This window comes from Wyeomyia smithii, chromosome 3 (assembly GCF_029784165.1).
Source record: "Wyeomyia smithii strain HCP4-BCI-WySm-NY-G18 chromosome 3, ASM2978416v1, whole genome shotgun sequence".
NCBI lineage: Eukaryota > Metazoa > Arthropoda > Insecta > Diptera > Culicidae > Wyeomyia > Wyeomyia smithii.
The window spans coordinates 46,745,952-46,802,396 of NC_073696.1; the positions used below are offsets into that span (position 1 = coordinate 46,745,952).

The 56,445-nt window shown below is 37.8% G+C and overlaps 4 protein-coding genes across 6 annotated transcripts in view; all 4 read left to right on the forward strand.

The window, feature by feature from the left end:
* The first annotated feature begins 3,465 nt into the window (after nt 1–3,465).
* On the forward strand, nt 3,466–18,376 carry LOC129727914 (endocuticle structural glycoprotein SgAbd-8-like). The gene is made up of 3 exons (XM_055686195.1): nt 3,466–3,658; nt 3,719–3,916; nt 17,944–18,376. Exons 1-3 carry the CDS (start codon nt 3,647–3,649, stop codon nt 18,136–18,138), a joined length of 405 nt encoding a protein of 134 aa, XP_055542170.1. The 5' UTR covers nt 3,466–3,646; the 3' UTR covers nt 18,139–18,376.
* A 1,939-nt stretch (nt 18,377–20,315) lies between these two features.
* Nucleotides 20,316–20,950, forward strand: LOC129730302 (endocuticle structural glycoprotein SgAbd-2-like). Its single transcript, XM_055689520.1, has 3 exons — nt 20,316–20,396; nt 20,471–20,653; nt 20,717–20,950. The coding sequence occupies exons 1-3, from the start codon at nt 20,388–20,390 to the stop codon at nt 20,891–20,893; spliced, it is 369 nt and encodes a 122-aa protein (XP_055545495.1). The 5' UTR covers nt 20,316–20,387; the 3' UTR covers nt 20,894–20,950.
* Nucleotides 20,951–29,782: 8,832 nt separating this feature from the next.
* On the forward strand, nt 29,783–31,026 carry LOC129730301 (larval cuticle protein LCP-30-like). The gene is made up of 3 exons (XM_055689519.1): nt 29,783–29,911; nt 29,971–30,542; nt 30,603–31,026. Exons 1-3 carry the CDS (start codon nt 29,897–29,899, stop codon nt 30,841–30,843), a joined length of 828 nt encoding a protein of 275 aa, XP_055545494.1. The 5' UTR covers nt 29,783–29,896; the 3' UTR covers nt 30,844–31,026.
* A 1,903-nt stretch (nt 31,027–32,929) lies between these two features.
* LOC129729974 (uncharacterized) overlaps nt 32,930–56,445 on the forward strand; it is a 25,083-nt gene continuing 1,567 nt past the window's right edge. The window contains exons 1-4 of one of the 3 annotated variants that reach the window (XM_055688907.1): nt 32,930–33,002; nt 33,059–33,202; nt 55,846–55,966; nt 56,334–56,445. The exon at nt 56,334–56,445 is cut by the window's right edge and continues 1,567 nt beyond it. In XM_055688907.1, coding sequence (XP_055544882.1) covers nt 33,176–33,202; nt 55,846–55,966; nt 56,334–56,445 — 260 coding nt within the window. In that variant the 5' untranslated portion in view covers nt 32,930–33,002; nt 33,059–33,175. Of the gene's footprint in view, nt 33,003–33,052; nt 33,203–55,845; nt 55,967–56,333 lie in introns of those variants that run through there. The other 2 variants (XM_055688909.1, XM_055688908.1) reach the window with 2 other exon arrangements.

Below are 56,445 nucleotides of genomic sequence, written 5' to 3' on the forward strand. Positions count from 1 at the left end.
GGCTATCACTGATACCCATAGTGATGGAACGAACTGACAGTGCATAGAAAGTAACGCGGAGTACACCACAATATATCTAACTAATGGTAGCAGTGGTCATAGGCTCCTACAAGGGAAAAAAATGTCAACGCAAGCAACTCAAATAGAAAAAATCTAACAAATGATAGCACTGATCTCGCACGAAATCCGCCTAAGGTTGCATATTCCGATAGTTCTGTTATTTGGAACACCATCACTAGTAATTTTAGTTGATTTCACCATTTATTTTCTCGCAAAACACACTTCAAACGAAGAAATTACGTGGAGATAAAAACGCGCACAAACAATCGGCCAGAAGTACACGACAACCCTTGACCATAAAGGCTTATATAAATGGCGCAATTTTTTGTATGAGAACCAGAGTTCGGAAAAAGTGACAGAACTGTGTAAAGGTGAATAATAGGAGGAGCATTCAGGGTACAATATTTTCACCTTTTTCATTCTATTCTATCCCTCATACAGCATGCTTTGACAAAAACCTTTTACCGTGCCGATAGCGGAGTGAATCTCTCGTTCGTTCAAATATCAACTACTCTTCGCTTGCTTGACTGAAGTCTCTGATCAAACCAGCCGAATCAGTAAAACGTTTAATTTGCGGTAAGGTTAACTAGATTCGATTCAGTATCACTGCAAACGGTGAGAGTGAGTGCACACTTAGCTTCACTTAAGGTGTATTCCAGGCATTGAATGTGAGATTTCGGGGCTCTGATGAGAACTGCAGGAAAGCTGGGTGTACATAGGAAAAGGAAAGAAATTCATAATTAAAAGGGTGCCTTTTGTACGGTTTTCTTCTAATAAAATCTGCATTTTCAAAGGACACATTTTGTTACATTCGCAACATACGTAGACGTAGTCCTACGTCAAAAAAATAACCAAAATTGTATATAAGCTACAACTAACAAAGAAACACAGATTTCACAAAAAAGAGCTCAAAATAAGTTGTTGAATGCATACAAATTATTTCATAGTGAGACCTCCTGGAAAAAGCATTTGCCTATTTATGGTCATAAGTTGTGTGATTAGAATCAACACTGCAAAAAGCTTGCATTCATCCAAAAAAGTAGAAAGAACTTTTTAAATTCTTCTCTGCTATCTACCTCTGGCAAAAGCTGTATCGTTCACGTACCTCCGCCAATGCTCTAGTAAGGAATCTATTTCTTTGAGTTTATTTCTCAAGTTCGCCAATAAAAGTTCACATATGGAAGGTGAAGGCGGGTTTCCCATACGCGCTCATTACGTTTGATTGTTACTCTTGTTCAGGCAAGCTTTAGAAATTCTTATGCCTTCGTGCTAGCAGGTGAAATATACTGATACCAGTATATTTCATAAGGCGGTAAACAAACAAATGACGGAAAATTCATCATTCAAGGAAATGCAATCAAAACTTTAGGTCGAAAATTGAAAAATAAAAAGCCTTCTTCAAAACACTGGTTCCAGTTTTAATTCATTTCCGTAGCTTTCATATTTACTTAACTATGAACTTATGTGTGTTTCATAAGAAAAAGTTTCTGTAATTCAAGTGTTCAAGTGTTTTGAATTTATTAATATCGGAAATATATGTTGTTCTCATGTAGTTTTTTGAACATAAATAAACTTTTTTAGGCACTTTTAGAGACTGTGGAAGCTAAAAATAACAATACCTACATCCTAAAATCCACTGAAACCAATACAGAAATTACTTCAAATTCTTTCCAAAAACTTCTTAGATTGACTTAGAACTTAGACAACCAAATTCATCACCAGCTCAAAAATCTTTTAAAGTTCGTGGAATTATTTTTAGCATTTGAGAGTGGAAATTTCCTTTCAAAGTAATCTGACAAAAAATCAGAGAAATTCATAACAATTATTGAAAATCATCGAACATTCTTACAAACATGTATATTGGTTTGCAATTTATCGTTTTAATAAGTTTCGAGTCTTTTTCTCATGAAATTATCTTAACCACACCAAGAATTCATTGAAACCTACTGTATAGAAAATAGAAAGTCATAAAAACCAACTTTTATATATGCTTACCTACTTAAAGTTCTTACTTACAACAGCATGCGTTAAGATACAAACACTTTTAATCACCGTAAATAACGTAAAAAGCTTTATGGTATCCGTATCGTTGAAAAACCCCCCTTCACAAACGTGTTTTTGTTTACCAACAACGACACAACTGCAAATTGATTATATTGCCTGCTGCTCATATTTCAAATAGGCTTTTGTATCATGTCCATCAACAGTCCGACAATGTACCATAATCGAAACAATTTTCTATATGCGAGATTGCTCCACTATTCAACTAGAAGTTATTCCTAATACGATTACTATCATGCAGTGATAATGGAATCAAATACTCGAAAAGAAAACAGTATTTTTTGAGTAAAATGCTCCTATAACATCTAAATTTCATGTCGGAAGACTTCTCATGCAAAATATTTTCTTTAAAGCTGAAGCTATTACTATCAGTGGAATTCAAAGGCCTGTTTTGTATCATGATCGGAACAGCTTTGATTTTTTCCTTGAAAGTGCCCATTTTGAATGTTAAGATTAGATTAAGAATGAAGATTAGGTTCAGACAATTGAATTATTTACCTAAAAACTAGAATTCAATTCGATCTAAAATAAAATAAATGTTCCAATCATAACACATTTTTGTTCCGATCATGATACAAATTTAATGATCACTTCAACAACATATTAAAGCAAATATCAGTTCTACCTACTACTGGTAAAGCAAGACAATTGCATTATTCTCTTATTAAAATCTAATGCAGTACATCAAGATTAATTTGAATGGTTTGGAGTTTGCAGACAACATCTAGCATTAATTCAATTTGCATTTTGCAGCACCTTCAACAAACTTTTCGCAGTGATGACAGCAGTGGCGTAGCTGATTTTTCTCTTCTGGTAATTTGCACACTTCTCCGAAACAAAAATGATACTGAAGGGGAACGACGGATCCTAGAAATGCCCCTCTTAACTTTTGACGCCACTGCATTGCACAGACCACTCTTAGCAACCCCGTGCCCGCACCTGAAGATTCATAACAGTATATCATGAATCATGGCTGCCGTACCGCATGAAATGTCATCCTCACTCAAAGTAGCCCACCTCTGCCATACTCGCGCACGTTTTGGTTCCACTTCCAAAATCCGTACAGGAAAACGGTGATAGTCAAAGGACTTCAGCGCCGGCGGAGTAAGCGTAGGTCATTACTAAATCGCGAGAACCGTTCGCTGCTGTTCGCATGGAGAAGCTTGGTTAGCGATTGCATGCGCCAGCGTTCTCACCCGTGGTAAGCCCGGCTCGTGCGCACGCGATGCTAGCAAGCAAGGAGAAAAGCAGGTAAGTGTACACATAAACATTTTTATAGCGTTAACTGAACTTGGGGAGGGGTTATCTGGTACAAAGATGGACCGTTCGTTGCAGTGAATCCTCATACTGGTCCAGTCTGCCACCGGTTTAGTATGTAGTACAGGGTGCGCGAATTGCCATATATATATATAAACATCACCAACGGCTTGCATTGCTTCTAGTGGCTAGGTAGTTTTAGTGTTTCTCGATTCTAGACAAAACTCATCAGCGAAATAAGTGATAATTAGTCGTAAACTCTTGCATCATGAAGGCCGCAGTAAGTTATGAGTTTTTTTTATGTTAGTATAATAATACTAGTGAGTTCCGTAACCCGCAGATCATTCTTAGTGCATTATTCATAATGTGTGTACTTGGTGTGCCACAAGGTCCCGTTACGGAACCAATACCTATCATCCGGCTGGAGCAAGAAGTGAATCCCGATGGTACATACCGGTGGAGCTATGAAACTGGTAATGGAATAAAAGCAGAAGAACAAGGTTTTCTCAAAAATCCTGGTACTCAACAGGAAGCGCAGGTATGCTTTTAATTTGAAACGTTGCAGTCTATTATTATAATCATTGGTGAGCAAAATTTGTATTTTCTATCAATTCAATTTGAACCGAATTCGAATTGCTAGAGGAACCACGATTTTAACAAAATTTCAAATAATGAATCAAACGGAATCTGATAAAAGTTTTTTTTTTTTGTTCGTGAAAAACAAATTTACTTTGAACAATGAGCAATCAGTAAATTAAATAAACTAAATAATAACAATACAATCCTCGTAAGAGTAAAATATTATTCAAGATTTTTTATTTGTTTTAATCCAAAATACACAAAACTTTTAACCATGCTAAATGTTTTACTGCATATTTCAATTTCATTTTATACCGCTATAGAAGTTTTTAAAATTAAAACAAGTAGCACCGTCAGAGACCTCCAGTAATACGAACGACTTGTGCATCAAAACAGGTACAACGATGAGCCATACTGATTGCCATCTGTCTTGTTCAAAAGTCATCATTTGAACCCCCTGAAAAGGTCAAGCGAGTTATCTGTCTAGATAAAGATCACCTTCACCTATATTACGGCAGGCCAAAGGGCGTTCAAGCATGGTCCGTCCACATGTGGGTGTTTACATTAAGTTTGAATTCCATCCTCTTTACCGCTTACCTAACTCAAACATCATGGAAGGATGATTCGATTGTCAAGCTGAGCAATTGTCATTTATAAACACTTAACGCCGAGCTTGAATCATTGGGTTAGAGGAGAAAATATATCCAAACGCTGTATCGCACAAAAGATCATCGCAACGGCTCGTGTGGTTACAGATACTTGCTCAAGTTTCGCAACCAAAGCCGCCTGCAAAAGATGCGCGAGATGAATTATGAACCATACTCATTCGCAACGGGTCGATTACGCCTGGCCCGAGACGGCGGCGGTTGACTCGATAGCAGCCAAGAATATTACAGAGGTCCAAAAAGGCCAACCGGTAGGTAATGTCGCGTTTACACCGGTAACAACCACAAGCTATCCGATCACAGCGGATCGATTGCAAAAGAAATGTTTATTTAATCTTTAGCCTCGGCGGACAATTCACCTCCGCTCTGCCTTCCCACTCTTCGGGATCCGGCCACGGAGATGGGCTGGGTAGTGACTATATTCTGAATTGGTGAAAAAAATACCTCGAAAGATGCGTGAAAATGTGACTGTTATTAATCGATGAGCGCCGGGTGACCCATGAACACACTGAAGACGGCGCGCAACATCAAAACAAGAATGGATAGATGTGGAACGAGTTTCGACGAACAAGCGGTTCTTTAAAGGTCAAGATTGACATATTTTCTAGATGACACTTAAAATTATAGAATTTATCAACGGGTGCGTAACGTGCTTTTTGCCCGTATTCTGCGCATCGCAGCTCGCAATATTATTTTTGGAATTTGAGCTTCCGGAAACATGTGTACCGAACGAGTTATAAATTATTAGCTTAACATTTCAATATTTTCAACAAAAACAAACGAATAGGGCGTGTTCATCTGCCGAAGGCACACTGATGGCAAATGATTTATACTAATCTCATCAAAACTAGTAATAACAATTTTATACGACATAACTCGATAATTTTTCAAGAGATATACTAATTAGTGAGTGAAATATTCCAATTTGTTGTAACGCTTGCTTTAGTCAGCTCAATTAATTGCAGATTGGTTCTAATTTTGTGACCCTTAGCATTCTTGTTGCTTCACAATAATCATATTATCTCTCCCTGGTTTATTCTAAATTTTGGTGTCAGGCTTTTCGATATGTAAATATTGAAAGAAGCGATGCATGATAAATCATTTTTTGATACTGGTCATATGATTATTGGCAATAAAAGCTTATATCTGGAATGCAACATATTTTTTTATTCAAATTTATTGTTATTTTCTTTTCGATTTTTGATAATGACTGTAACCTGTAACTTTCTGAACCAATTCTTGTTTGTTTAAAATCTTACTGCGTTTCTGCGATTATTTTACTGTAAATATTGATATCAATTTTTTTTAAAATAATTCCTTTTTATAAGGTAACTTTTTTTTAACTCGTAACTTGTCGAAGTAAATTAGAACCACAAAATAGCGCAAGTGCCTTGCGTCTTTCTATAAGATTAGATTAAATAGGATTTTATGAACATTTTGATGAAACAATTAGGAATATAAGTTTAAAATAACTTTTTGTTTTCTGAATTCAACTGCGATTTTTTTTATAATTGTTGTGCGAGACATATTTTTGCTCTCCATTTCTTTGAAATACAGTTTGTCAATACAAACTCTCCATCTGTGTATACTGATATAAATGCCTTCTAGTTAGTATTTATACACGACAAATACTTCAGGTATCAGTAGGTCGACTAAAAAAGCCATGGTTGAATTAAAAGGAGAGAGTGAGATTCTCTCTGAAACTTTATATGAAAAATCTACGTTCACTTTTACAAAGACAACTTTAAAATTAATCATTCATTCTTTTTGCTGTCAAAGAGTGAATTCATTTTACAAAAAAGCCGTATTTTCATAAAAAAATCTATTAAACATTTTTTCAAACCATTTTTTAAATTACCTCCCCTTTAGTTAGGCTCGAGGTACTATGATGGCACAACAACCAGCCATCGTAGGCTCGATTTACATCTCGGGAGAGACTGTTTGTGTCAGGAGGATCTCGATCAGAAAGACAAAACAAAAATGTTACAGTTGCTGTTATTTTGTTATGGAAAAAATCATTCAATTATTTTTAATGTGATCCCGTTGCGTGTTGAAATAACAGAAATGATTCTACTAGTATCAAATCCATTCCAAAATTTGTTACAGATTTCTAACAAAATATGATATAAAACAGTATAACCATTGTTACAAATAACAGGTTTTGATAGACACAAAAAATTTGTAAGAATTGTTCCAGAACAACTTTATTTCAGGATTTGTTGTTATAACTCATTCAAATTCAATTTTGTTATCAAATCATATGAAGAAATACAAAATCGTATCAAAATATGTTATTTGTATCTTATGTTGATAGGATTTTGTATTTTTTAGTTATCCTCTTCTGGTCGGGATTGTAGCACTAGCCCCGCAATATTTCTGTCCATAAACAGTTGGCTGCTAAGTATGTGATTAATAAACAAGTTTCGAACCGGAATGTAGCACCAAGACTTTGCTCTCAAATAACTCAAAAACGGATGCAATTAGCAAATCGATTGCTCAAAGCTTTATGATTTAAAATTGAAATATTATTATCTGAAATGAGTTTAAATAAACCAAATTATGTCAAACTTTACCCATAAGAAAAAATTTGGGCTATGTACCTTTGTAATACCAAGCTAATGATGAATAATTACTTGATTGTTAATAACCGTTAATGTTCGAATGCTGGAATCAAAAATTGTTCTGAAATTTAATCTTCAACTCTTTAACTAACGCTACCGAAATAACAACAGAACGGGAATCATCCCCCACTTCATGCAAATGGCAATCTGCAAAAAGAGAAAGCTGCTCGCCATTGCGGATAACGGTGAAACTAAATTTTATCCGCAGTGCTACAAAAGGATATTATTTTTTCGCGTGTATAGAAATTCAATTCTAATCTACATATTGCATGTTCCATTGTTTACTTTCTACGCGACTTTGAAAGTCATTATTAGGACTTTCGACCGATCGACCTAAATAGGCTTCATGATAATGAAAAGCTTTAAATTTACAAACTCGTTTTTCTCGAAATTATGAATTATGAGGCGTTCGAGTTTTGAACGAAAATGACGACATGCCAATTTTGTGACAGTTTGTTCGTTATTCGCTATATTGTATTTCCTTACTAAGACGCATACTGTTCCTGGGAGTAAACAGTAAAGCTTTTCAATAGCATTTCTTGATAGTAAACTCACGATTACTGTAGTACTTAGTTGTGGAAAACTCATTTTTACTACTGAAAACATGTGGTCATCGGACGGTGGGCTTTAAATTTTACAAAACTGGGTATGTGCCTGTGACGGTGTTTACTAGAGATGGTCGGGTATGGGAAATTTGTTACCCGTACCCGACCCGTACCCGACCCGTACCCGGCTCATCGAGAATTTTCAAACCCGTACCCGACCCGAACCCGAAGTCAGGTTTGTTTAAAATACCCGTACCCGACTCGAACCCGAAAAATTTTTTTTTCAGCTACCCGTACCCGATCCGTACCCGAAAGGAAAATGCCCTGAAATTGCCGTTACCCGACCCGTACCCGACCCGTTTAGGAGGGATTTTTTTTTTTTTTTTTTTTTTAAATACCTGGTTACCTCGCACATTTCATGCACTAATTGTCATATGTGGTTTCTCGAGATGATGGCCAGAGTAAGGCTAGAACTGAGTGTTCATGCGAACGAATGTTAATGAACCCAGAGTTCCAGGCGATGTATTGGTTCACCTAGAATCCAGCGTAGCATCTGTCACTGAGTACGTCCGCTCGTCTGTTGTAGAAAAATTTGACCATTTTATAACGCAGCGAAATATCTATTCATAACTGTGTACGGAGAATTCGGGCTCCATTTTTCCTGTTAGTTACCTCATAATAAAATTGATCAGGGGTTTCAATTATTTATTTTGTATGCATACGTATGATTCATATGAACTGTTGAAATTTTTATTTTGTTTTCGAGAGATTAATAAAAATTCAATAGAATTTTTTTGAAAGATTCATTCAACATTCAAACGTGATGAAGTGTATAGTTCGAAATTGTTACCAAACGATTTTTTTTTTATTTTTTTTTTTTTGATACCCGTGTAATAATTACAAAAGCGTCGCTTCATAAAACAAAAGTTGGTTAAGCAATTTCTCAAATTTCAAAAGAAAGCCGGCTTCAACCGTAAATCCAGAAAGCTCAAGTTCAATAACCGAAATGCGCTGGCAGGATTATTACTGAAAGTTTATGAAATTTATTATTTCACGTAAAAATAAACCAAAATATTTTGTATAATCACACTAAATACAAAAAGTGCTTGCGTTGAATATTTTTTCAAGTAAGACAATACTTTCAAGTTATTACAATATCTGCTACTAAAAGATGCTTTTTTTTCTACTGGTTCAAATTGACAGCTCATTCTGGTTCATTTGACACTCCCACAGCTCGTATCCGTTTCTCCCTCCGAGACCAAAACTATGCTAAAACACCGAGGCTTGGCAAGTTAATAATTAAATTCTCATAATGCACGGAGATCGAGTTACCCGTACCCGACCCGTACCCGACGAGTTGAGAATTTTTCAAACCCGTACCCGACCCGAACCCGAAGCCTTGGTTTTTAAATTACCCGTACCCGACCCGAACCCGAAAAATATTTTTTGGCGTTGCCCGAAACCCAACCCGAACCCGTCGGGTACGGGTCGGGTACGGGTATCGGGTAAAAATACCCGTACCCGACCATCTCTAGTGTTTACCACACAGAAGGAAGATCTGAATAAAACTAGCGTTGTGGAAGGAGCCGTTTACTCTGCTGGTCCGTCCGCAATGGAAGGTAGTGAGATAATTGAAATTGTCGCCTGCTGCAGCACTGCTTGTTGCTTGTCGACCCAGTTTCCAGTAAATCCTCCTTTTGCAACAGCGATCGAATATACCGCTGCCGTTACCGGTAACCGTTCTTCCCACCATCCATTAGTAAAATGATTGGTTTGAACAGAATCAGGCTCTTATATAGCCCAAATCGGACATCCTCGAATAACTGGATATAATATCCTGTCGACCGTGTTAGGGAGAGCAAGCATTAAGCGATCAACAAGAGGTCGGAATCGGCGTTTCAACAAGGCTTGAAATTTTTTAATAGTACAATAGCTTCAATAATCAAACTACAATTTTCTGCATTTGGGCGGCTTTCATTTTTATAAAAAATGGAAGAAAAACATTGGTTTCCACTGGTCGACAAGAGCGAAAAAATGTTGCCCTAAGCTCAAAATCGTTGCCCCAAAAAGATTATAGCTTTCTAACAATTTCTGTGAATTTTTGGTGCCCCTATAGACTAAGGAAAACTCATTTAAGTCTTTGAAAAAGTTATCTTCACTAAGCACTAAAATTCACAGGAATGGTTAAAAAGTTATAATCTTTCATATTTTTTCAGGTTGAGCTCTAGGGCAAAGCCGGTGTTTACCAGTTCGTTATTCGTAACAAAATATAAAAAAGAGAGTTAAGCACAATTTTTTGACAGTTTTTTCAAACAAAATATTAGCACCATTTTCACATGGAACATTTCACTTTTTAGTCATTATTGAAACCTCCCAATCAAAAGGCCAATACTTCTTCTTTTTTTTCCCTCATTCTCTCTCTATTTTTCTTCTTTAAATTTTCCTTTTTTATATCATTTCCTTCCACCGTTGCCTCTATCCCTCACACCATTCACTCACTCACTCAATTACTCACTTACTCTTCTTTTCGCTTTCTCTCTTTTTTTCTCTCTTTTCCTGGGTTTCCCTCTGTTTCCCTTTTTTCTCTTTTCCTGTTTTTCTCTCTTACTCTCTTACTCTCTTTCTCTTTTCACTCTTTCTCCCGTTTTTCTCTCTTTCTCTCTCTCTCTTCATCTCCGTTTTTCTCTTTTTATTTCCCTCTCTTTTTCTTTCTTCCTCTCTCCTTTTCTCTTTGTCGCTCTTTCTTTCTCTCTTCCATTACTTCTCCTTCTTTACTCTTATCTCTTTCTCTCTTCCTCTTCCTCTATCTTTTCCATTTTCCCTCTCTTTCTCTTCCTTTCTCTTTTCCTCTTTATCTACCTGTATCTTTCCATATTCCATTCCTTTTTTTCCTCCCTCTTGCTCTCATTCTCTCTTTCTCTCTTTCTCTTTCTCTTTCTCTTTCTCTTTCTCTTTCTCTTTCTCTTTCTCTTTCTCTTTCTCTTTCTCTTTCTCTTTCTCTTTCTCTTTCTCTTTCTCTTTCTCTTTCGCTTTCTCTTTCTCTTTCTCTTTCTCTTTCTCTTTCTCTTTCTCTTTCTCTTTCTCTTTCTCTTTCTCTTTCTCTTTCTCTTTCTCTTTCTCTTTCTCTTTCTCTTTCTCTTTCTCTCCCTCACACACACACACACTTTTTCTTCCTCTCTCTCACTCTCTCTTTCTCTCCCTCACACACACACTTTTTTCTCTGTATCTCTGTTGCTTTGTTTTTTAACGTTCTGTATTTCTTCCTCCATCTGTTTCTCTTTTTGTATGGGTGATTATCAAATGAAAGGTTTTCGTAAATATCTGAACCAATGTGACTACTATTGGTCTCATTAGCAAGATTTCATAACTCAGTAGTTTGCTATTGAATATTACACTGGTCAACAAAGGTTTTCCCTAGAGCTCAAATTTGCAAAAAATTTAAGATCATAGCTTTTTAAACATTCCTGTAAATATTGGAACCCCTAGCAAAGATAGAAGTGCGTCCAAAGGCTGCAGAGCAAATTCGTCACTTCTACGTCTGCTCATGGGAAAGCTTTACTGACGCCGAGCTAGCAAGGCCGAGCTAACAAGGAGAGAAGGAACAAGAGAGAGCTGAGAGAAAATGTTTCAGAGAAAAAGGCAGACAAAACAAAAAGAAAGAATAAGGAGAGATCGGAAGAGATAGAAAGAGAAAAGGAGAGAAAATGAGATAGAAAAAGGGAGAGAAATAAGAGAGTAAAAGAGAGAGAGAGAGAAAGACAGAAAAAAGGGATAGAAAAAAAGAGAAGAGTGATAGTTTGCTTCTCAAAAACGCTCCGCGAACAAAACAGTCGAAAAAATGAAGCATCGGTAATTGGATTAAAAAACTCATCCAACACTCCAACAACACATTTTGAGAATAAAAAACCATTGAAACATGCCGCGTAAGAAATGAGCGTAAAGAATACGAGTAAATTTCGAAAGCCACGCAAGAAACTGTGTCGACTCGAATTTGGTTACAGAAAATCGTAAATTCCGAAATCGACGCAAGAACAACCGCGTTAAAATACAGGTAAAAAGCAAAGATTACTGAACCGCTTGGATAAAATGCATGCGCGAAAACGCTCTTTTCGGAAATTTTTCTTGAGCATAAAAATCTCTTCTTCCGCGGAAAATGTTGTGCAAAGTTTTATTCAAATTGATTTTTTTGTTATTCTTAAATCATTCTGGTTGAAAGCGCTTCAAAAACGAATTATTCCGAATTTCTTTTTTAAAATCAACGTGTGTATATCAATCTTCTAGCAAAAATTCGGATGTTCCTATGTTCAAAATATCTCCCTGTCATGTTCTAATGTTGTTAAAAAGTCTAGTTAGACAAATGAGATAGGCATTATAAAATAAATGTAAGCAATTCCAGTTTTATCTAACTTTCTTGCTAACTTTACTTTGCTTTGTTGACCGATGGACCGTTCACCGGACGACGGCCTCTTTTTGATTCTCTGCTGAAGATAGCTTTAGCGACTCTCTCTTCAGGCATTCTGGATACGTGTCTAGCCCACAGAAGCCTGTCATGCTGTATTGCTTACACTATGACAGCATGCGGTCGATACCGATGCAATGTCGTTCGCAAAACCTTAGAGGATGTGAAATTTTATGATGATCGTACCGTTTCTTTGTACGTTTGTTCTTTGTATTACACCTTAAAGGATGATGTTGCATAGAAAGATAGAGAGTGCACCTCATGAGGGTGCATCTAACGTTACGAAAGCGATTTCTCTACAGCTATCGGTATTCATTTTTTCGATTCCTCCAGCGTCATGCAACATAGCTTAATTAGTTACGTCGAGAAACCGTGCTCCAACATAATCTGCTACAGCTCGTTTCTTTTCACTGAATCGTATGCCGCCTTTAAATCTTCGAACAAGTGATGAGTCTGAAAATAATACTCTCGGAACTTATCGAGGATCTGTCGCAGGATGAACATTTGATCTGTCGTGGAACACCCCTGTCAAAAACCAACCTGGTATTTGCCGATGAAGAATTCCGATAATGGTCTCAACTTTCTTTATCTAACTTACAGGTGCGAAACTAGCAATTAGACCTATGAACACCTAAAATTACTACACAGGTAGCGAAAAACTCACAAAACTCTGTAGGTTCACGACTATCGATAAAATAAAAACCCGGTAACAAAAACAAGACATCAAATCCCGTGCCAGATCTCCATGCTTACTGCGATAGTCACCTACAGTTGAGCCGTTGCGAACCAGAGTGGTCTAAAGACCATTTTTTTCGAAAATGAGTTTTTTGCATATTTCGCATCTACACAAAAAACTGTACTTGGGAGATCAAAAATATTTCAAAAAATCAAACTTTGAAGGTGATTTATATCGTGTTGAGATTGAGTCCGAAACAGAATGGCCATTCTGTTTCGGAACAGAGTGGTCTATGTACATAAATCGGTGTAATACTATCATGTAACACGTAACATGTAGCAAATTACATGTGATAAGTAACATGTCGTTTGTTCTGTACATGTCACACGTAATATGTAACATGTTACACGTAATGTAACACGAAAAATGTAACATGTAAAATATTATGTAATATGTAACATTTTGTGTTACATGTAATGTTACACGTGACATCTTACATGTGACATGCTATATGTACCATATAACCTGTGACACTAGCCATTTTATACGAGTTACCGTCATTTTCTTTGTCTTCTACCAGGTGTGTGTACATAGACCACTCTGTTCCGAAACGATTCGAGGATTCCAGTGAATATATATATATATATATATATATATATATATATATATATATATATATATATATATATATATATATATATATATATATATATATATATATATATATATATATGAAGTCAGAGTGGTCTATGTACATTGGTAAGATAAAATCACCGATTTCGCAAAGAAACTGTTAATTTTATGTATCCCAATGTTAAACAACTTCATAACCTTTATATAAGAACATTTTGTTTGAAAGAATCCGTTGAACAGAATTTTATTCAGAGATTTTTCGAAAATTGCTTCTCCTGAACAATTTGCTCGATGGCACATAGACCACTCTGGTTCGCAAAGGCTCAGTTGATAAAAAGAAAACTGAATACATGATGTTTTACCTATGTTTTTCACGTATTCTGCTTTGGGCACTAGCCCTAAAATAGTTATGCACACTAACAATGTTACGAAATCTGTGATTAATGAATGCAGGGGTGACATTGCGCAATTCGTTTCGAGCAACTCGAACAAAACTAAATGATCGCTGGGGGGCGTTATATTTCGTTTTTCGTTTTTTTTTTTTCTACTTTGCGGGTTAGATGAGCCGCAGGACAATTGACAATGACAGCTCCTTTTAAGCTTAAAGCATAACTGGCAGCATGTGACCTACTCGAAAATAGCGAAAATCGTTCGAATCGAGCTGCGCAATGCCACCCCAGATTATAATACACTGTCGTGCAAAAGTGTTTGGACACTCAACACGCAAAAGTTGCAGTGTGCGTAACCAGATCATTTATGAGCGAAATTAGCGCATTTACTGATTAAAATTGAAACCAGTACAACGCATGTGCGATGGGCATAACGCATTTGATGCTCTAGCGTATTTTGAATGTATTGCGCAGCTCCAAACCACTACACTTATAAAACATCAGCCGATGTTCAGAAGGTTGGCATCGTTAAAACAGTGCAACCAGCAATCAAAACTGATAAGTTGGGTACTGACTCCATTGAAGAAATTATTGTCTGATCGATTCACTTTCATGAATCAGGTCATTTGAAAACATCATTCAATCATTGACAATAAACAAAAACATGAGATTAGTCCAAAACGTTTTGCATTCAATTATGACTCTGGTTTCATTCACATGCATTCGGCTCTGCGTTACTGGCACCAGCGTCAATAACTTTCGCGGCAACAAGGCTCGCTATTGGCTGTTTCGGTTGCTGACGATTTTTAGGGATGCACGAGTCGTTGATACACACCGGCTCGCGAAAGTAAAGAACGGTTTTTTGAGCACCTCGAAACTGATCGTTCGCCCGAAGCCGAAGTTTACCGAGACATTACGATTTTTGTGTATATGATACATATTCTGATTTTGATCTCTGTCAATGTATTCCATGTACAACTTTTGCATTATGCGTATCACGCATTGGTTGTGCGAAGTCAGAGCATGTTTTTCCCATTTTTGGTGCGACTAGAAATAATTCGCCACATGAACTGAGTTTTGCTTATTTTTCTGAGTGGTGAAATCTCAAATAATCATTTGACAGGACTATACTTTCTTCAAAGAAATGATGTATTCGTTCCAGAAAAACCTATATTAATCCACCTAGCGGTCAGACTCAGCCTTTCTCATTCAAACTTATTATTTGTAAAAATAGATTTACATGAATGCTTAAATCCAAAAAGGTATATTTACTCTTTGGGTTCTAAAATATTGATGTTGTAATTAAGGTATAAAATATGAAATTTGACGTGATGTTAGTGCTTCAGAAATAGCGAAATATAAGAAGTGGCTCTTAATTTCGAACAATTTAATCACGAGCGATACCGGGAACGTTCAAATAGTACGATACCACATTTAAATCATGTTGAGGCCATATATATTGATCAAAGTAGCTATAGTGTTAGTGCAGCTAACTGCTATATTATTATCTCTTTTTTACAAAACTTTTGAACAGTATATCAAATTTTTATGAAGTTTGTTATTTGTAAGTTTGAGAGATGACTCGTTTGTATGACACTAGTCATGTTCAAATAAGTCGTGTAATACTTGAGATAATAGACTTTCGTTTTTTACAAAAATAAAACATAACGGTTGCTTAAGTTTGATTACAATCAAATGAAAAGGGAACGTATGTGGGAGCCAAACTTTGAAACCACGTGTTCAATCATAATTCATCAGTTAACCCTTAACTATCCCGTTCATTCGATATCAATATTGTTCAAATCTGTTGTGTAGTTTCTAAGACAATGAAGTTTAGTGATTTTCACATTTCGATACATTACAGACGAAGTTACATTCCGATTACAGCAAAATTCAACAGGGTGTTATGAGGCAGCTAGACCTTTCATTTGATACTAATTCTGTGGAAATCGGGTCAACCATCTCTGAGAAAAGTGAGTGAGCTTAAGTAGTCATCAGAATATGTTTCTTTTCATAGCTGGATTTCACATTTCTAAACATAACAGGAAAAGTAATAATCCGTTCGCAAAAAAAAATCATTAGGGTCTTATGGGGCAACAAGACTTTCCATATGACACTGATTTTATGAAAATCGGTCCAGCCATCTCTGAGAACCATGAGTGAGATTAAGTAGTCTTCAAAACACGTTTCTTTCTGTAACTTCTGAACCATATATTCAATCTTCATAAAATTCAAAAGTTGAGGGTTTTCAGGTAGACCGTTCATTTGAAACCAATTTTGTTCAAATCGGTTGTGTAGTTTCTGAGATATTGATGTTTCGTGATTTTTGCATTTTGATACATAACCTCTAAACTAGAAATTCGATTACAATGAAATTGAATAGGGTTTTATAGGGCAACTAGACCTTTCATTTGCAATTGATTTCATTGAAATCGATTAAGCCATCTCTGAGAAAATCGAGTGAGGTTGGGAGACCGTTACACACACACATGCAGAAAATGCTCAGCTCGTCGAACTGAGTCGAGTGGTATACGACATTCGGCCCTTTTGAGCACTTTTATACCTTAAGCTTTTGCAGTGATTGCTATACCTTTCTAGGACAAAGGCAAAAAGTGAAATGATAGAAATGACTTTTAATTTCAACTTCAATCCCGAGCAAGGCCGCAAACATTGAAATAGTACAATATTGAGTTTAAATGATGTTGAGGCCACATATTTTGATCGTAGCTATAGTTTTAAACAGTCTGCGGGTTTCGTTTCTTTCTATAACTTTCAAACCACATGTTTAAACATTAGGAAGTTCATTGTTTAAGGGTTTAAAAGCCCATTTATTTGAATTCAACTATGTTCATACCTTTTGAGATATAAGAGCGTTTTTCACATTCTGACGCAGCGCCAAAACTAAAAGTTTGATTACAATGAAATTCAATAGCAACCTAAGCGGCAAATAGACCCTTCATTTGACACCAAGATAGAAACAATCGGTCAGACCATCTCTGAGAAAAGTGAGTGCGAAAGATAGGTCCGCATACACACGTACACACCCACACACAAACATATACACCTACACATGCATATATACAGAAAATGCTCGATTCGTCGAACTGTGTTGAGTAGTATATGACATTCGGCCATTTCAATCATTTTTCTACCTTTTAATTAGCCAGTGATCGTTAAGAGAAAGTCATTATGTGATTTCACATTTTTATGAACAACGGATACAGTTACAATTCGATTGCAATGAAATTCAATAGAAACCTATGGGGCAACTAGACCTTTCATTTGACACTAATTTTGTGAAAATCGGTTCAGCCATCACTGAGAGAAATGAGTGAGTTTAAACAACCTCAGGATAACTTTTCTTTACATAACTTTTAAACCATATGTTCAATTATAACGAAATTCAAAAGTTAAGGGTTCTGGGGACAGCCCAATCTTTTGAAACCAGTTTTATTGAAATCGGTTGTGTGGTTTCTGAGATATTGATGTTTCGTGGTTTTTACATTTTGATACATAACCTCTAAACTAAAAATCCGATTACAATGAAATTCAATAGCAACTTATGGTGCAACTAGACCTTTCATTTGCAATAAATTTTATGAAAATCGGTCCAGCCATCTCTGAGAAAAGTGAGTAAGAAAAAAAAGTTGCACAAACACACACACACACACATACACACATACACACATACATACATACATACAGAAAATGCTCAGTTCGTCGGAAGAAGTCGAGTGGTATATGACATTCGGCCATTGGGACCACTTTAATACCTTCGGTTTTTCCAGTGATTGCTATACCTTTCTAGGAGAAAGGCAAACATTTCCCTTTGCTCGTCAATCTTGATCAAGAAAACATTATCACGAATTTTAAATTCCCCAATAAATAGTAAATGAAACAATGTTGAAATTTTTGACCCATAATTTGTCTAACCAGATTGGCCTTTTAACCCTAATAACTCAAACAGCCAGGCTAATCAATCCTTTCACCTCTTTCAGGTGGCGCAAGGCGAATACTCCTACACTGCACCGGATGGTCAGCTGATTAGGGTGCAGTACATTGCCGATGAGAACGGTTTCCAGCCGATCGGTGATCATCTTCCCACGCCGCCACCCATTCCACCGGCGATCCAGCGTGCACTCGAGTATCTTGCCAGCCAGCCGCCAAGTGACGACGTCTCGAGAAGGTTTTAGCCGTATCATCGCATCGGAAGAGAACTGCCGGATGGCAGAAGCACTTAGAAGTGTTCAACTCGTGACACCCATCATAGTCACGATTTATTTTTGCACCACTTCGGGCACTGGGTTCACACCCTTCGCCGCCATAATCGGTTGGTTTACAACTCTCAGACCAATCGATGTTTTTTAGACTTAGCAAAAGTGAGAATGACAATAAATCAGATCGAATGACAATAAATCAGATCGAAAATGACATTACCATGTTGTTGGCGAAATTTCGCCCTTTTGGTGAAGGCTCCTAATTCCCGACTAAATGCGCAACACCAGGCTGCTCTTACCACCGAAAGTAGGCGAACATACAAGTAGCTGGTTTTGAGGATGGATAACCTTCTGGTAAATGTCAACTGCATGTAGTACATACCGAAAGACGCTCCTTGCAACCAATTGGATTATGACCGGTTCGATGGACGTATGTGATAATATACACAAAGATGACCTTCTTGGAGTTGAGTTCAGCTTTGTGAATTTGTTTATCGATGTTTTATTAAGATGCTATTTCTTCTGGAATTGATAAATCGAAGCAAAATTGGTTTGACCTTTATAATAATTTTCATTCGGTGCTAGAATAGAATGTTAAATGAAACATATACACACAAAACTTATACTGTCAACATTTTATAATCGGGCCTACCGCTGTGTCTAATGGGTGCTCTATATCCACACCCGCGCGCTCATTATCAGCGCTAGAGATCCTATCAAGCCGCTCAGAACAAACAAACCACAAGTGATTCTGCTAACGAAAGTATAAGCACCCCAATAAATATCAGACCAATAAAGATGCCAAAACCAAGGTGAGCTTTTACATCAACATTCTAGCGCTCCCTACAGTATCCCACTGCAGCCGCTAGATCGTGGCGTTTCAGATTGTTGTGCACAGGTGCAGACTTGTTCCGTATTCAAATGTCGAACCAAGAAAGAACTCTCGCATAATCCGTCAGCAAAACACAAATCCGCGTCACACCACGCGCGTGTTGACAACAGAGGCTGAGGTCATGGTAGCAACACAATCATGTCTAGATGTGCGTGTGAGTTTAATTTTCGGTGAATTCGTCAGAATTCCCAGTGACGTTTGTCGAAAATGTCATCAATTTATTAACAGTTGGATTAGCATTTTTAAAATTTTTGACATTTTTGGAATTTTCCTAGATGAATCATTTTTTATTTTGCGTTGAAAAGAAATGGAGTATCACTTACATGCTCTGAATTTTTTTTGTTAGATTAGGATTTAGTGACTTAACTCTAGACTCTAGATTCTAGACAAATGAAAAATATTCTGTTTTTCTGTGCTTTCAGAATCCCGACCACATCTAACAAAAAATAAATGTGGGTTAAGGAAAATTCTTCTAGATACTGGATGTGTTCATAGGTTGCCGGTTAAATCATGGCATGTCTCAATTTATTTTTGACTGGATCCGGTAATGCGTAACTGGTTTTTCCACTATCACATAAAAATATGTTTGTTGTCGACTCATCTTTTTTCGATGATGCTTTCCAATCAACAACTTTTTGAAAAACATATTTCCAGAGCAAGGATTTCACCATGCACCGCCCCTATCAAAAGAATATCATATTGCATACATATATATGTCGCAGTCAATATTTTATCCAATACAAACTGCGCTACATGTTAGAATTGGATGCTAATTCGCGTAGAATATTCAACAGGATTCGTTCGCCCAACAAAATACACATAGGAAGTTTTGTTTGTCTCCGAATCTTTCACGCACCGTTTGCCGTGTAATTTCAAAGCACTTAATAAATTCCAAATTTGTCGCGGCCGAACTCGATTCAACTACCGGACCATCTGCCAGTAGTCGGGTTTTGGAAAAAATCAGCTAACTGCTTCTTCAGTTTACATCAAGGCAATACCGTATTTTCACTGATTTGTCGATCGAGTGATATTTTGTTCTGTGCCAAACTATTTCAGCATATCGCACACATTGGCAAAACTGCCGATAACAGCGTAGAACAACCGGTAGAAAAACACTACAGCGGGAGCGAAACAAAAACGAGTTATACATCCGTCAACGAACCAGACCGATAGAAGAGATAAGTTTTCATCTAGCCGGTTTACCATGTACAAAGCATCTACCAATCCGAGGGATGATATAAATAGTGCATTCTTGGAGAATCAATTTTCAGTAACGCTGCTCTCTACGTCCCGAAAACTGTGTTCCTCGCGTTATTAAGACTTTCGTAGAGAAATGAAACAAGTGAGTGCCAAACCTAGCGTGATAATAAAGTGAATCCGAATTGTAAAATAATGCTGTCTTCGGTCTCATTGCAGATTGTATGCGTGCTGGTGTTGGCGCTAATTTGCGCTGTATGTGCTGATAAGAGTGCAACCATATTGCGGCATGATGCTGAGGTCAACGTCGACGGATCATACCAGTACGCTTATGAAACATCGAACGGAATATCTCACGAGGAACAAGGTGCCCTTAAAGATGTAGGCGCAGAAAAAGCTCAGGTAAACAGGGCATTGATTCTGGTTAAATATATATTGTGCTAGCATAAGTTTATATTTCTGCAGGTTGTTAGGGGTCAATTTGCTTTCACGGCCCCAGAGGGTGAAAGATTCAGTCTGCAGTATATTGCCGATGAAAATGGATTTCAACCGATAGGTGATCATTTGCCCACTCCTCCACCAATTCCCGAGCTGATCATTAGAGCGCTTCGTATTCTAGCAGAGAAACCACAACGAAAATAAATATAACTAATTAGCAAACCTAAGCTTATGTACAAAATAAAAACTCCCTAGTCGCTTTATGTGATTAATCTGAGCTTCGAAATACAGCATAAACAAAAAACTGCCAATCAGAGGTTCGTTACTTCTTGCTCGTTCAACTCTTTTGACTCAATATCGTTTTAAAACGTCACTGACAAAAAAACAGAACCACTTCTGCTTTCATTCAAACAGATTGTTCAGCACAAAACAGCAACCGTTAGCAGGGCAGCCCTCGCTCGAGGCTATGAACTTGACTTTGAGGCTTCTCCGCCTTCAGCCCGTGGAACCGGTCTTAGTCGCGATATGATGCAGATATACTTTTTTTTCCTTTGACCGGTATTCGGCTACTTATGCACCACGATCGACTCGATGCTATTGCGTAATTCGATGCTGCAGAAGGGTAAGAGTAGCCACGGGCAACTCTGGCACGGGTCATAACTCACAAGATTAGTGGGTTGAGCTCGGATGCACGTTCAATTTAAAAATTTGGGAACGAGAACGTTAATGTTTGTCATTGAACGATATGAATTAAAGGTACGCTTTACTTCTATCGTAGGATTCAGTAAATCCTATTTCTTATTATCAACAATCAAACAAACAACAATATCGTACGCTAGCCTGTGAGACTAATAGCGGTCTCGATCAACTATATGAGTTGAGAGAATTCGTTATCAGTATTATTTTTGTCACATTTTGCATGGTGTAGAATAAGTACAACGATACAGCGTACCCCACAGTTTAGTCGGGAAAATTTTAAGCTCGAAAAGATCCTTGACCTGATCGGAAATCGAACTCGATATCACAACCGTGTGGGAGAGCTAGCCGATCGACATCGCTAACCACAGAACCACGGGGACCTACAGTTTCCATAATAAAAATGGTGACTATGTCGAACAACATTTTATGTGTTGTATTGGTATTCCTATTTTCACTTTTCTAAAGCAGTTGTAATTAAAACTGAAATAGTTCTTAATCTTAAAAATACACTTGATGTTTCTTCATTAGGTATAGAAAATCCGTACTAGTGTACATCTTTTCGTCGACTGATGATGAAAAAACAAAGTTAACAACTATAAAAAACAGGTTACATCTCGCAAAAATATATCATTTTTGTTTATCACTCGAACGGCACTGCCTTCAAGAATGCGGTACACGCTCACACAGTCCTACACGGATGATTGTATGCAAAATATGCTGAAGCACTTCGATGTGCTAAACTCAGTTGCAATCTGGGCAGTAGCAATTGGGTGCTTTTGAGAGCAAAGCCGTTCTACGGATGTACGACTGTGCACGCTTGAATCAACTATGTTTTAAAGAGTTGGAGAGGTTGTTTATAAGACACGACCGCGAGGTAAAAATAGAATTAAGACAGCCTGTCTCATGTCAATGTTTTTCCTGCAATAGGTTTGGGAGTACGATCGATGTGTTCTTATGTTGATTCGCTTAAAAGAAAGATGAAAAGAAATTGTGTTAAACATTGTGAAGCTCTAATGCAGGAGCGCTCGTCTATCACACTGGTGATAGCGTGATCTGTCCGAAATTGAAACCCGGCACGGCACGAACGGTACTTTGCCTTTTCTTTCTTTACAACGATCAGAATCTAGTATCCGTATAGCACCTGTTCATTCCAAGATGAAAATGATGGTAAAATTTGTGCATGCTACCTTACCCAACCCGCTCGAGAGTCACAAATGCAATTAGGCTTTTGTCTCAATATTGTCCCAAAAACATTTCAAAAACCCAAATTAATCCACCTAGTGGTGAGACCCAGCCTTTCTCATTCGAACTTATTATTTGTTCAAATAGAATTACACAACACTCCAATTTAAAACAAATACACCTTGAAAATTTCTGCTGGATTCATTTTTCACTTTAAATAACGAATTTCTGGTAGCCAACAGCACAACTATAACGAACATTCAAAACCTAACATTCACACATATATGAGCATACATTAACACTTACACATCCAAATACCATGAAATAAACATGTTGCAAATACATCACGCGAAGAATTCACTGCCGTCTTATTCTATTGCTCACCCCTAACTACACACACTGCTGTGCAGGCGTTGTTCATGCGAATGCGACTGAAAGCAATGTCTCATCAAACACAGGAGAGTCAGCTGCCGCTGATAACTCTTATAGGCCTGTGTGATCGAGACCAACGCCAGTCTGAGTCATGCCTGCGAGAGCGACACAACAACGGAAGGTGCTCCGTAGTTCCAAATTTTTTGAACTAATATCTATCTTCAACAACGGCTTTAACCCGTCAACATTCAAGTTCATTAAAGGCAGACAGTATGTGCAGTCGGGGAAGCGAAAAATAAGCGAACTGAAAATATTTGATTTGGCAAAATATACCGCATCCAGACGGGACTTGAACCCGCAGTCTCCCTGACTACTTCACTGGTTGCCGGAATACATCCTAAAATGGCCAAATTTTGCCTAATCTGGGTATAGTACAACATCAAATTTGAAAAATGTTGAGGCCACATATTTTGATCGTTGTTATAGTTTTAAACAGTTTCCGTGCTACGTTTCTTAGCATAACTTTTAAACCACATGTTTAAACATTATGAAGTACATTGGTTAAGGGTTTTAAAGACAAGTTTATCTGGTCATTTGAATCCTACTATGTTCAGATCGGTTGTGTAGTTTCTGTGGTAATTAAATTTCGTGATTTTTACAATTTGATACATAACGGACAGAGTTAAAGTCCGATAACAGTGTAATTAAAAAGGATTTTGGGCGCAACTAGATCATTTATTTGAGAGACTAATTTAGTTAAAATCGGTCCAACCATTCTGAAAAAATTGAGTGAGCTTAAGCAGTCTTTGAAATATGTTTCTTTTCAAAACGTGATTTCCTTCTTTTTTGCATATCTTTTATAAATAATTTTGGAAAAATTGATTCAGCTGATTCTATGAAAAATAAGTGAGTTTCAAAGCCTCCGGAACACGTTTCTTTTTAAAGCTGTTGAACCACATGTTTAATCATTAGGTAAGGATTTTCAAGACAACCCCTTTTTTGACACCAGTTTCATTTAAATTGGTTGTGTAGTTTCTGAGATAATGAAATATCGTGATTTTCACATTTTGAAACACGGTGCATGAACTATAAATCCGAATACAATGAAATTTAATAGAGTGTTATAAGGCCACCTTGGTTGAATTGGTTGAATTTCGTGAAAACCAGTCTAACCATTTCTGAGAAAAGTGAGTGAGTTTAAACAGTCTTTGGTATATGCTTTGCTTTTATAACGTGATTTGATATTTTTATAAATAACGGACAAAGTTAATAACCGATTACAATGAAATTCAATGGCAACCTATGGGACAACTAGGCCTTTCATTCGAGACTAATTTTGTGAAAATCGGTTCAGCCATCTCTGAGAAAAATGAGTGAATTTAAACAGCCTCTGGGAAACATTTCTTTACATAAATTTTGAACCATATGTTTAATCATTTATAAGTTTATTAAATTTATAAGTTTATAAGTTAAGGGTTCTGGAGATAGCCTGTTCATTTGACACCAGTTTTGTTAAAATCAGTTGTGTATTTTCTAAGATATTGATGTTTTGTGATTTTTACATTTTGATACATAACCTCTAAACAAAAAATCTGATTACAATGAAATTCAATACAATTACTTTTTATAGAAAAACATGTGCGAATTTTCTCACAAAAGACACTAAAGCTACGATTAAAAAAATGTTTCTTGTTTTTGTCTTACTTATAAGTTATTGGCATTATCACAGTGACTTTGGTAATCGTCTCTTCTGGTTTGAGTAAATATCAGAAAAAGTAAATATCGGACTTTGGCCAACAAATGTCACTGTTTGGTTACCGTAACTTTTGTAACAAAATATATGTAAAATGTCACATGAATTTAAGTAACTATCCTTGTTCAATCAAGTAACAAAAAAAAACATTAGTCTAATATCATATACTCTGACCGATTAGTATTAGAGACAAGAGTCTCCGTATTACTTGATGACTAAAAGCGGTAAATGTATATATTATACAATTATAACATAATACGATTTATACATTTTCCTCGCAAATTGTCATATATTTTGAAACAATATCAAAACAGAGGTTGCATTATAACAGACATATGACTAAATTTTGAACAACTAGGAAATGACAATGAAAGTAGAACATTTTCGATAGCTGCGCCGACCGCGATCGAAAAAAAAAACACAAAGAAGAAAAGCAAAACCTCAACTATACGCTAATTGCGTAGTTTTCATCACTGTCCACTAAACTTTGATGGTTTTGGCGAGTGTCAGAAAAATTATCAACTTCTTCAATACAATGACTTGGGGTACTTGAAAGTGCCTTTGATATTTCACAATAGTGGCAAGTTTTATGATTTATCGCCATTTTGGATTGCCATTCACCGATGATACGGGGCGGTTTTAGTTCTCTCGTTAATTCTTCGCACACACTGCAAGCAAGCAGACATATCACTGTGTATATTAGGGGGCCATACATATTCCACGTGGACAGATTTTTAAGAATTTTGTCCTCCCCCTCCGTGGACAACTGCTCATATAAATTCAAAAAATTAATGTGTGGATCGTGGACATGCGTTGAACTGTTCGAAGCTCGATTTCGAAAAGTGAACTCAATGGCAAGGTAAACTCAATGCTCACCTATTTTTTTGAATGTATCTTAAAGCATTTTTTCTTATCTTTCCAATGGCCATGTCAAATTTAAAATCGGTGGTTGCGAACTTGCTCAAAAACACGTTTTTCTGATTAAATCCAAGATGGCGGCGAAGTTCAAGATGGCGGCCAATATTTTTCTACTTCAAATGAAAGCCCTATCTTTCCTCTTTGAAACGATGTGTTGGTTACAGGGGTTTCTATGACAAATTCAAGGGAAATAAATCAATGAAAAGATCAAGAATTGCTCAAAAATCAATTTTTGTAAAAACCGTTTATCCGATTTATACCCGAGGGGCAGAGCCGTAGCTACTCCGTTTTGCGTGAGGGGGCAGAGAATTTTTATTGAAGAAAACGTTTTTTTTTGTAGAGTAAGCAGTTTAAAACCGTTATGTGCTCGACAAAAAAGTACCTCTACGCGTCCAACGGAGTACCCGGGTACTCACATATTAAAATTCTTATAACTTTTGCAGTTTTCCTCCTATTTCGATAGTTTAGCACCAAAAGATTCAGAAGCTCAGTTTTTTAAGAATCGTTAGTGGAAGAATTTTCTTTTTCGCGAAAATCCGGTTTTCCGGGTTCATATTCCAAAAAAAAAAAAAACAAACTGCAAATGTGCGTATAGTTGAAAGAAAGCAGGGATATATACTATTTAATTTTTGTCTTACAGTGACAAGCTAACTTGTTGCTGAAATCCTTCTTATTAAAAATCTGCAAATTTTATTGAGTTTGCAGACTTAAATAAGCAGGTTTACATAGTGTAATTGAGTTTTAGGGGACCAACTTTTTACGCAGGTTCAGCTATTTTTACTCTAACTGACTAAGAGCCTCGTACATTCACCTCCATTGACGATTAATGTAAGATATACAGCAGGGCGCCAATGACATGTATGAAAAAAATGACATTCGAATATCGTTTAACGGTCCAAAAGTTTGGTTATCTCGAGAAAAGTCCCCAAGCAAAATTTCAGCTCAATCGGACTTTGGGAACACGTGCCTCAAAGTGATTAATGTTTCAACTTTTTGACTAATGAAAAAAATGCACATCGATTTTTTTGTACCAAATGCCACGAGAATTCATGAAATGTCGAGATCTGGTGTAGTTAACCGGAAAAAAAATTTTGGAAGAAATCGACTTTCTGGCGTTTAAAAATTTTTGAGCTGGAGCCAATGGAACATATGGGAAAAAATTGACATTTAAATTTCGTTTAGCGGTAGAGCTGATGATTTTTTTGAGAAGACGAAACTTTTGAGCGAAACGAAATTCGAAAAATCTAATTTTATTGGCACCCTAATACACAGGTTACGGCTGGGTATTTGTATTCGAGCTCGACGTGAAGACCGCTATTGTTTAGCGAAACTGTGTATCTTCCACTTAATTTCATCAAATGTTCAAATGTCTTAAGTGTGCGACCATGTGCGATCGAAAAACTAAGGACAGAAGAGAGTTTTTAATAGTTCTACTCTGAAGCAATGAATGCATTGAAGGAATTACAGCGTTAGAAAACCAGCTTCGCAAATCGTCTCATTTAAAACCGATGTCAACCCACGATACTGTGATATTCTATTCAAGAAAAAATACTGAGAAAATGGAACGATTCAACCGTCAGTCTAAATTCTAAATTTTTCGCGGATTGTCAGTTTCAACTTTGACGCGAATCAAGCTGGCTCACCAAAAGATTGAATAATTTATCCTTTTTTTCATATGAGCTCAACCAAAAAATTGACCGATATCGTTAACATTGAAAAAACTGGAGACTATTCAATAATGCTTTTTGCTTAAATTCCAGATTCCCCCCCCCCCCCCACCGGTAGCTACGGGCCTACCGAGGGGTCCATCAATACGAACTAACCAAAGTGGTTTTCTCATTTTTTCAATATTTTTAATCATTCAGACACAAAAATATACTTTTTTAAAGACCTCATGTCACCAGTGGGACGGTTTCAGCGAGAATTGCTCAACGACGTTAGCTCCATGGATAACTGGTCGACCATCTGGGTGAACTTTTCGGTAGACCAACGTGGCGGAGCATAGCAACTGCAGTATAACACTCCGTTCACCTTGGCAACCCTTCGTTTGAGGTGAAAACAACCTTCTGAACCGGAAACCTGCTCGTCGGCCATTAGGCCGCCATACTGGACTTATCCGCAAGTTAGTTGCCGTTTCCGGGAGGAATGCGGTAGGGGTCCGATACGATGGCGATGTCCGACAGCGACTCAGTGACTGGTATAGCAGCTGCTAAGCCGCATAACACTGGTTCAGGTTCAGTTGCGTTACCCTTATGCCCGTGGTTTCGCAGCCGGCTTACCGGCTAGGCACTTGGGGCCTCCCATGAAGTGTTTGGCGTCCCGTTTCCTGGAACATACCATGCACTTGAGAGACTCCCCGCAATCCTTCGCTTTATGGCGGGCACCACCGCAACGCCTGCATAACTGGCTCCTATCGAGTCCCTTGCAGGTTCACCACATATGTCCTCCCTCGAAGCATCGAAGCCACCTGGGTCCCCGCTGGACCCTTTAGAAACCAGATTGAATAAGTGGCCACCTCCACTCTGCACTTCTCTTTGAGGGCTTGTGCAACGTCGCACCTCTCGGCGATTTCATCCAGGTTTTTAAGGTGGAGAGTCACCTCCGAGGTGAGTGCCCGAACCTGCACCACTTTACCAAACATCTGCTCGGCTACCGCCTTGTAGGAAGCGCCCTTGTTCTACGCATCCTCGCCAGTGTGAGATCGACGGATGGCCCACACATCCGCCCCTAAATCCTTGAGCTGAGTGTCACCTCTCATTTTCTTCAAGACTTCTGAGTACTTAGACCCGTCAGTCTTGTGTATAACGGCGTCCCCCTGCTCCCCGCCTTTTTGACACTTGGCGGACGTTTTTTCGCCGCTCCATCCTGGAGCTTTTTACCCTCCTTACGCCCTTTACCTACTACGGTAACCCATGGGTTACCCGCAGTCGCCGCTCCGGTCGATGCTCGATGATAGCATCGAGCTGTTCGGAAAGCGCTTTAACTAATTCGGTGCCCCTTCCAGCCGCTATCCTTGTCCATAATGCAGTAGTCGCCTATGTTGTCCCATGGTGGTCTATGCTGAACAGTGAGGTCATGGCTAGAGTATTATGAGCGCCTTATGAGCAACTATGTCGCCCCCGAACGGCGTAAGTCAGGAAAGGGAATCTGGTCCTAAGACCAATTCCCACCATCTGATCCTTCTCCTACCTGATTCCCACCAGGCGGTGGACGCGGAACGTACTGGAAGGCCTGCCAGGTTCTACGGGACGGAGACTCCTGCACCGGTTGTTATCTTGCCGTTTCAGGCCGTCTTCAACCGTTATGTTAAAATTGTAAAAACACCGAAAGTCTATTATCTCAAAGATAATACGACTTATTTGAACATAACAACGGACAGTGTTCGTGTAAATCTCTTTAAACAAATAATAAGTTCAAATGAGAAAGGCTAGGTATCACCGCTAGGTGGATTAACTCGGGTTTTTTAAACTAAAAAACTCTAAACGCCTCAAATAAATAGTCAGTCGCGGTAAAAAGTGTCAATGGAATCCTAGAGTAAAATCAATCTTGAAATGTTACCTTTTTGTTGCATTTTTCATTACAGTCTTCATAAGCGTTAAAAAATCGTTAAATCTAGTAAAAATATACCAAAAGATGTTGCCGCCACGCATCTTCAATATATAACAAAACTATGTATTTCATCCTGGCAAAACAAAATTACATTGTCCCAGCTGGATTCAACGATTCTACAGCTCTGCCATCATCTTTAGAAACAACTTAATTGAATCATATATTCTAAGACAAAATTAACATTGTACGGTGACAAATGGCCTGCCTGTTTTTCAACCTCTCTAACGGATCTGGTAGTACGGAGGTAACCGTTAAACTTCAATATTACGCCATCGTGTGTTCGATTGCTCCTGGTTGATAAAATTTCAATTACCTTATAGATTTCATCCGTAACAATTGAAATCTTAAAAATACCAAACTGAACTCGAGGTGGGCGGAAAACCACCGTCTCACGCCATCTCAAGCAAACAAGCAGGATGCGTGCACCCCGGAGACTTGCACTATGGGTTAATTCTGTAACAGTAGTACACACCCAAAGGTGTACCGATCTTAAATCAACCGGTAGTGATGCGATTGTAATCAAGCGCCATTTGCCACTCATGACGAGTATATAAAAGAAAGACATTTCTAGGGGAAATTACAGTGAGTCTGGCTATTGATTAGAAACGACTTTAATTGAACGAATTCTAACGTCATTGTGCGCCTAGTGACAGATAAGTGATTCGACGGTGAAGATGAAGCTGGTTTCGGTAGGATTTTTGTGTTATCCACCTGGCTTGATAATGATAAAGTGTGCATTCAATTGCAGGCTGTCTTTCTGATCGTTGTCAGTGTTTGTGTCGCGGTTGCTCAAAATGATGGAAGGTATAGAGCGCCAACGACAACTTCGACCGTGCGTCCTTTCACTAGATACAGACCGTATCGACCGTACGATCCTTTTAGCCAACTCGGTCGCTATCAGGGACGAAACGATGGCCGTTACGTGGGCAGAAATGATGGACGGTACTATGGTGGCAATGATGGACGTTACATTCCCGGAAACGATGGAAAATATGTGCACCTGGATGGCAAATATCAACACGTAGGTGATGGAGACCGAGGCAAATACAAGCACGTAGCAGGTCCTTCCGGATCGAATGCTGGTAGACAAGGATCGTCGGGTGGTGGAGATGGGGCAAATGGCGGTGGAGATGCAACAGCAAGAACAATTCTAACTTCCGTTGTACCCCCTGCTCCGTCGACGGCATTTGTTCCAACTACTCCGGTGCCAGTACCAGCAAACCGTGTTCAGCAGAAAGTAGCTCCCCGATTGGGAGATGGGGATGGGTGGAAAATTATTCGATTGGAAAACACGGTGCGCAAAGATGGCTACAATTATGTGTGAGTATAATAACTAACTTTTTTGCTGAAATCTTTTCACAATAAATGTAATCTAAACAGATTTGAAACTCAAAATGGTATCAACGCTGAAGAGTCGGGCAGAATCGAAAGCGATGGACAAGGATCAGAAGGGCTGCGCTCACAAGGATTCTACGAGTACGTTGGCGATGATGGACAAGTTTATCGCGTGGACTACGTTGCTGACACTAACGGATTTATACCGCAAGGCGATCACATCCCAAAGGTGCCGCCGGCGATCGAGAAACTGCTGAAATATTTGGCCGCTCAGCCGAATAAATAGGTTCTTAGGCGGGGTGATTTGATGAATTCTTTCGTTTAATTTGTTACAATGTTGCCAACTAAAACACCGCCTGTATAACAGTTTAACCAGAAATTGATTTTCAGTAACGCTGATGCTGATCATCAAACTCCCTGAATATAGGCAATACAAAATTAAAAGCACACGTATTATTAACAATGTCAATCTGTGTAGCTTTTTAAGTATCACGAACTTTTCCCTTTGTATGGTTATTCAATAAAATTGAAAAAAAAATAGAATTTTTTATGTCGAGCGAATTATTGAAAGAAAATTCTGCGCACGAGCTTAATTCTTTTTGATACTGCTCTCTGCTGTTTTCGCTCTCGATCTTCCCTCACATTTAACAAAGATACCGGATATGAAAGTTTGTGTTTCAGCTGGTACAAGGTTCTTGTTTTATATATAACTAAAAATTCAAACAGTTATCGATTGCTAATTTGTCATTACCACATCCAGTAATTTGACTGTAATTGTAATTTTTTTTTATCAATTCATTCCCAATTTCAACTGCTGTTTCCCAATATTTTATTGCATATAACCTCAAGAAAAAAGAAAAAAAAACACTTTTTATATTTTTTTTGCTGTGAATTTTCTGTTACTAAAAAATTAGCAACATATTTACTATACTCAATTTTCCATGATTTTTTCAAACTAAAGTTTTCATTTTTTTAAATTAATGTTTTTCTCTTATACAAGGTACACCGTCTGGAATGTTGTTAACTAAATATTGAATATCTTCTAAAAAGGTGATGTGAAATATAATTTAATTAGCTTTGGTAGCTGTTTATTTATTTGCTCTTTTTTGTTATCTTAATCGAGGTTCGTGAGAAAGGTACGTGCGAAAGCGGGAGAGTCAAAAAAAGCAAAGAGTGGAAGAGTCTTGAACCTAAAAATGAAACATTTTGTTAATGAAATAATCGTTAAATACTGGAGTTCAGCGGAATCGTGTTATTTATTAGGGTCAATATGCGAAAAGGTGATCGAAAATTTGTACTTCCTCTCCCTATTTAATAAGTCGGGTGCCATAAAACACAAATAGCTCTCACGAGACCGCTCGAATAAAAGTCGACGCCGCAGGAAGTTGACCATCTACGAAGCATTGAGCGGACCGACAAACCTCTACGGCCACGAAACTCGGATCGTGCTCGTGGAGGACCAACGCACCCTTAGGGTTTCCAAGCGGAAATTGCAGCGTACCATATGCGGTGGAGTACAGATGACAAATCGAGTAGTAGAGGCGGATGAATCACAAGTCGCACCGAAATCCTTCTCAAATCAAATCATCGTATTTATGTAGAAATTTGAATGCTTTTCTAACTCACAAAAACAGTTCCATTCACGCTAACCAACTCACTCACACGGAAATCTATCGTATCAAGGTCGCGAACACCATCATTCAATAAATATTACTTATGCAGACACGAGATTATTCTTTTGATTTATAGCAGAGAAGAAAAGTGTCATTCTTCGCGGATAACAATTCACGCGGTGCATATTTATCACTGGAATCCATAAAATCGCCCACAGCTCACTTAATTTTAACTATCGAACCATAAAAACTGCGGCAGGTTCGAACTTCAGTCATTCAAATCGCAGCCAATAAAAACGAAGGCATCCATTAAGGCTGCGCTGCCTGCTTTCTCGAAGTGCAGAAGAAAATTTATATTAACGATCGAAGGCGATATGTCATCACTTTGCGAACTTGATCTTGGAATTAACATGAGTGAGTGACTACCGACTGCTTCAGTGATCCGCAGTACAATATCCGGTGAATATTCGAGTTCATCCTTCAACTCGCAGCAGACCATCCGAATTTGAAGGCCCCCTCAGCCTTGTGGTAAACATTCTACAGCTGGTCCTATTTGGTAAAAATCGATAAAACAACGCGTCGAAAGTAGTTCCGATCGATCTTCTGCATGCAGAAGTTCCCAACGCTACAAAAAGTGAACGACTTCGCTAAATCCATGTCCTCCCCGGATGGGGAAACCAAGCGAAGCTCCCACCGTAAAATAAAACTTTAATGTACATTTTCTACTACGATAACGGCTGATCGGTGTCGCCAGCGCGCGCATCCAATGCAGGCTCCGTTGCCAACGTCACGCGCCCGCAACAACCCATCGTACTCGCGGGGGCAGTACAGAGTATTTAATAAGAATTTTGCAGCAATCTCAGTTTAGTTTGATTGAAATTACTACAGAATTCAGAGGTAACCGGACTAGACGGTCAGCGAAACGTCCTCGACAGGGTCGCCCAGTACTAGCAGTAGTACTATATCAGCACGTTAGAACCTAACTTCGTCAACGACAAATCAACGATGAAATTCTTGCTGGCAACACTTCTGGTGAGTCAAAGCTAATAACGATGGTTGAATTATGTCTGCCTCGGTTCCCGAATGTCAGAGGTATGATGCGTTTGATTGAGCGGTGGTGGAATTCCAGACGGATTAGACAGTGCCCGCGGTATGGCATGTGCGTGTATCGCTGCTGCAGCGAGTTCTGGATATGACTCAGAGGGGAGAGAAAAGTGTAAATATTAATTTAGTATAGTGAAAGAATCCCTGGAGATTTATTTTACGAGTGAATTGAAGATATGGCTAGCTCTGGATGTTAGTGTGCTGTTGTTGCCGAGAGCGTTGTGTATAACCGCGAACGATAGAAAAGGACAAATTAGCCGGTGTTAACCAGTGAAAGATGTGCAGTTGCTGTGATGCTACGCGTGCAGGATACTAATGCTAAATAGCACTGAAAAGTTGTGGTGTCCTTGTGTAATACGAAAAGTGTTTTTCTAGATCTGCTGTGGAGATGTTATATGAATTTATGAGGATGATGTGGTAACTGTTGACGAAAAAATTAAATTTTTTTAAACATTTAAACATTTAACAATGGTTATATTTATATAAATTCGAAATATAATTCATCTAGGTAACGTGGGTGAGCATGGCTACACAGTAAGAAAACTTTATGTCGAATCGCATATAAAGAATTACATCAATCGCATATGATAGAAAATTCCATAATATTCCACGCAAATTGAAATGAGATTGCACATAATTTTCGAAAAAATTGTAGTTTAAGTCAAAAGCAACTGAAATTTAAATGAGACAGTATTTTACGTGACGTGTAATATTCAGAATTTTTAACTGTATATTGCACTATTCAGCATTTTTTTCCATACATGAATACTCTTTTAATTCTATCGATAAACATTCTAGAGCCTTACCTTTTGACAAAATAGGTGTCAGCCATTATATCTTATTCAAAATTTTGAGACTCTTGAGACAGTTAGGAAAAAAGTGCCAACATTTATGTCGAATCGAGTATTGCCTCCATCGTTTATGATGAAAAAATCCATGATATTCTATGCAAATTTAAATGATAATGCACATAATTTTCAAACAAAACCGTGGTTTACGTGGAAAGCAACTGGAATTCAGATGAAAACATAATTTACGTGACGTGTAGTATTTAGAATTTGTTGCTCTGCAGAGACTTGCATTGTGATAGTATTATTAATTAGTTTAATTCGTTATCGTAAAGATAAATGCTACATAGTAAGCAAACTTTATATCGAATCGGCAATTCTTTACCTACATCGCTTATGATAGAAAATTCCATAATATTTCACGCAAATTTAAATCACATTGCACATAATTTTCAGACAAAATCGTGGTTCAGGTCAGAAGCAAGTGAAATTTAAATGAGAAAATTTTTTACGTGACGTATAATATTCAGAATTTTTTACTGTGTAGTGACACCTTTCCATTCAATTCGAGAATACAAAATAAAAATCACGGAAAATGTCGTTTTGCGCCAGATAAAACGTTCTTCTGCACAGTTTAAAAGAAAAAATGAAAATTACGTCGAATCGTGTACACAGTAAAATTTTTTAAAAATTACATAATTTTGTAGAATATCATTTAAATTTGCGAGGAATATTATGAGATATTATTAATAATATTGCGTAGGACTTGAAATTTTTATGACAAAAAAATTTTTCAAAATGAAACTACATGAGCTGTAAAACTTAAATAGTTAAATATTGCGGTTACTGTAAAGTTCAAATCAGACGTAATTTTCAGAACTGTTTCAAATTGAAAATTTTGCAGTGATGCTGGTCTTGTGAATAGACACTTCAAATGCCAGTTACAGCATCATAATCCTAATTAGGGACTATTTCTAGATAAGAAATTTATATTTGAATTTGAATATATAGGCTGAAAGCCCGTTACCCATTCTTAAGGGGTTATATACCTTTTTAGTTTTCAAAATACCGAAAAAAGTTTTATTACATTATCTTCAAATACAACATCTTGAGAACATTTCCACAAATTTTTATAAAGATCTGAGCAATAGGAAGAAAGTTAGAGCGATTTGCAACGCGCCTCGCCACGGCCGCATAAGCTAAACTTGAAACTTTACACGCGATTATCTCGGAATAGTGTTTTCCGGAAAATGACTTTGCCATGATCCTGATTGCGGGAAAACTACTGAGCCGATTTCCTTCATCTTTCTTTTTTTAAATTTTCGTTATAAAATTCTCCGGTCCTTGAACGATCGCTTTTTGAAACATACCTACAGTAACATTTTGCCGCAAAAATTTTTTTAACGCAATTTTTTGCGCTAAAAACGTGCATTGTTTGGGAAAAACGTTTCCGTTTGCACTGAAAACAAAATACTCATAAAAGCGATCGTTCAAGGACACGGCACACTTCTAAACTAATGAAGTTTTATGAGTTTTTTGATTTCGGTTAATCCGCTGAGTCTCTATCAGGAGCACCGCAAGCCTCTGCAAAAAAATAGCGTTTCGGGGAAACGGCCATCACTCCAGTTATAATTGGTATATCTCAAAATCAAACGTATTTTCTTGTTGTTGATTAACTGCACTTTCATAAAAATACCACTTTGATGCAATGAAAATGGTGCTATGCACTTAAAAATAAATTCAAACTTCCCTCATTTTTCTCGACCAAAACGGTATATAACCTCTTAATAAAACGTTTTACATTACACTTATACAGGTTAGTTACGTACAAAAATATAAATACAAAATTGGTAAGTTGCTAGTCAAACATTGAAAAAAAAACACTAATACTAGCTTTCGTTTTAACACTGATGTACTCATGTCAATACTGATGATTTGCTGCAGTGTGTTGAAGGTATTCATAAATCGAGTAGTTGGCTCGTTCTGAGAATTACTCCTGAATCGGAAAGGAGGGTCGAACGTTCTACGTTGTCGAAGCGCGACTTGACTGTTGTTAAAAATTAATCTTCGTAAAAAAGACAATGTCGTTTATCTTGTGTCGTGAGTTTATCGTGTCAAGGTTCACCAGAGAGCACAAATCCAGATAGAGAGGTAGTTCTTCTCCATTCCACCCTAGATTCCTAAGAGCAAACTTAACGATTTTTTTCTGGACTGCTTCGATGCGCTGTAGGGTAACCGCTCCTATATTCATCTCAGTACCTATATTCATCTCATCACGCCTTTTTGATCAATTTACCGTCAAATTTTACCATATTTTCAACGTAAAACTTTCAGCTACATGAAAAAATCGAGAAGCAAATAGATTTACGTTCAAAAATTTGTAGAAATTTGACGGTGAATTGGACAAATGAGAGGATTAAGATGAATATAGGTGCACCAAGCTGTTGAGATGAATAATGGAGCTTTGTGAGTTATGTAGTAAGGCCGTCAAACGACACTTGCGAAATCGAGTTTGCTTTCAACAAGTCATTTGTAGATTGCTAGTACTGCGTGAGGATTATCAAGGTCCCGACTATACCTTCTGACAAGAGAGAAAAGTTTCAAGCTATCCACGATTGCTTTGTCAATGTGTTCCGTGAAAGACAGTGTACAGTCGACGGTCACACCTAAATCGCGAACATATTCAGCACGTGGTACAACATTATCTGAATGAGCATAATTGTACGATACGGGGTGAGCTTTCCTAGTAAATGTCAGTACTGAGCATTTGTTCGCGTTCACATGTAGTCTGCAACTATCACAGAATCTTCCGATAATTTCTAAATCACTCTGTAATATTTGGCAGTCGTCATTATGTTTAATAGGTAGAAACGATTTCACATCATCTGCGTAAATCAAAACAATCAATAGTAGATCACATCAGGTAGTTTATTCATCAAAAGCACAAACAACAATGGGCCTAGATGACTGCCTTGTGGTACTCCTGAGTGAACAATAATCAAGTCCGATTTATTTCTCCGGATCTTCACAAACTGCACTCTACGTTCAAGATACGACTTGAGCCAATTGAAGAGCGAGACACGAATACCTGCATCTGCCACTGCCCTTAATATACTATCAATGCTAACAACGTCGAAGGCTTTACTCATGTCTGTATAGATACAATCATCTTGAAACCCTTTGGAGATTTAATTCGTAACCAACGGTTACGAAGATTTTTGAAAGTAAGTTTTTTCACAAGCGCTTTTTGTTTGATGTGTTTGTTTAGAAAATCAATAAATTACAAACCATAAGCACACGTACAGACAAAATTTAAAGTTTCATTTGAAATAACGAGCAAAAAATGCGGAATATAATCGTGTATTAAAATTTGCTTTATATTCGCTCTTAAATTTTTTATAGCTTCGTTGAATCCAGATGTGAATTATGAAACATGATATATTTTCGCACACTACAGGCCTTAAGAGACCAAGCAGCTTTGCAAAATTTTGACTTCCAAGAAATAGAGGTATTATGGTCGAAAATTAGTCAAACAAAAATGTATGTAAATCGGCATTTTATAAAAAAAACAAATCATATTTCTTTTTTTCAAGTTCAATTCGTACAGAATGGAGAATAAATATTGAATCAAACTTTGTTTTTAGCGAATACGAATTGCAGGACCTTTCCTCGTGACGCCTTTCATCAAGTTTTGTACAGCCTTTTTGTTCTCTTTGTTCACCGCAGAATGCCAGTTAGCCTTCAACTGCATCTCGTTGACAATAGTCTTTCGTGTCTTCTTGAGGTTCCACTTGACGATAGCACAGTATTTTTCTATAGGGCGGAGGTCTGATGTGTTGGGAGGGTTAATGTCCTGGACGTTGTTCGCGGTATACCACTTCATGGCCATTTTTCCGTAATGGCAAGATGCCAAATCCGGCCAAAATAGAACAGAACAACTGTGTTGCTTGAGAAAAAGCAACAGACGTTTTTTCAGGCACTCCTGCACACAAATTTCTTGGTTGACGAAACCTTTCGTGATGATTTAGTTTGAAATCTGCCTTGACATAAGTTCATCATCCTGTACTCCAAACTTGTCAGCATCTTCAAGTACAGCTTTCACGATCATTGTCTAACGACAGGCTTGTAAACGGTGACACTTTCATTTGGTTTCGCTTCGTTAGTGTGCCGTCGCAGCAGGCTTGCACTCGTAAATGTAGAACAACCGTCGCCTCTCACACAAAGAACTGATGGTCAATTGACACTCGTGTATCGAAGAGACGCACTTTTTCTCTCGTTTGGCTATGTTTTGTTGTATTTCTGTCTACTTTGTTCTAAGGTAATCGCTCCTATATTCATCTCAGTACCTATATTCTTCTCATCACGCCTTTTTGATCAATTTATCGTTATATTTTACCATAATTTCAACGTAAAACTTTCAACCACATGACAAAACCTAGAAGCAAATAGATTCACTTTCAAAATTTGTAGAAATTCGACGATAAATTGGACAAATGAGAGAAATAATACGAATATAGGTGTATCTAGCTGTTGACATGAATAATGGAGCGATTACCCTATGTATGTTGAGAAATATTATTAAAAGATCAATGATATAAGTAATTTCCAAAATCTCCGCCTTTTGTAAGTCGCCAGTCCGGCTCGTTTTTAAGCTCGATTCACGGTTGTAGACGACACTCCCATCTTGCTTGCGATATCTCGAACGGAAATATTGGGATTCCGCATGAATGCTACCCACTTTTTTCATCGTTATAGCGGCCTTCGGATTTCGATTTCTCCCTGATCCTGTCTTTCTGGCAGTCGACAAACGTCTTTCAAAAATTTTGAAGAACGTTAGATGACCATAGTTAAAAATCTTGCCAACTTGGCGTGCGAGTAGTTCGGATTTTCGCGATGCGCCAGCAAACCTTTGATGTGTTGCTTCTTTTGCTTTGACGTCGTTTTCACAGTTGAAGAGCGAATGTCAAAATGAGGCATGAACATCACATGTCTTTAAAATGAATAGTGTTCAGGTTTTTTGATACACGATAAGAACAATACGACAATTTAAAATTGATTAATTATTCACCGTAAGGGAACATACTTAAATGACGTAGCGTTTTTTCATGATTTTCAAAACCCCCCCCCCTCCCCCTCGTAGCATTTGATCACAAAACATCAACCCTGAGTAAAACGTAGCATTCGATTAACCCTCCCCCCCCCCTTCCGCCCGGTTCTAAGAAAACGTACAAAAATACAAGTGGTAACTAAATACAAAAAAAATACAGTCATACCTAGATATAAGGCAACCTCCATATAAGACAACCTCGATATGCCGCAACAGTCTTGCATCAATTAAAAAAAATTGTTTTGCTTGTTGAAAATTGTCCTAAATGGACATTAGAATGGTTTAAAACTACTGATAGGTGATGGGAAATAGGTTTTCATGCATCTTTGAGTAACCTGTGTATCAATTGAAAAAAAAAATTTTTTTGCTTCTGAAAATGTTTCTAAATGGGCATAAGAAAGGTTTAAAAATACTGATAGGTGATAGAAAAAGGGCTTTCGCGCATATTTGAGTAACCATTAACATTCTTGCATAAATTTTAAAAAAAATTATTTTGCTTCGATATAACGTAACTCGATATAACGTAACGAAAATAAAAATAAAGTTGCCTTATATCGAGGTATGACTGTACTTGAAAAAAAAAACCTCCATGTCCAATTCAATTTATTTATCACTCATACACTTGTGACATCGTTTATTATGATGTTAACTTCACTCTGGATTAATGTCTTCAGCTTCGAAGGGTTTGTGTTTTGGTACAAGAAGGAAAGATGTTTATACAACTTCGCGTGATCTATGTCTGAAACTAACACAGAAAATGTTCCGGAATTCGCAACAAAAACTAATCCCTGCACTTACAAGCTTTGAACAAGTCTCTTGTAATTTTCACTTTTAAAAGCCACAAAGAAACAACGATTGTTGTTTTCAAAAATCCGAGCGATTGTTTATGTAGCAGAGCTTTCAGAAAATTACTGAATACCACAGATGAAAAGATTTCGACAGCTCTCGCTGCAAAACTTTGTGCAATGTTTTAGTGTATTTTTAGTATTGTCCTGTAACAATCAATCTTTTAAAATAAATGCTACGTCCATTTTAATCCAACCCCCCCTCCCCCTTGTCACAGCTTGTCACAAAACGATGATATCCCACCTCCCCCCATGAATGCTACGTCATTTAAGTATGGTCCGTAACACCATTTAATCTAAGCTTTTATTTGGAAATATTACTAAAATTAATTTGAGAATCTACACTGAAGAAAAAATCATTTTGAAAATAAACAAAAATTCCGAATGTTTTTGCGTTTTTTCTAACTGTGCAGATTTATTAACGTAGAACTGAGTCTTACGGCTGCATTCTGGGATAGCGGTGCAAATTTAAATATGTAACTGGGATAATTTGTGGAAATTGAAAATTTGTTTAGCATTACGTAATTTCAGGGGAATGATGCTGAAGAACTGGAAATCAACTTCAGATGCTATTTTCAAATTTCACATGGTGATTTTCGCTTTCCAGTGTAGGATCTCAAATTCAATTATGGCAATAGTTTTGAAGAAAAGTTCAGGCAAATGAAGTTTAGGAAATCTTCCTGAAATCTTTGAAATCTGCCAAATTTATAAAATCTGTGAAATCTGTAAAATGAGTAAAATCTGTAAATCTACGAAATATGAAAAATCTGTACAATTTGTGTAATCTGTGAAATCCACAGTATATGCTACGATCCCGAATTGTTCAGTACGTTTTTTAATTAAAAAGCTTCGTGTTCGTGAGCTGGAGGCCCAAGCTGAACTGATTTATTTTCTGATTCGAAATGATCAACCGCAAAGGTCGTTAACGCGCATTCTGTCAACTCTCGGTTCTATTGCATCAATAAGCGGCGCGAACAGAATGCTACCGTGTTTGTCTATATAATTGAATATTATTTTTTTGCGTTCTTAACTTATGTAGTTTTTGTAAAACCTGTAATATCCGAAAAATATGTGAAACCTGTGAAATCGGTAAAATGTACAAAATTTTGAAAAAAAACTGGAAAATCTGTACAGTCTATGAATTCTTTCAAATATAGAATCTTGTAAAATCTCTAAAATCAGTATAATCTGTAAATTATGTGAAATTTCTTAAATATTCAAAATCTGTGCAATCTGTAGAATAATTGAAATCTTTAAGCGCTGTAATTTTTATTACTATCGTTAAAATCCGTGAAGTCTATAAAATGTAGGGCATGTATTATATCTATAAAATCTAGTTTTTTTAGTTTAAATTAGTCTATTTGACACGGCACGATACATTTTCTGTTTTACTGAGCCAAGTACAATTCGTATTAATTCTACGTTAGCAGGGAAAAGAGGGAGGCCTTTTTTTTATTCTTGCGGCCGACTACGAGCTAGTGGGGATTCAAGGTGAGAGGAGGGGAGATACAATTTTGACTTAAAACTATTTTGGAATTTTGTTTTTCAACTGGTAGACCAATTGTATTCTTGTTTGTTGTGGGTTCAAAATATTTGTGTCAGCGTAGATGCGGGCTCTTCGTTTCCGTGTCTTCAGCATAGTGTATGTGTATCCTTAATCTGACAAATAGACAAAGAAAATTTTAAATTTTAATGTCAGCGTTTTTCAGAAAGCAGTATAGCTGTGTCATGTACTGCACATCACCGCTTCCCAGAATGTCTCTAACGGGAACGTTCGGTTGTTTTCCTCGGGCCCGGAGGGAATCTATAAGCTCGGACCTAACATCACAGAATTCGGCACACGACCAAACAACATGCTCGATGTCATGGTAGCCATCGCCACAAACGCAGTGATTACTGTCTAAAAGCCCTATACGAAAGAGATGCGTGTTTGACGTTTGATTGGACATAAGTCTGGACATCACGCGAATGAAGTCCCGACCTACATCCAGCCCCTTGAACCATGCTTTCGTCGAAACCTTAGGAAAAATGGAATGTAGCCACCGTCCCAGTTCATCTGAGTTCCGAGATGATTGCCAACTGTTGAGTGTTCTCTGACGTAAAATGCTATAAAATTCATCATAAGCAATTGGTCTTACATAAATATCGCCATCAATAGCACCCACCTTAGCTAAAGCGTCAGCCTTTTCATTGCCCGGAATGGAACAATGAGAAGGGACCCACGCTAAGGTAACCCGGTAATTTTTATCTGTTAAAGCACTTAAAAACCGCCGTATTTTCCCCAGGAAATACGGGGTGTGCTTCACAGTCTTTATCGATCGCAGAGCCTCAATGGCACTGAGACTGTCTGTGAAGATGAAGTAGTGGTCTATGGGTAGGGTTTCGATGATCCCAAGAGAGTACTGAATAGCAGCAAGTTCTGCGACGTACACGGAAGCAGGAGCATCGAGTTTGTAGGAGGCGGTAAAATTTTCGTGGAAAACACAGAAGCCAGTGGACTCATCTAGATTAGATCCGTCAGTATAAAACATTTTATCACAACTCACATGTTTAAACTTATTTAAAATAAATCTTTGGGATCTCTTGTGGGCGCAATTGATCCGGGATACCAATAATGTCTTCTTTCATGGTGGTGTCGAAGCATATAGCATTGTTAGAAGTATCTAAAGGTGCGACATTGAAGGGAACGTATGAAGAAGGGTTAATATCTTGAGCCATGTAGTCAGAATATAAAGTCATAAATCTGGTTTGGGATTGAAGGTCGACCAACCTCTCGAAATTTTCAATTACTAATGTGTTCATGACCGTACATCGAATTAGTAACCGGTAAGAGAGATTCCAAAAACGATGTTTCAACGGAAGAATACCCGCTAGCACTTCAAGACTCATCGTATGGGTCGACTGCATGCAACCCAAGGCAATACGCAAACAACGATATTGTATTCTCTCTAATTTCATAATGTGCGTGTTCGCGGCGGAGCGAAAGCAGAAACAGCCGTACTCAAGAACTGACAATATCGTTGTTTGGTATAACCTTAGAAGGTCTCCTGGGTGAGCACCCCACCAAGTTCCGGTAATCGTACGAAGAAAATTAATCCTCTGTTGACATTTTTGTGTCAGATACCTTATATGACAAGCCCAGGTGCATTTAGAGTCGAACCAGACCCCGAGATATTTAGCGACTAAAACCTGAGAGATCGTTTTACCCGTTAGTAGAAGCTGCAGCTGAGCTGGGTTATGCTTCCTAGAAAAAACGACCAGCTCAGTTTTCTCCGGAGAGAATTCGATACCCAGCTTAAGAGCCCATTCAGACAAATTGTCTAAGGTATCTTGCAATGGTCCTTGCAGATCGCTAGCCTCGCTACCAGTAATGGATACAACGCTATCGTCTGCAAGTTGCCTTAGCGTGCATGAATTTGCAAGACATTCATCGATGTCATTGACGTAAAAATTATACAAGAGAGGACTTAAAGATGAGCCCTGGGGAAGGCCCATGTAACTAATTCGGGAAATTGTCGAATCGCCATGTGAGAAATACATATGCTTTTCTGACAACAAATTGAACAAAAAGTTATTCAAATTTGGTGAAAGTCCCTGCGAATGAAGTTCCGCGCTTAAAACTTCTACAGAGACAGAGTCGAAAGCCCCCTTAATATCAAAGAACGCAGAAGCCTTTTGCTCTTTTCGCGCAAATGCGAGTTGAATTTCAGTAGAAAGCAACGCTAGGCAATCGTTCGTCCCTTTGCCCCGGCGAAAGCCAAATTGAGTTTCTGAAAGTAAACCGTTTGTTTCGACCCATTTGTCTAACCGTAAGAGGATCATTTTCTCCATTAATTTCCGGAGGCAAGAGAGAATCGCAATCGGCCTATATGAATTGTGATCAGAGGCAGGTTTCCCGGGTTTCCGAATAGCAATGACTTTTACCTCCCTCCAGTCATGCGGAACAATATTTAGCTCAAGAAACTTGTTGAACAAATTCAACAAGCGTCTTTTTGCAGAGTCGGGTAGATTCTTCAACAGGTTGAATTTTATTCTATCCAACCCTGGAGCCTTATTGTTGCACGACAGGAGAGCCATTGAAAATTCCAACATCGAAAATGGAGGCTCTTCCGTAGTTACTTAAAACGCGTCGCGAAAGGTTTTCTGTTCCGGTACAGAGTCCGGACAGACCTTTTTGGCAAAATCGAGTATCCAGCGATCTGAATACTCCTCACTCTCATTCGAAACGTCACGGTTCCGCATGCGCCTGGCGGTATCCCAAAGAGTGCTCATCGCTGTTTCCCTCGTCAACGCGTTTACGAACCGCCGCCAGAACCCGCGTTTTTTCGCCTTTACTAAGCTCTTCATCTGCCTGCCCAGTGCCTCGTACTTTCGAAGTAGGCTGACAGTGCCGTACTCCCGGTAGTCCTTATACGCCGCGGACCTTCGCGCGTACAGCTCAGAGCACTCTTTGTCCCACCATTTGTTGGGAGGGCGCTGTCTAATCGTTACCCCGGGTATCGGTTTCGTCTGAGCTTGAGTCGCGGCGTCGATTATCAAGCCAGCTAAGAACGCGTATTCTTCCTCCGGAGGAAGTTCCTCGTGAGTCTCGATAGATTCCGCTATAATAGACTCATAACGCTTCCAATCAATATTACGTGTAAGGTCGTAGGAAACATTGATTGGGTTCGGGGGAGTTGAACCATTAGCAATTGATATAACGATTGGAAGATGATCACTACCGTGGGGATCGTTGGTTACTTTCCACTGGCAATCTAACGCTAGTGATGTCGAGCAGAGGGATAGGTCAAGCACGCTTTCACGTGCTGGAGGATTAGGTACACGTGTCGCTTCCCCAGTATTCAAAAGTGTCATATTGAAGTCGTCGATCAAGTTACAGATTAAAGAAGATCGGTTGTCGTCGTACAGCGACCCCCATAGCGAACAGTGAGAGTTAAAATCTCTCAAAATCAAAAAAGGTGCGGGAAGCAATTCTGCTATATCAAGGAGTTGCTTCTGTTCGATCCGCGCGGATGGGGGAATATACAGGGGATAGTCAAAATAAGTAGGATAGGCAAAATTTTGATGAAATTTGAAATGCTATAGCTTTGTTAAACGTTATTCGATTTTAATAATTCGAACACCATTGAACTGGACAACTTTTGAAGTTTCATTTTATGACCCCAGATCTGGCCTAGGTTACCGGATATAGGAAATATTCCTGAGTTCCGGTAGGCATGTCAAACCTGCTAATTTTTGGATGGATTTGGTAATGGGTTACCTGATAAAAACGCTCATTTGCATCATTGGCATAGATGACAAAATCATTTCTGAAACGAATGGTTCAATGGTGTTCGAATTATTAGAATCGAATAACGTTTAGCAAAGCTATAGCATTTCAAATTTCATCAAAATTTTGCCTATCCTACTTAGTTTGACTATCCCCTGTATAACGAAACAAGGCAAAGGTCTTTTCCATTCATATTCGTTTGAATGGCAACAACTTTAATATTCGAGATCGAGGGGAGGTCGATTCTGAAAAAATAATAGCACTTTTTGATCCCTAAAAGTACCCCTCCACCGTGTGAGTCTCGATCTCGACGAATGATGTTGAAATCGTGGAAATTAAGTTGGTCATTCGAATTAAGAAAAGTTTCACAGAGCGCGAACGCATCACAATTGTATGTGTTTATCAAATGTCTAGTCTAGTCTAGTCTACACTTACACAGCCAGTACTTGAAAGGATCCTGGAAAATGATATCCACCATTTAAAAAATGATTTCCATACATTTTTCTTGTCAACGCCCAGACCTACTGTGTAGCGCAATATGTACAATATAATCTAAGATCGGGGACAATCCGTACCAACCGATCCGTGTGTAAGAAGTAATATACCTAATTCGTTGGGAGTGATAAAGCTAAGAAGGTACACTCCTTTGTTGACCAATCTCCTGGGATGGAGCATAGGTATTTCCTCCTTATGTTCGGGTTTCGAAACCAAGCATATAGCGCCTTTTCTCGCTTCCACTGTTACGGTTGGAACTTGAGTATTAACTCTAGTCCTAGCTTTTCTAGCTTATGGTTATAGCGCCATTTCTCGCTCTCTGAAATGAATATGGTATTGTTTTGCCTTTCTCCTAGAAAGGTATAGCAATCACTGGAAAAACCAAAGGTATAAAAGTGGTCCCAATGGCCGAATGTCATATACCACTCGACCCCTTTCGACGAACTGAGCATTTTCTGTATGTATGTATGTATGTATGTGTGTATGTGTGTGTGTGTGTGTGTGTGTGTATGTATGTGCAACTTTTTTTTCTCACTCACTTTTCTCAGAGATGGCTGGACCGATTTTCATAAAATTAATTGCAAATGAAAGGTCTAGTTGCGCCATAGGTTGCTATTGAATTTCATTGTAATCGGATTTTTAGTTTAGAGGTTATGTATCAAAATGTAAAAATCACGAAACATCAATATCTCAGAAACCACACAACCGATTTTAATAAAATTGGTTTCAAATGATTGGGCTGTCTCCAGAACCCTTAACTTTTGAATTTCGTAATGATTGAACATATGGTTCAAAAGTTATGTAAAGAAAAGTTATCCTGAGGTTGTTTAAACTCACTCATTTTTCTCAGAGATGGCTGAACCGATTTTCACAAAATTAGTGTCAAATGAAAGGTCTAGCTGCCCCATAGGTTGCTATTGAATTTCATTGCAATCGGATTGTAACTTTGTCCGATGTTCATGAAAATGTGAAATCACATAATGAAAGTGAACATATTGACTTCCTCCTAACGATCACTGGCTAATTAAAAGGTAGAAAAGTGATCCAAATGGCCGAATGTCATATACTACTCGACTCAGTTAGACGAATCGAGCATTTTCTGCATATGAGCATGTATAGGTGTATATGTTTGTATGTGGGTGTGTACGTGTGTATGTGCACCTTTTTTCGCACTCACTATTCTCAGAGATGGTCTGACCGAACAGATTTCAATGAAATTAATTGCAAATGAAAGGTCTAGTTGCCCTATAAGACTCTATTGAATTTTATTGTAATCTGATTTCTAGTTTAGAGGTTATGTATCAAAGTGTAAAAACCACGAAACATCAATATCTCAGAAACCACACATCTGGTTTGATTAAAATTAGTTTCAAATGAACGGAATACCTTAAAAACCCTTAACTTTTGAATTTTATGAAGATTGAACATGTGGTTCAGAAGTTATGGAAAGAAACGTGTTCTGGAGACTATTTAATCTCACTCATGTTTCTCAGAGATGGCTGGCCCGATTTTTATAAAATTAGTGTCATATGGAAGGTCTTGTTGCCCCATAAGACCTTAATGATTTTTTTTACAAACGGATTATTACTTTGCCTGTTATGTTTAAAAATGTGAAATCCAGCTATGAAAAGAAACTTATTCCAAGACAACTTACTTGGAGTCACTCATATTTCTCAGAGATGGTTGACCCGATTTCCACAGAATTAGTATCAAATAAATGGTCTACCTACCTCATAACACCCTATTGAATTTTGCAGTAATCGGACTGTAACTTCGTCTGTAATGTATCGAAATGTGAAAATCACGAAACTTCATTATCTTAGAAACTACACAACCGATTTGAACAATATTGATATCAGATGAACGGGCTAGTTAAGGGTTAACTGATGAATTATGATTGAACACGTGGTTTCAAAGTTTTGCTGCTCTATACGTTACCTTTTCATTTGATTGTAATCAAACTTAAGCAAGCGTTATGTTTTAATTTGTAAAACAACGAAAGTCTATTATCTCAAGTATTACACGACTTATTTGAACATAACTAGTGTCATACGAACGAGTCATCTCTCAAACTTACAAATAACAAACTTCATAACAATTTGATATGCTGTTTAAAAGTTTTAGAAAGAAAAGAAATTCAAAGACTATTCAACACTTTACCTGCTTCGATCAAAATATATGGCCTCAACATGATTTAAATGTGGTATCGTACTATCTGAACGTTCCCGGCATCGCTCGTGATTAAATTGTTTGAAATTAAGAGTCATTGCTTTTATTTCGCTATTTCTTTAGTACTAACATTACGTGAAATTTCATATTTTATACTTTAATTACAACATCAATATTTTAGAACCCAAAGAGTGGATAAACATTTATTGGATTTAAGCATTCAAGTAAATTTATTTTTACAAACAATAAGTTTGAATGAGAAAGGCTGAGTCTGACCGCTAGGTTGATTAATTTAGGTTTTTTGTTATTGAAAAAGGAAAAACTATATTCCTATTAAATTTAAAATCTGGCACCATTCATGCATCCAAAGCCCGAAAATTCGAAAAAAACTTATAAGTATAAGTAACAATACAACATTTTTAGTCTATTTAAAAAATGCCGAAATAAACATTATTGTTTCAAAGTGGCTGAGCTTTGAAAATTCAAAATAATTATGTAAAATTTGTTTAGGAGCTATAAATGTATTCAAAAGCTAGAGAAGTCATAAAAATTAAATGCATATCAGAATTATATTATCAGATCATTATTCCACTTGCGTGCTACACTTTCTCAAGCGATTCGAGTTATGTTCTGGTGCAGTTCGAAATCAGAAAAAATGCCTCGTTTGACACCGTTAATCACTTCCTTCTTACTAAGCTACACCGTTTAGAAATTTTCGATAGAATTTGCAATTGGTTTAGTTCTTACTTGAGCAACAGACAGCTTTGCCTGAATGTCGGATCAACAGTATCTGACATTTTAATCTCATCCTCTGGCGTACCTCAAAGAAGCAATTTGGGCCCACTGCTGTTTGTGTTATTTTTCAATGAAGTGACGATACTTCCTGACAACTTGAAAATCTTCCTTATTATACGAAGCCAATTTCAGAGGATTTCAAAAGCTACTGGATAACTTTGTTTATTGGTGCAAGAATTAAGCGTGTCGAAGTGTTGCGTGATCTCATATCGGCTACTCAAGAGACTCTTTACAACTACGTCATAGATGATCAGGTGCTTGAACGATGAGACGAAGTCAGAGAGATCTTGGCGTGTTGCTGGACTGCCAACTCTTATTCAGCTTAGCTTAGCTTAGCTTGACTGACTGCACATATCAATGGTTAAACTCCGTGATTGATCCGAATCAGTAAAATTGCACAGTGAATCAACTGAATGGGGCTGGGATTGACTGACCATTCTCATTGTACAAGTTTTAGTGACTCAATACTTTGAAGGATTTGTTTTGTTAGTTGGGAATGGTAAATTGGATCAGGATTCACCTAGATAAGTGAAGCGATCATACATGTACTCTATACTCGTCGCAATTGGATTATTACCGGTTTATTCAACGATCAGTCGGCTGATTAGAGATGTACATTTCGTTTGTTTATATTTGGTACCGGTTTAAACTAACAGACATTAGTATTGCTGTAGGGACCACGCGCGAGTGTGTGTGGTTTAATTCACTAGAGCACAAGACTGCTCAATTTTCCGATTTTAGACCGATTCCAACCAACAAACAAAGAGAGTGATATATTTCAGTGATCTGATAAATAATATGCTACAAGATGTGGTTTTGATTTATACCAATATACCACCGGAAGGCCGTTCGAACCACTCTCAAATTTGTGGTGTTCACTTGAGAGTAACTCAAGTTATCATATTTACAAAGCGTTAGGATATATCTTAATCTCGCGGGTTATCCTAAGAGTAACGGTCGAGTTTATTATGTTAGGTCTTCTATTATTATTCAATATGTCTAACTTTTTGGCATTCAAAATCCGAGAAATATATTTATTTAAATGTTAGTTAATAATAAAATATATGCTCTAAAGTAATCAAATACAACCGATATTCAGAATATGTAATGATAAAAATGATAATTATTATTGATTATTTAATTAGACTGATACAAATTTCGAACTCTTTCCATGTCCAACGCTATCAAAGCCAGCAGAGGGGGTGGCAAAAACCAAACAACACCGAGACGAAAAAAAAAGAAATATCCCTGATCAAAGCTCGTGTGCAAGCAGCCATGACGTTTGCAACTTGCACTCAAACAAATGTTGAAAAATAACACTTTATTACTATTATTATTTACTTCGCCCGCCCTTCGACGATACTCCAGCCGTCACCCGACTTGTCTGTTGCTAAACTAAGCATTTATGCTGTCGGAAAACCAATGAAATGAACAAAACGGTTTGAGCCTCTTTTCTTCTTCCCCCTCCAATATTCAAGATTCCTGAAGGGGGGGGGGGGGGGGGTGATATAAAATGAAAATAAAATTTGTAACGGCCTTAATTACCGTATCTAATTCAATGAGATGGTAATACCTATCAAACCTTGCTGTACTGTTTGAGCTATTCTCAAATTGACTAGGAATATTAGACTGACGGACGGCCTATTGTTAGATTTGGACAGGTGTAATCTCGTCCATCGTGTTTTTACAGAGTTTGAAAAATCACTAGCACTTCTATAGGGGAACAAAAGAAACTGTGTACTTATCTGTTGATAGCACAGAAGACCCACGTCGCACAGCAGAGTTTAACCGGGGAAGCAGCACAGCAAGAACGATGATCGTGCTCCATGATCTAAATGTCGGTCCTACCAAGAACTTGGATCTTGGAAAAAGATTTTGAGCCACGCACAGTGCGCTCCACTATCCGGACAGTCAGGATAGGCAACAATTCCAATTGTAACGATAACTGCCGGCTTATATACTAAACAAAATCGGGATAACGCGAAAATATAGACACTAAACTTTTTCTCAACCGTTCTTGTTCACAGTTTTCCAATTGTTTGTGTTTATCAAATGTGAAAATAAATCGAATTTGGGGATGATACTTCTGCAGTTCCACTGTAACACAGTGACAAAATTCCTAACCTCTTTCGACGTATTAGTCATCGAAAGATACGATAGCTGAAATGAGGGGCCAAGTTGCTGTGAGTTGCTTCAAAAAGGTTTTCACTGTGGGGAGAAGGGCAAGAAGAATGTTTTGAAGGGGATCTGGTATGTTGAATGTTTTAAATATCCAGTCCACAATATCAGAGAATTTTATGAACCCTGTTTCTTTTATGTCTTCTGATCGAGAAATTGGTGCACGAGGGGTTTTTGGTGCCCCAGGAAGCGGTGGGTACTCCTGGATTGATTTGAAATTAAAACCGGGGGGTACTTGCTTCGGTTTTTCTTCACTGCTTCCTTTTTGTGTTGTCTTATTGGTCATTCCGCTAGGGGTTATCTTACGACCTTTGAGAGAAAGATTAGGAGAGTTGAGCATTCTCCTCTTCCTAGATCCCTCTGGCAAGGCATATGAACACCCTTCGACGGGATCGTCAGATGTACCCTCATCGGTTGGCAAAAAGGAAAAGATGTTTCCTGTCGAGGGTGGCTCAGCCCTCTTAAGCATTTCTGCGAAAGAGCGCTTTGATCGTTCCTCAAGGGAACGCTTAATTTTTTCCTCGCGCTGTTTGTACGCGGGACACGCCGAAAGGTCATGCCGAGTTCCCTCGCAGTAAAGACACTTTTCAGTATCCTCACTGCAAGCGGTCTCAGCATGATTGCCTCCGCACTTGCTGCAGCGTGCCTTGTTGCAGCAGTAGGTGGCTGTATGACCTAACTGCTTGCAGTTTTGGCAATGCATGACCCGCGGTACGAACAGGCGTACAGGCAGACGAACCCTGTCCAAAGAGATGTAGTTCGGCAGTGCGGATCCGGCGAATGTTACACGGAAGGAATCCGAAGGTAGGAATTTCTTCTTCCCTTCTTCGATGGATACTGAATGCAATTGCTTGACATCCAGTATCTTTACATCTTGAATCAGGGGGTTCTTGAAGCAGCCAACCCCCTGACGCAAAATGTCATCGACCGAGAGGCTTCCTTCGGTAACCACACCGTCGATCTCCACGTCCTTGGCAGGGATGTACACGCGGTACTCCCTTGTAAAGAGCTCGTAGCTAGCAATTTCGTTTGCTTGCTTCAAGCTACTCACGACAACTCGCAGTTTGTTCGGCCTCACCTTCGTAATCTCGGTTACGGCCGAAAACTGTTTTGCCAGGTCTTTGCCTATTTGAATTATATTCAAAGGTTTTTTTATGGGCCGGAAGTAAACAACGTAGGGACCGCTAGCGGCATCTGGGTAAGCTTTTACCCGTATTTCCGGTACCCTTGGTACGGGGCTAGGTGGTGCAGGGGAAGGTAAGAGAGAACTGCTGGGGGAAATTTCAATTTCTTCCCCATTTGTTTCCACATCCAGAAAAAGTTGCACCTGCATGTCGTCCATTTTGCGGGAGCGTTACGCTCTACCGCACACAAACGATAAATATTCGAATGTGTGGGGGGGGGGGGGTCAAACAGTTGATATTAAATTTTAAAAACAATATTTCAAACTACAGTGGATCAAATAATAAAAAAAGACAGTAATACTAATAATAATAACAATAGAAATAATACTAATAATAATAATATTAAGAATAATAATAATAATAATAACAATAATAATAATAATAATTATAATAATAATAATATTGATAGAAATAATATTTATAATGATAAAAATTCTAAAGTGAATACTTCACCGAACGTCTAAGTCACGACCTCACGGCTGATAGTAGGATCAATCGAGTGTCTCCGCAGAACAAACAATGACGATCCAGCTTCGCGTTGTGACACAGTGGCCTTGTAGATGCCACTTGTAGTTGACTTCCACTCGCTTGATCGTATGGTGGTCCGTGTTGCTAGCGGGGTAACAGCGGCGCGGGAGAATTATTCTTGCTGATACATCAGCTGCGTATTAGATCACTGGCGGGGTAGCCTGCCCCTACCAGTGTGCAGAAGATGTTTCTGCCGATAAACTGCAGGCTTTTGTTATCGCACAGCACAAGAACTAATCGACAAAAAAAACCTAAATTAATCCACCTAGTGGTGCAGAAACCTTTGTTATACTAACTATTACTTTATACATATTTGGCCAGTCACTTACAAATCGTATACCATCATAAGTCCAATTTCAATAATGAATGAAATGATTTTGAAAGATAGTTTTCAGAGTGTTAATTAAAGGCGATCATTGAATTAAAGCTTGACGTGGTTTTTGCAAATAATATGAATGTTATCACTCGAGTACATGAGTCTTATTTTTTCGATCACAAAACCAATGTTCAAATGCTGGCTAGAAGCAATTGAATTTTTTTTTTTTTTTTTTTTTGAGATAATCGAACGTGGGGAAACAGTAATAGAAAACAATGATGCTGATTTCACACTAGAACAGCAAACATGTATGTTAGTTTAATGCGGTTCTACTTAATCGCGTTATTTTCAGAAATCGCAGGACCTAGATTTATGAATCAGCATCAAGTTTTATTTACGAATTGAAGCAAACTTTTACAAACCTGCTCTCGAAAAATTAGGTAGTTTAGAATTATACAGGAAAAAAATATAGCTATTGATGAAAGTTGTCAATTTATTTCTATCTCAAATGCTTTATCTGAAAATGAAGGTTTTCCACGATCTTTGAGAATTTTAGATTTTCAGAGTGTAGGCGAGAACATTATTCTTTTCGAAGGCCTAGACTGTATGGAAAAATCCGAAATAAATTTAACTTTTTAAATCTTGCTGCGATAACGAGAAGTGGAATAACATGGGTACTCTGTTTGCACTTAGTCTTAAATTAGAAAGCAATATTTATATCTTACATGAGCATATTGTATCATTCATAGAGATAAGTGACTTTTCACCTGCGCACACTAGTACACGTGTATAGCCATGTAAAGTTGCTTCAACACTTTTTCCTAATTTTGCCGATTACGTTCATCAGCTACTTTAGATTCCAGGTCACAAATTTAATACATAAAATAAGTATTCAACTGAAAAATTTTCCAGCTGTTCAAAACGTAGCATTGCAAACAAAACAGCGCTTTATTTGTGCTTTTCTCAACGGGTGGCACTAACACATTCGTACGTAAATAGGTCTATACATCTTTGGTAAAGCTTTTCAAAATATCTGTATCGCTAATTGTGTTACATGTGCAAACTGTGGGATCAGATTTTGCGTGGCTCCCGAAAGCTGTAAATGTTTGTTACTCTTCGCAAATCTAGGTTCAACGTACAATTTAGTATATATTTTATAAGAAGTGAGGACGGGAGCTTCGGAAAAAAAGGAGCTAAGTAAGCATTGCAGTTTCTTCTAAAATCCGGTTCTAATTTCTAAGAAAAAGCTTAAGGGTAATTTATTTACACCAGTTAAGACGCACTACGAAGAGTGTAAAATGATGTGATGTGTGCACTACGAAGATGTGTGCACTACGAAGAGTGTAAAGAGTGTAAGATTATGAAAAGTTGTCCATGATTGTTGATTTCCTTTGAGAAATAAATAGCGATACGAAAAAGGAGGGATAGAGAAGAGGAAAGAGCAGTGTGAGAGAAAAATTATCCAGAAAGTAAAATATCCCATGTCTTAAATATACTTTGGTCAAAACTCTACAGTTCAAGCAACCAATAAAAGATCGCACTCAGTATGATTTTCAAAGAGCTCTTGGGCTTTCATTTTAGCATGCAAACATCAAAATCGGAATAAGCGTTCTGTAAAAAGAGTGTTTATTTATTATTTTTCTTTTTTGGGTCGATTTTAATATACTACACATATAAACAACATATTTACACATACATACGTACAGGCACACATACACAAACATACATAAATTGTTCAATTCGTCGATCTGAGTAAATTGGTATACAACACATGGCTCTCCGTGCCATTAATTTTGCCTTAAAAGTTAAATTTCTCATATAAAAAATACTCTTTGATCAATATTTTAAAATTTTAGCCACTAATCAAAAATCCACTCGGTAGCATTCTGGGGGAGCACAGTAGCTTTCGTTTGCGTATAAGATCATTAAAATCGGATATTGCGTTCTGTAAGAAAGGTGCGTTAGTATTTTGCGGCACATACATACAGACAACCTACATACACACACACACATACACACACACATACACACGAACAGACATTACTCAGTTCGTCGAGTTGAGTCGAATGGTATATACGATTCGGCCCTCCGGATCATGGATCGATTTTGCGTTTTTCGACCGATTTTATAACCCTTGTTTAGTATAACAAAGGTAAAACACCCGTACGATAACTCGTGTATTGTTATTTTGCGAATCAAGCAGAGCTGAACAATTTGCGTCTAATCGAGACGAAAGCAAAACAACGAATGATCTATAAAATCTAAAAGATCTCTAAAATTCAAAAGTTTACAATATTTATTATATATTATTGAAAAGAGTATAATCTGAAAAACTTGCAATATTTATAATAGAGTATCGGCTTTATTATCGTCAGGATTATCCAATTATCGTCTGGAAGTAAATGATATCCTAGAGCGATAATTTAATGCAGAGCAGCTTCCTGCAAAATATTAGTTCTGTATGGCTACTTTAACCCCCCGGAAGATAATTGGAGAAGCTTGAAGAGGGTATAGCTGCTACCTTACATATAATCAGTAAAATCTTTGAAATCTATAAGCTGTAAATTTTTTTATATCTACATTTATTATTATAAATGTAGGTGTAAATTTAATAAAATTTTTGAAATCTCTAAAACTTCTCATATCCAGAAAATTCGCCTGCTCTTCAATATCCGAATTTGTCCTGTAATCAATTTTTCACACACAGCGGATCTATTCGTAAAGCAGGTATTTGCACAAAATAAAATCCGTACCAAAAATAGCAAATATTTGCTTCGTCTAATACCTGCTTAACTTTATAGAACCTTGAACAACTTGAATAATTTTCGTTTTGTAAAATAATTAAGTTTAATAACTTCTATTTTGAATCAGAAACTTAATTTTGTTTATCTTTGCAGCTTGCAGCGCTCCTGCTTGAAACGGTACCACAAACAGCATCCCGCGCAGCCGATGATGGAAAATACAGCAAGCGAAAATATATCAACGGAAATCACGGAAAATATAGACACACCAATGAAGGTAGGAATCCAGCTCACCGGTAGCATTTTTTGTAGCTAACCATGCATATTGAATTAGTCAACACTTCATTAGCTGTGTAAATTGGATTCTCTCTGATTGGCGTAATGTAGGTATAACCTTTTCTTACACTCTCATATGGACCAAAACCAGACTCGGATCTAAACCGGTGTGAATAACATAATCAAATTTAACAAAACAGGAAAACAGCACATCTTCAGTAATTAGTAAATCAAACCCAAAATTTTGCAAATACCAGCCGGCTAAACACAGGAAACCGTTAATCAAATTGCCGGCAAATTTTTATGAGAGGGTCAAACTTGATTTACGTCGGTCGTCCTTTTTAACGTTCAGTTTTGTGCCATTACAGGTGACTATGTAGAAGATTTGGATCGTTACCGCTATGTTCACTACGACGATGGCGATCGGGGGCGCTACATCCATGTGCACATCCCGTACGATGGTGGTTACGGTAACTACGA

Bases quoted from the DNA above. Each gene is read 5' to 3' on its own strand.
- LOC129730301 (XM_055689519.1), top strand. The intron at 30,543-30,602 runs GTGAGTATAATA...TAATCTAAACAG, and splicing joins AAAGATGGCTACAATTATGT to ATTTGAAACTCAAAATGGTA.
- LOC129727914 (XM_055686195.1), top strand. The intron at 3,917-17,943 runs GTATGCTTTTAA...CACCTCTTTCAG, and splicing joins GTACTCAACAGGAAGCGCAG to GTGGCGCAAGGCGAATACTC.
- LOC129730302 (XM_055689520.1), top strand. The intron at 20,654-20,716 runs GTAAACAGGGCA...ATATTTCTGCAG, and splicing joins TAGGCGCAGAAAAAGCTCAG to GTTGTTAGGGGTCAATTTGC.